Source organism: Mustela erminea, chromosome 1, assembly GCF_009829155.1.
Source record: "Mustela erminea isolate mMusErm1 chromosome 1, mMusErm1.Pri, whole genome shotgun sequence".
Taxonomy (NCBI): domain Eukaryota; kingdom Metazoa; phylum Chordata; class Mammalia; order Carnivora; family Mustelidae; genus Mustela; species Mustela erminea.
In genome coordinates, this window is record NC_045614.1 from 103953595 (window position 1) to 104024402 (window position 70808).

At 48.5% G+C, this 70808-nt stretch overlaps 1 protein-coding gene across 4 annotated transcripts; it reads right to left on the reverse strand.

Annotated features, from left to right (window-relative positions):
• Window positions 1-14330: 14330 nt before the first annotated feature.
• BDH1 (3-hydroxybutyrate dehydrogenase 1) lies at window positions 14331-57031 on the reverse strand. 4 transcript variants are annotated; one of them, XM_032337212.1, is made up of 8 exons: window positions 49093-49339; window positions 45723-45931; window positions 42610-42736; window positions 34811-34883; window positions 34045-34155; window positions 22643-22784; window positions 16388-16540; window positions 14331-15164 (listed from the first exon to the last, which is right to left on the reverse strand). In XM_032337212.1, the coding sequence occupies exons 2-8, from the start codon at window positions 45781-45783 to the stop codon at window positions 14695-14697; spliced, it is 1137 nt and encodes a 378-aa protein (XP_032193103.1). In that variant the 5' UTR covers window positions 45784-45931; window positions 49093-49339; the 3' UTR covers window positions 14331-14694. The 4 variants fall into 4 exon arrangements, with proteins under 4 accessions (XP_032193103.1, XP_032193119.1, XP_032193113.1 ...); XM_032337228.1 differs by lacking the exons at window positions 45723-45931; window positions 49093-49339 and adding an exon at window positions 56804-57031; XM_032337222.1 differs by lacking the exons at window positions 45723-45931; window positions 49093-49339 and adding an exon at window positions 51242-51485.
• Window positions 57032-70808: the final 13777 nt, after the last annotated feature.

Consider the following 70808-nt stretch of genomic DNA (forward strand, 5'->3'; position numbering starts at 1 on the left):
CTCTTTGGTAAAAGCTAAAATCCGTGATGAATCCAATGTCCTGCTGGTCCAGCCCATGCCTACCTCTCCAGTCTCGGGAGGCATGACTTACCCCTTTATGGTAGGAGCTCCAACCACCGTGCTTCCTCTGATTTCTGGAAGGGGATAAGCTTCGTTCTTCCTCAGAATCCTTGTCCATGCTATTTCCTATATGTAGAATGCCCTTCCTTTCCCCTCCTCTGGCTAGCTCTTGCTTATCCTTTACATCCTAATTCAAATGCCCCCTCTCCATGGAAGCATCCCAGACCAGATCAGGTCCCCCTGCTAACACATTCAAGGTTTTGGTGAGCTTTCCCTTCCTAGTATTTATCCCAGTCGGTAATAAGAAAACATATGATTCTTTGATTAATGCCTGTATCCTGCACTATAAGCTCCATGCAGACAGGGTTGTCCTAGCCCTCAGCACCCAGCATGGTCACTGGCACATAGTAGTTACCTGGTAAACATCACTGAGAGGCTGGATGAAGGAGAGAAGGGATTGGAGAAAAAGGTACGAGCCTGGTAATGGTTTTGGAGATCAGAGGCCCTTCTTCTGGGATAGTGGGGCAGATCAAGGAGACATGGGATAGGGTGTTTGTGCATGAGTGTTTGGGCAGGCAGGCAAGGGTTGACCTGGAATTGGGGGCCAAAAGCTAGCAGCTCCGCTAGCTGAGTGTGGAAAACATGACTATAGCATCATAAAGAATAAATAGGGTAGAGCAAAGGAGATGATTCCTGGTAGGACCCTTCTCAGATGAGATGCACATGGGATTCCGAAATTTCACTAGAAGAATAAGAAATGCAGTTATTGGCACCAGTCATGGCAACAATTACCAGTGTTTCTCTCGGTGAAGTCTATCAGGCTGCTCCCGCTACAGGTGAGTAGAGAATCTGTCATTTTGTGGGGTGCACAGCATCTAAATCCCCTCTTTAGTTTTGGGGAACCCCTTACAGGATAAATCTTCACGGGAGGCAGTCAGCTCGGTTTCTACCTGTTTTCCAAGTCTGGCTCTCTAGCCTTGCTGGTGAGTCTCAGTGCTTCCCGCTATCCTTGAATAAATTCTCTCTCATCTTAAGTCAGGCGGAATTAGTTTCTGTTGTTTTCAGCCAAGAACCATGATGGTATTACCTGGGACCAGCAGGGCAATGACATCTAGCCTCTCCATGAAACTATGCATGAGACTGCCAAGCATGCAGACACTTATGCAGTGGGCAGGACTGTTTGGGCAGGCTGCAAGTGAGGGGCTCCTTGGGAACAGGGATGGAAGGTGGCCATTTTGGGCCAGACAGAGCCTTTGGATGGAATCAGGATTCCCATAAATCTGTGGGTGAAGGCCACATCACAGAACTCATCCTGTTGTTGGGATATCCCTATGGGGTAGGTCATCTAATACACCCCAAACTGGTGGCCTGGGAAACACCTGATAGGTGGAGGCCCAGAGAACCCACAGTTGGCTCATGGCCTCACGGGAATGCAAAGTCCTGCCCCTCCTGGGCCTTCTCGTATTTGTTGTACTTTTCCTGAAGAGGCTGTACTTTGGTAATCTGTTCAAGATATTTTCCACTTCTAGGACCCTGAGTCCACTATAAAGAATAAAATATGGAAGGAAATAAGCAAAGAGTCATAGTGCACTTACCACACTTCCTGATGCCTCAAATAATAGGATGTCAGAGCAGGAAAGGCCTCTGGGACCATGTAGTCTTGTGGTCTCTGATGTCTGTGGGCCTCACAATCACCCAGGGAACTCGTTAACAGTGTGGATTCCCACAGATTTCTCCATCCCCACAGCTGATACACTACGTCTAGGGTAAAACCCCAAGATATGAGTTTTGGACAAACTTTCCCAGGTGATCCTAATATGAGTTGTTTGAGAAGAGTGATTTTATTCTTTCATCCCATCTTCCAGGGGAAAAACTGAGGCTGAAAGAAAAAAGCCCTCCTGACCAAGGCCCCCAGAGAGTCGGACATTGAGCCAGACGGCATGCCCAAGCCTCCTGACTCCAACTCCCCTAGGTTGGTGGGGAGTAGGACAAGGCTACTGTGGTCTTAGCCAAGTAGGAAGCCTCACAGGCAAAGCCAGGAATTGCCACAGCAAGGCCCTGGGCCTGACACAGTAGCAGCTCAGGGATCTAGTCCTGGGTCTTCCAATGCCACATTAGCTTAGATAAGTCCCTTCTCTCCCTGCATCTCTGTTTTGTCCAGTTCATACCATGGGGATGAATCTGCTCTCTGCTGTCCACCCCGCCTGCCTCCCTGGCCTCTGCTGTGAATGCGCTTTGGAAACTCCCACGTGCTGCCCAAGCAGGAGGGATTACAGACACTGGAGATGTGACTAGAATCCTGATTTCCACTCAGGGTCCCTTGAGGACGTGCTGGGCTCATCTTAGAAACAGCAGAGGAAGCTAAGAAGCTGCCAGCAATGCTCAAGAGGAGATTCTCAGAGCCTTGTGGGCTGGCTGGCAAAGCAGTCCTTCCTGCTCACACAGCACTCCCGTGTCAGGGAACCTGCCATGGACGAGGACCCCCCCTCACCGCTAGGTGCGTGTGTGGGGGTGGGGATCACCAGATCAGGGTCTTCCTATCTCTGGTCTGCCTCTGCTGGAGACCTTTGTCCGTCTCTCAAAGTGTCCTGGCTCAGGCCACCTAGGAAGTGTCCAGAGGACCCCAGGGGACCAAGAAAAGCCACACCCCACCCTTTCATGCCACAGCCTGTTACACCAGTTTCAAGAGGGTGGATTCACTCAGATGGTATCGTTCGTTCCATCTCGCCACAGCCACACTTCTCAGAGCCATCTCCCCCGCTGGCAGGAATCCTGGCTCACCTGAAGTTACCAGGACGCCAGCCTTCTGACACCATTCTGCTCAAAATTTGCTTTGTCACCTTGCTCAATCCCCTCCTCTTTGATCATGTTTTCTCATCTGTAAAATGGGGGAACTAATTCCTGTCCCTCCATTAGAGGCTTGCTGTGTCAAATGAGAGCAGGATGTAGGAAGGCTTCGTTGTCGTTATCTTGTAGGAAAAGACAGAATCCTGGAAAGGGAGGGAGAGGAGGTGGGCGCAGAAATGACCAGCAACTCCAAGAGGCAGGAGAGCTCTGCAGAAGGACTGAATTCCTGTCTCTCCTTGGGGCCACCCTGGGTCAGCAGGTCCTTTGTTGTTCGATGCTCCTCACCCCTTCATTTCTCTCATCTCGATATTTATAGAGCATTGGACCAAATTATCGCAATCATTACCTAATCCTCAAAGTACATCTTCACATTGGTAATATTTAACATCCTAAGAAGCCCCATCTAACAGCCCCAGGTTATGAAAAGTGGCATAGCTGCGTTGGAAGAGCCAGTCCAACTTAATACACAGACATGACCAGCCATGTAGTTCGCTTGGCATTTTTGTGCCTCATTCCCCAACAAGAAACTTCTATCGCACAACTATCAAGCACAAGGCACTCACTACCACATGCCAGACCCTAGGACCTCACAGTGATTAAGCCTAAGAAAAGTCTTCAGTCAGAAACCCAAGGAGACATTTCCTTGATGCAGGTATGAGGTCATCTAGGTCAGTGGTTTTCAAGCTTTTTTTTTTTAAAGCAGAATACTTGCTTCACAAGATCTTAAAGCAAATCCCTTATCAGCTACTTCTGAAGAATTGCTGAGATTCGAGGAAGCGCCACTGATTTATGGCGTCGATGTGCAAAATGAAGCTTTCAGCACAAAACAAAAACACGGTAACAGCCAACAGAATGTGCGCTAGGTGCCCAACATTTTTTATTTGGGGCTTGATCCCATGGTCCCTAACTGTCTTAAAACTACCTTCAACACAGGTCTCTAACCCACAGCACAGGTGTTTCCAGCTCAGAGTGGCATCAAAGAAAAGGTTTCCTTCATCCCCAGGCCATTTACACAGCCTGAGGAAAGAGGCTTATAAAGGCGGTATGGCTTGCGAATGGAGGAGGGGGATGTACTGACAGAGTTATAATAAACAAATCCAGCTAGGAAGCAAGGGACTCACTATCTCCTTTGAAAATAAGAATGTTTGGCAGGACGTTTCTGATGCACTGAGCCCCTTGCTGACATAAAGCAGAAGCAGGCCTGGCAAGAATGGACAAATGGAAATTCCTTCCAGCTGCCTTGGCTCTGCCTTCTCCACGGTTCCCTGGAGCCCTGGCAGCCAGGTGTTGCCAGTGGCCTGCATGAGACTGATCCACCTGCACAAGTGCCCCTGGTGTCTCCCACCGATAGTCCACAGGGCATTTGCTTGAGCCATGAGCCGAAGAGTGACTTTTTTGTGGGCCTTTGGGGTTGACTTCCTGCCAAGGGGAGTTGACAGCTTGGAGAGATGGGGAGTGGACAGAGTCAGACACGCAAACCACCCCACCATGTTAATACGGCAAAGGGGCTGGAAGGGAGGTGCCCTCCACCCAGGGGAGGTAAGGCACGACAAGGACAGAAAGCCACGCTCAGGGCTCCGTTGCTACGTGGCTGGTGAGACTTGACTCAGGTCCCACCGTCCAACTGGGGCAGGGCGCTGCCTCCGATTTGTCGGACTCCCAGAGGCCCAGCTGCTCAGCCCGGAGGCGGGGAGGATCGCGACTGGGAAGCTTCAGGAGAGGTCGCGTGGAGCCCGGCTCCGGCGGCGGCGGGCCCGCGGGCTGCACCGCCTCCAGCGCCCGGCGTGTCCGAGTGCCAACAGTGGAGCTGAGGACGCGGCGGGGGAGTGGCGCCCCGGGTGGCAGGAATGCGCCCCGAGGCCGGCGCGACGCCGGGGAGGTGGCAGGGACAGCGGCGCCTGCCCGGGATGGGATGAGCGGCTGCCTCGGGTCAGTTCCAAGGACATCGCCGCCTGCGTTGCGCCGCTCCGGAGAGGGGTTTCGGCCAGTAGTTTGAAGCAAAGTGACTTTTTGCAAGGAGCTGAGGTCAAGCAAGAAGACCAGGTCCCCCAGTTCTCCTATGTGTAGAGTTTCTCACCTAGAAAATAGGCTATTTGGGGGGTTCATCATCGTGCAGGCGGACTCCCAGGCACCTTCTGATCAAGCCCTTAATCCCAGGCAGAGCAAGGAGGGCAGGGCACCCCAGGCTCTGTTCAGCGCCCCCTGCCCCCAGACTCTCAGGATGTTCCAACTGGAGGGCGTTTAGAGAGTTTTGTAGCCTTCACACTGTTCTACAGCCCCCAGGAGGCCAAGGGGTGAGAGTTTAGATCTCAACCCCATTCTACCCAAGACCCCCCCCCTTTCTTCTTCACCGCATGAGATGTCATTTAAACAAGAGACTGTTACCAAATACAAGCCTGAGTTCCTCTTTCAAGTCAATTGTTCACATTTTGACTTTGTTGTGCATGACCTTGGACACCTAGACACACTCTGTGTCCCGGGTTCTTCTTCTGTAAAATGAGAATAGTAATAGTGCCTCCTTTGTGCGGTTGCTACAGGGATTAAGCGAATTAATGCACATAAATGCACTTAGAACATGTTGTGCCCGTGTCACAGAAAAAAAAAAAAAATGGGAAGATTGTTGTTTTTGTTGTTGTTACTCTTAAGATGAGAAGAATGAGGCCCAGACAGAAAAGGGACCTGCCCAGGTGACATGGGAACTTGGTAACAGAGTGGGGAGTAGACTCAAGGTTTCCTGACTGACCAGATGAGTCCTTTATATCTTGGGTATTTTGTGGTTGATGCTCCCTGGAAACCTTAGCAATTAAACGAAAGCCCATCTGGAAGAAACCATGCTGGATAAGGAGCCTCTGGTATAACCTCCATGAACCTTAGGACATGGAGGAAGAGGGGGAAGTTTGGAGAGAAAGAGAGAGAAGAGAGGAGGAAGGAGAGGGAAAGGAAGGCAGGGAGAAGACGAAGAGTTGGGGGAAGAAAGGTCTTGAACCCTCTTAGCTCAGCCGTTCAACAGAAGATGGTGTCTTCATCAGCTTAGGCTGTTATAACAAGGTACCACAGACTGGGTGGCTGGTTAAGAACAGAATTGTATTTCTCATAGTTCTGGAGGCTGGAAGTCCAAGATCAAAGCACCAGCATAGGCCAAGCGGAGCCCTCTTCCTGGTTTATAATTGGCACCTCTCACTACTGTGTCCTCCCATGCTAGAAGGGGGTTAGGAATCTTTCCGGAACTGCTTCCATAAGGCATGAATCCCATTCCTGAGGCCTCCACCCTCATGACTTAAGCACCAAAGGTGGGCTGCTTGGGGTCTCAGCCTGGTTTGTGGTCAAGTTCAATGTAGTCACAACTTCATGAATCTGTCTTCTCAATCTAAGTTGAGCCACAGGCCCCAGCGGCCCAGACGAGGTCAGGGAGGCCTCAGCCAGCTGGCAGGGACCCTCATCATTGCCTGAGGAATAGTCAGTGCTGGCACCCAGCAGTTAAAGAGAGTCTGTTTCTGAATCCTGTCACTTTCTGACTGACTGGGCAAGGTATTTAAACCTAAGCTTCAGTTTAATCGTCTATAAAATTGGGATTATAAATCTTGCCTCATATATCACTGGGAGGATCAAATGGAACACTGCATATAAAGTGCTTATCCCAGGGCCTGGCAACTAGGAAGTGTTCAATAAATGCTCATCACTATTATTATCAAGTGTGGCTTCCTGCCCACATGTGTGTGCAATGGCTTCCCTATCTTCTGTCCATCAAGGACCTACAGTAGTTAAGATCTGGTTTGCTTGCAAAGAAATAATCTCAAAACAGGGTAATGAAGAAAAAATAGAAGTTTATTTCTTCTCACATAAAATCTAAATGGGTGGTCAAGGGAGGAAAGTAGTTCACCAGTGTCTGGAATTGAGATGCTATCTTGTAATATCACACATGGCCTTGACCTCATGATTCAAGATGGCAGCATCCAGGTTCCAACCAGTCAGTCAAGTGAAGAGATAAAGGAGCCAAAGCATGCCTACTGGTGGATCACTTAAGAAAGGTTCCTGAAAGCTGTTGCACTACCGTTGGCCAGAACATGGTCACATGACCACTTCTAACTGCAAAGGAAGCTGGGAAATGAAGTCTTTAATATGGGTAAACCATATGCCCAGCTAAACATTTGTGGCTATGTTCCTATAGAAGGGGAGAATGGATAGCAGAGACTCTTAACTCTCTCTGCTCCAAGTCTCTTGGTTTGTCCAGGCCAGCCAGGCAGCCGGAAGCCAGGTTCCAAAGCACTAAAACACAGGGATGGGAGCCTGCTGCTTTTCCTCGGCCACTCCTAGTGGCTCCTTCTGCCCCTTGAGTACCGGGAACTGGAACTTAGCCCTCCTGCCACTGTTTAATGACCTCCCACACCCTTCTTGGCCTCCACTCCAAAGGCAGGAAGGCTCCAGGAGAGGCAGCTGACTGCCCCCTCCTGGTTAAGGAGAGGACCCTGGGCAAAGCACGGGTTCTGAGGGGCAGAGCAGGGCAGCAAGCCCCAGGGCCTGAACTGTGCTGCTTTCTCCGGTGTGAGTGCCCAGCCAAGTGCCCTGCCTCCTAATCCTGCCAAAATCCTCTTCACGTGACCTCTTCCAGGCAGCGTGTATAACAGGCCCCGTCAGAAGTCCCCTGTCCCTATTCTGGGCTCCCGCACATGGCTGTACATCTAGGGCAGCACGGGCTGTCCTGAGTGATGGTCAGCTCCCGTAGACTGGTGCACAACCCACCTGCCCCCCACAGCTGGGAGCGCCTCCAGGATAGGAATGAGATCTTACCACAGATCCCCTGCAGCAGGATTCTAGATAGGGCTTAACCCTCAGAACTTGGATGCTGAGAAAGAAAAGATAGAAAGGAAGCTGGGCCTGGCTAAGGCACATCGGGGAGGCAACAGGAAGATCCCAAACCCAGACAACTGGGGGCAGAGGGAACTGGACTGTCCTCCTCTCCTAAGAAGAACAATTGGGGTGATCCTCTGCACAGTTGCTAAAGTGGGTGCTCTGGAAAACACCCCCTTCTCTACCTGGGATCCACACCTAGCCTCCCCTTCAGGGATTTCTGGCAAGGTGATATAGGGCTGTCCAGGTTGCTCTATGTTTAGCAATCGGAAAGGGGTACTGGGAGGAGGAAGTTGCCTCGTCTCCCCCGGGGCCCCCAGAAGGAGCAGGGTGAGCAGGAAGGTGGGCTCTGGCCGCCGTGGCTCAGCCTTGAGTGTGTTCCAATTTCTGTCTCTGGCCCTGAACCACCCATGGACAAAGGCCTATGCATTTCTCAGAAAGGCCAAGGTCAGGTGGGTGAGGATGGGAGAGGGTTATTTGGGCACCAGCTATTCTGACTGGTGACTCTCCTTAGTCTCTCCCTGTGTGCCAGGCACTGGGTTTGGAAGTCTCCACACTTACCCAATCTATGTAACAGTCCTGCAGGAGACCCACTATGATCCCCACCATAGACAGAAAGAGCCCAAAGCTGGGAGAGGCTGGATTACTTGACAACACTGTACAATTGGACAGTTGCTGAATAGGATTCAAAATCAGGTCTGTCCGGCTCTAAGACTTGACTTCTTTCTACCCAAACTCACCCAGAATGAAATTTCCAACGAAGCCTTTTCCTTCCCACCCTCTGACTGCAGGATCTCCGAGGTCCTTCCATCTCCAATAGGACACCACCAGCAGGCTCCCTTCCCGAGGGGTTGCCAGCTCCGGGACCCCCAGATTTGCTCCTCCTCTCTCGGCTTTCCCAAGAGCATCTCTTTAGTGCCCTACTGTATTTTGTTGTACACTTAGCTTCACAGAAGATAAACACCCAAAGCTAAAAACTCCAATTTGTCACGTTCCTCCAGGTGGTGTCCCCTCTTCCATATCTTTGCTCAGCCTGAGCATCTGGTCTGGTTCTGCCTTCAGCCTTCAGCCTCCAGATCACGTGCCCAGCCCCGTGTGTCTGAGCCCCCCGCCTTGCCATTCTTCAAGTGGTTCCAGCGCTGTTGGCTTGGCTACCTTACATTTTTGGCATTTGGACAAGGCCCAGCCGTGCTTTTCCAGGGACATTCACTTTTATGTTTCCTTTGGGAAAGTTGGGGTCTCCCCAAGTAGGGAAGGGCCCCTGTCCTTTCATCCCCATCCCCCAACCTATTGTTGCCCGGGGCTCCAAAGTTATGCAAGGAAGAAACCAAATTAGGTTGTATGTGGGTTAAAAATGGCTATACTTTTATTCATTTCTGGTAAAATAAAGTATTACACTGCCTCCTCCAAATCATGACACCTGTCACCCTGGGTTAAAGTTTCTTGCTTTCTGGGCTAGTCCAGGGGTTCTGGGATTGCAGTGGGCTGCCTGCCATTGGACCCACTGTGCCCCGTACAGGGTCTGGCACAAAGAAGAGGTTCAAGTATTTGGGGGGGGGGCAGGCAGCAGGAGAGGGAGAAGATGCTACTGACCATGGGTCTCATCCTCTGAATATGGGAACACAAGGGCCATTTGGATGATGACCAGCAATCGCTCCTCCATTCCCACCAAAGCCCCCTGGAATCACATTGTGCCTTCCACCAGTTCCTTCCATTGGAACCAGTCTGTCGATGCTGCCAGCTGCAGAGACGTTTACAATGTCCTTTGTTACATCACTAGTGCCTCGTGACCTGCTGCTCTTCACCCCGTTTCCTTGAAGGTGCCCTCAGAGCCTCACAGAGCGCATGCGCTCTCATCCATCCAGCCCCATGCTGTTTCTTTGTTTGTCATGGCAGGCCCCACGCTACTTTGTAGACCTTCGGTCAGACATGATGAACCAAAGCCTCCAGCCAGAACACAAGGGACGTCGGAGAGAGAGAGGGCCCCGCAGTATAAACAACCCAATAATGGAAGACAAGGCTGGATGGCCCACAGAACGGTCCGCCAAGCCCACTCTTGTTGTGGGAGAGCAGAGTTGAGCCACACCGAGGCCCTGAGAACAATGAGAAGCTCCCCCAGAAGCTGGGGTGGCTGCAGCTGAAGCTGAGGGGAGCGGCCAGGAGCCCGCTGTGGTTACTCAGTGCCCTGTAATTAAGCTCATCCATAATTTGATAAGTGGGAGCAGCCTAACATTTTATAGAGGAATTAAGTCTGAGAGAGCAGGACAGGGCCTTCCTGGGCCCCCGCATCCCCTGAGGTGGGTCCCCATTTGCACTCTCTCTCCTCTAACACACGTCCATCAGTGGTGAGGCACAACGGTGCTCACCCGGCCCTGGGAACACTCCCTGGCCCTGCTCTCTCCACCCCTCAGTCCCTCCACCAGGACCCAGGCCACCGCCAGGTCCCACAGAAAACCCGCCACAGCTCCAGTGAGACCCAGGGCCCAGGCTCCCTTCCACACTGCTCTCTGCAAAACTGTGGGCTAGGAAAAATTGAGTTCAGTACTCCCCCCATCCCTCCTTCACGGCTACCTGGCCAGCCTCTGAATGAGTGGGGTCAAGGGCCCTGATGGGGAGACTAAGGCAGCCCAGGAGTAAAGGAAGGGGCCCCAAGGATGGAAGCCAGGCTCTCCTACTTCCTGGCCCTGTGATCTCAGGTGAATCACTTTCCCTCCCCAAGACTCGGTTTCTTTGTAAAATGGCAGTGGTGGTCCAACCTAACTCATAAGCTGTTTCTGAGAAACAGATGTAAGAGGAGTCATGAGTGTACTTAGTAGCCCGGAGGCCACGTGTGAGACGTTGTCAGCATCTCTCACCAAAGGTATTAAAACCTGTGTCCAAGTCCTTGCCACTGGAAGGGACGCAGGTGGTCGTTCAGCCTGGTGTGTGTCCTCAAGAACAAGAGATGGGATAACCACAACCGAGACCTCCTGCTCAGATAGCGAGGAGTATGGAAACCTTGTCAAGTGAGGGACCTGGGCTCTTGCACCTGACCTGGCCGTTTCCAAACACCTGATGTTCTGTGCAGTTCTGGGTCACAGCCAAGTGCCAGAGGACTTATGTTCGAGGTGGTAGATTTCAGCTCAGTCTTTGGATCTGTTCTCCTCCACCTCCCCCCAAGGACATGCTGTCTCGGGAGGTAATGAGCTCCTTGCTCCTTGCCAGAGGACTTATGTTTGAGGTGGTAGATTTCAGGCCAGTCTTTGGATCAGTTCTCCTCAGCCTCTCCCCAAGGACATGCTGTCTCAGGAAGTAATGAGCTCCTTGCCCCAGGAGTGCTTCAAGGCTTGGCCAGCTCCCTGGAGGCTGAGAGTCAGGCTTGGTGATGGTTGAATCCCCTTTCCCTCTCTGAGGTTCTGGGGATCCTAGCAGGTGCTCCCAGCCCTAGTCCAAGCCCTGGTCCCTGGTCCATAGCCCAGCAAGGGCTCACCCAGTCCGTCAGAAGCTGCCACTCACAGACCATCTTCCTTAGGGTGCACACACACCAGGAGGGCCTTGGGATGCTCTGGGCTTGCCTGTGTGGTCTCCAGCAGAGCACCAGGCCCCATGGCTCTCCTTGTTCCACAGCTTCATCTGAGGACCCTCCAGCCCCAGGCTCCTAGAGCCCTCGAGCACTCTGCGAGCACCTGCAGACTCTGTCTCTGCCCAAGGTTGGGTCTCAGTGTTCCTAGAGTATGCCCTCAGAAAGGTCCCTTACAGGAGGGCAGCATTGGCCCCATCCAGGCACATTTCCTCCTGGAGGGATGCAGACGGGCTCCCCCAGCACCGGCTCTCCCACAGGGGGCCGGGAGGGAGGTGCTGGCTCATGTGGCAGGACTCTGTGCTTGTTACTGTGTATATGCTTACAGACTTTTCTCACTGTTACATAATTGAGGTATTTTTTCCCCTCCTTATTTTAGATCCTGGTGCCATCTGCCCTGCTTTTCATGCATCGCTAGCTCCGGGCTGGAGGTTAGATCTGGCTCGGCCACCCAGTTCTAGTTCTCCCTTGGCAAGAGACTCTGGGTCATCGGTTTCCTTCTGTGTACCCTGAGATAGTAACCCCACGCTGCCTCCCTCACAGGGCTGCTGCGGGACGCAGGGGAGAGGCCGCGAACCGGCTGGGTAAGGCAGCCAGCCCCGCACAGATGTGCCTGTTGTCATCTGGCAGCCTGAGACTGGTGTCACCCAAGTGAGGGAGCCTCTGCCTGCTCCTGTCTGCACCTGCCCCAGCCGAGCTCCACCAAACTCCACACAGCTCCACAGGGCTCCGCAGAGCCAGGCCCTGTTTGAGATGCGGGAAGTGCATGAGTCACACAAGTGGGGAGTCTGGTGGACCCCCTGGCAGGGGCAGCAGAGACAGGCCCCAGGCCAGCAGGGCCAGGCTGGCCTCAAGCCTGCTCACAAGCCTCTTGGCCCCACATGGCATGGTAAGCACCCCCTGTCAAAAGCAACCTGCAGGGAGCTCTCAGCCAGCCTCCAGCCATCAATGAAGGCACCCTAGAGATCATGCTCCTCCCTGAGGCAGCCCCCATGGACGCCATCTGTACCCCGCAGAATGGGAGCCTCCTCTCTCCCCTCAATGTCCCCCCCACCAATCTCCACCCCAAGAAGGGGCAGCTCTCTGCAGACAGTCAAGCAGGGAGGGTCTGGGTGCCGGGTTAGTTCCCAGGACTGTTGGGGTGAGGTGGTGATGAAGAGCACCAATCGGGAGACTTTTGTCACAGATCCACCGTGACACGGGGTGAGTCACTTTCCCTCTTTGGGTCTGAGTTATGTCATCTGTAAAATGGGAACAGCCACCTCTGTTCTGCCTACCTCTGTGTCTCTTGTAGGGATCAGAACTAGACCTGCTCCCAGGGAGGCTCTAGGCCACCAGAGTGAATTTGGTCACTGTGAGCTTTTAATTAGCAGTGAGGTTATCTGGAAAGAAGGTGCTCCGGGCTTTTCAGTCATTGGGGTAAAAATAAAAATCTCAGGGCAGCCTCCCAGACAGCCTGTCTTGTCCTACTCCCAGAGACCCCCGCAGAGGAAGACATAGCTTGTCCAGTGCTCAGGAGCCTGCTTCCCCTTCCCTCTAATTCCTGGATATCCATGCACATGCATAACTCCAAGCATTGCATCCATCCAGCTCTCATAAAATCGAGCATGATAACAAAATCTCCCGAGCTGCAAAATGCAACTCTGAAAGGTCAGTTCTGGGATTCAAAAGGATGTGGTCGTAATGTGAACAGGATGGCCATAGGATGTCCAACTCCGGACAGAGTCAGCCCTGACCACCCACCCTGTCGTCCCCACCGGCCCTCGTGGCCTCACCTTGCAGACAGGTGGCTGGGCAGGGCATCCCTGATTGAAGACAGAGGGGACCAAAGCCCAAAAGGCAGGCCTAATTTCCTCCTTGTGAGACACCCTGTTCCTTGGCACTGCCTGACCCCGGAGGCCATGCCTGGCTGCCCAGCTGTTCTTCTGCCTTCTGGCACCAGGTTCCACGTTTATTACAAGCAGCTACTTGCAGAGCAGGAACGCTGTTTCTAAAGGGGTCTTGCTCGTTGTGCCCGGACCAGAAGGTGGATCGGGAACACTCTGAGACCTCAGGTTTGGACGTAAGCAACCAAGTCAAGTCGGGAGCAGAGGCGGCTCAGGCAGCAGAAGAGGCAGAGCGCCCTCTAGCGGCAGGCCTGGCCCTTCCTGGGAGAAGGCGGAAGTGCTAGTTTGGTTCACAGGGCTGACTGCCTACAGCCACCTGCAGCCGCCTGGGAGAGAGCGTGGTGCCTGGTTTGGGTCCAAACATCCAGGCTCTGGGCAATTGCAGGGATAGCAGCATTCAAACCCCAGCCCAAGAAGTGATAACACAGACTCTACCTATCAGTAACCTGGCTTAATTAAAAATAAGGCCACAGCAGGAAGGCAAGCATATGGCGAAGGCCCCCTGAGTGTGTGTGTGGTGTGTGTGTGTGTGTGTGTGTGTGTGTATACCACATGACACAGACCGGGAACCTACACCTATCCCAGGAGAGGCCTGTGTACCATGGCTTCTGCCAAGGGTGCCCCATCAACACAGTCCTACCCCAGGCAAAACTACACAGACTCAAACCAGAAACAACCTCTCAGCCAACAAGCCCCTCTACACAAGTCCTGAGAGGCTGCAGAAATCCCAAATGGAGATTTACAGAATGGCCCCACCCCTTGGAATAGCTGGCTCTGGGCCACACACACAGGCACCATGGACATGTACAGGGGTGCACAGTGGACATGCAGGGAGTCTGGCTCAGGCGAGGGTACAGAGCCCATCACAGGATCCTCAGATAACTGGATCCAGAGCAGGCAGGAACACAAAATGTGAAGCGTTTCTACTGCGGTGGCAGAATTACACAGCTTGGACCATGTACAAACCACAGACGGTTACTCACCTATCCTCTCTGGGCCACAGATTCTTCGTATACAAAAAAAAAGAAAGAAAGAAAGAAAAAAAAGAAAAAAATATCTGTCCTTTTTACCTTAAACCATGAGGCTGGTTTCAGGATCAAATGAGAGAAATTCCTGAACTGTCATTTGGCTTTAAAATGTAAAGGATCTGTATTGTATTTTATAATAAATTCGTGTTGAATATAAACGTGTCTTCCCAAAGTCTTTGTATGAAATCAGCTTCAGAAAGATGGACGTACCATGTTTCAAGGTGCAAGGACCCCACCCACCACTCCACACCCCCACGGAGAAGCCCACACCACTCACAGTGCCCCCAGGTAGGGCTGAGCTAGCCCCTGTGGTTAATGCTACAACTGGCAGTAGGTCCTCCAGGGACTGTGGATAGTGCACAAGCAGGCCACCAAGAGGGGCGTCACCAGACCCTCCCTCCGACCCTCCGGCGTTCCTCTCTCCCTCCCACCAGGGCCCCCCAAGCAGAGGCTGGTGGGAAACTCTTCAGTGTATGTAGATCCGGTCGGACACCGCTGCGGGCAAGTGGGTCATGACCTGCATTCGAAGCCACCAGTAGTAGTCCATGGGGTGGTAGCGAGTGTAGGGGCTGGCAGAGGTCAGGGCGTGGGTGACAGCGTTGATAACAGGGGACGTGTCTGTGGAGCCGCTGTTGCAGTAGGTCTCCATCTTGGCGATCTTCTCGTCAAAGTACTTCCTGCCGTAGTCCTGGCGCACTACCTCGGGCAGCTCGTCCCACATCTTATTGGCAATGGCCTGAATGCGCTCGGGGCTGTACAGGCTGGTGGCGGCGATGAAGTTGCCAGGTTCCACCACACTGACCTTCACGCCCAGCGGGTGCATCTCGTAGCGCAGGCAGTCAGAGAAGGCCTCCACCCCGAACTTGGTGATGCAGTAGGGCGAGCGGGCCGGGTTGGCCATGCGGCCCAGCATGCTGCTGATGTTGACGACGCGGCCTGCGAAGGAAGACGGCAGAGCCTTGCTCACAAGGCGCTGACTGGTCGGGCAGAGGGCGGGGCCAGGCAGGCTGCTTTGATGCCTGAACTACCCAGGGTCAGGGGGGCCTCCTAATACACAGTCGAGGTCGGCTCAGGCCACATGTCCAGCTTTTCCCTGATTATGCTAGGCAGGACAGGCCAAGAGAAATGAGCCGGCCTGCACCCAGGAGGGTGTGGGGTAATGCGCAATGGATGCTAGAGCGCTGGCGGCAGGCAGCCCAGGCCAGGGTTCTGAACCTGGTTTTAGTGCTAGGACAGAGGGACAGAGTCTTCAGTACTAGAAGACAGTGAGGACCTCAAGAGGCTTTCCCACAGGCCTGGCCTCGGGGACAGAGTCTTCAGTACTAGAAGACAGTGAGGACCTCAAGAGGCTTTCCCACAGGCCTGGCCTCGGGAAGCAGGATGGAGGTGGAGCCCGTCCAAGCAAGCCCAAGCGGACCAGGGACATGCTTGTCCTGGGAATGCCCTCGGGAAGTTAAGACCCAGCCCCAAGCTGGACACCTTGGGGAGCTGCCTTTCAGAAACCTCTAAGTTGGAAGTCTCTGGAGGGTTGGGGTTTTCTTCTACAATCCTACAGAAGCTCTCGGAGTTCATCCTATCATTGCTGAGACTTTGGAAAAGATCCTATGGGATCACCCCCTTTTTGCTATCATTGTTTGCTATATAGAAAGAACATCCAAATCAGTGACTTCTTTGGCTACCTAACATGGTCTGAGTGCTCTGTCTACTTTCCAAATTCCTAATCTCGAAGATTATTATTACTATATTTTACATTCTACCACAATAGTCTTATTTTGTAACTACAGCCTAGTGACCCAAAGAATGGATCTACCAACACTGACTTCCCAGTGCCTCTCTTGGTAGTTGCTGTACATAGACACAGCCCCAAGCACAAGGTGGTTATTTCTCTAGATTAGGTCCCCAGAGTGGGACGGCTGCTGTAATCTTTGAGCCTTTGAGACTGAGACCTCTCAGCCGCCTTCCTTTCTGAAAACCACACATACCTTTCCACCTGCCTGACCAAGACAGCTCGCCTTACCCCCATCCATGAGACCTGCATGGCCCCCGGGAAGTCCTGTGCTCAGCCTCACTGGGGTACGCAGGCTGGATCTGCAGAGACCTCTTTCCAGTCTAGGCAAAGATGAAAAGACAGGATGGGAGGAAAACGCTTTCCAGCTCACCTTTGGCCCTTCGGATGAGGGGGAGAAAGGATTTCGTCATCCGCACAGTGCCCCAGAGGTTCACTTCTGCCACTTCCTTGTAGGTCTCCATGCTGGTGAACTCCACTTCTCCGAAAGTCGAGATGCCCGCATTGTTAACGAGGCCCCACAGGCCTGGACAGGATGGAACAGAACCACTGTCACCATGCAGCCTTGGCCTCGGACACCACCCATCACCCTGAAGCTATGCCTCTCCTCACTTTTGTCCCTTTCCCTCCAAACTTGCCACTTCGAAGGCTCCTGGGACATTTCCTAGAATCACCAAGAGTAACAGGAGACAGAGAGGCCTATGGTACAGGTTGGGACCCTGTCTTAAGTCTAAAACATCCAATTACCATCTCACGTCTCCCTGCATGGTCTCTCTGGGCCCACGATGACCCAGCCCTGCCAGATGTCCGCAGCCTGGGGTCACTCCCACTGGCTCCACACGGTCACCTCCCCGCAGCCTGCACTGAGTCTCCATTCCTGCCCCTGCACCTTCGCTTGTCTTCCACCTCTGGCCAAAAGCCTGGAGAACCCCAGGAGTCTTCCAGGCCAAGCCTTCTCTGGAGGCCTAGGGAGGGGACCCAGTATCCGGGGTCTCATAGCAGTTAGAGGCTCAGCTAAGACTTCACCTCAGGTCCAGCCCCAGTCCTGATCCATCCTGAGCCCCTGACCATGACCTCGGATCTTCCCCTCCCACAATACGCACTGTTTGCTGTTATCCTTGGTGAGCCCCACCACCCGTGTGTATACGCCTGGTCTCTGCAAGTTGAAAACACCCCTCAGCCTTGTGTGGTCCCAGGCAGAGGACAGAGCTAGAGCAAACAGACACTCTCCGAGTAACCTGGGTTGACTGTTTCCTATAAGACCAGAGAGGGGACAGCTGGTTTCCGCAGACCCGGGAACCCTGGTGCTAGAAGGATCCTTGGAGCTCTGACAGCTACTTTTGTCACCAGGGAAGCAGAGGCCCTTCAGCATGCGCAACCGGTCAGAGGCAGAGCAGAATGAGGGAAGGAGGCCCCAAGGAGGCCAACTTGCTTTGCAGGGCCTCTGAGTTCCATCTGTGGGGCGTGAGGACTGCATGGGCCGCAGCCTCCGGACAGAGCTATCCTCCTGCCTGTGGGAGCCCTGGTCCCACTTCGCTTTCCAAGTTAATCATGGAAACGAGTTTGTATGCATGACAGAGTAATTGGTCTCTAGCTGCGTTCCTTCCGTGTTATCCAAATTAAAGCTTCAACTGACCTCTTGTGCCTTCTCCTTCAATTATGGAGAATTAAGAACATTTATCAGGGAAGGAAACTGCTAGTTAACAAAGTGCTCATGAAGCTCTCACTCCCCACAGCGGCTGAGCGGCAGCCACAGGCTCTCAGGTCTCACCAGTGACCTAGCACTGATGCAGCCACCAAAGCCCGTCCTCCCCGGAAGTCTTCACCCCTCTCTTCTTCCCAGGAAGAGCCAGAAGCCTCCCACCACCTGCCAAGACTGACCTGTCACCCTCCACCTTCCAAACCATAAGCTGTCACTCCTTGTTCCCTTTTTATGCAACATTAACCTTCCTCTTGCCCCTGGCTCCCTCCCTCCAATGTTGAATACATTAGATGCTCAGTAAGGGTTTCTCAGATGAATGAAGGTCTACAGATACCATGTCCCGAGATCCCAAAGAACCTCCTCTTTACCATGCTACATCCTCACACCGCCATCTCCACGATTAGGCTTCTGAGAACACAAACCACACCCTCCAGACCCCATTTCCCTGCCATGCTGGGTCCCAGCCCTGCTGCTGACCCACGGTGTTTGGGGTGCAACATGGTAAGGGTGCCCCATCACCCTCACCTCCCATCTTCACTCCCTTCAACCTCTCCCCTGTATGAGCTCTACTCATGGTTCTCTACACTCATTCCTCCCTTGGAGCATCTCTTCTATCCTCCCGGCCGCCCTTCTTCTAGCCGCCCCCTAAATACAGGCATCCTCCAATGTCCTGTCCTAGACCACCTGCTCTCAAATTATGCTCCGTGCCTAGGCAGCCTTGTCTTCTTTATGTTCATGGAAATTTGCAGCTGCTTTGTGTTTGGTTCACATAAAACCACATCCCACCTAAAATGCATATTTTCTCCCTAACAAAAAACTAATTACAGCTGACACTGATATCCAAAAAAGGGTAACTGAACTTGACCTGTGAAAGCACATGGCTCCTGGATTATAGCTCCACTGACTTGATAAGCAGTAACAGTCTGTGGAGCTAGGAGTCCTCAGCCAACACTCCACATAAACTCAAAATGAACACTGCTGCTCATTCCCGGCGACGGCTGTTTCCCTGCAACAGCCCCAGCAGTCACCACATAAAGGAATCCTGTGTACCCCTTGGACTCATTGCTCTCCTCCGACTGCGGTCTCCTCCTCCTGATGGTCACTCTCACCTCAGTGCCCTGCACACAGGTCCCCAGCATGCCCTCCCCACGCACCAGCATGGCAAGCTCCAGCTGCCCCAGCCCGCGCCTTACTTTCCTCTTTGCTAACAGACCCCTGGACCTCTTCTCCCCAATCTGATGAGAACTATTAATATCACTGATCAAGATCAAAAGGACAGAGGTCCGGCCCTGAGCTAAGCACTCTGCGTGCATTTGTTCCAAAGCTAAGCTATCCCAGGTCTGGAGGACACAGTTGGGGCTCCAGGAGGTTAAGCACCTTACTCAGTGTCACTCAGCTAACAGGGGGACAAGATAATTTGGACCCTGGTCTGTGTGAAGACACAGCCCTCATGCTTGACCCTGTGCCACTGTCGGCTTCCTCTGCCATCTCATCGAATCTGTGCCTTTTTTCCTCTCTCCACAGCATTAGTCTGGGGCCTTGTCATCTCCATCCTGTATCACTGGAAAACTTCTCCCAGGTCTCCCTGTCACAGCTTCTGTCCTCCACTTCCATCCTTGGCCAGCCCCTCAGCTAGACCCTCCTCTGTCCTCTCTCGGTCACTTCTTGCTCTGACAATTCCCTCTCGCAGTAGGTTTGGGAGGCCTCCTTTGCTGGGTTTCTTGTTCTGCCCTCTGGAAGCCTGAACAGTCAGCCCCTCCCCTGCCTCATGGCTCCTCCTGCCTCTGCTGCTCCCTGGCTCCACCCAGCCCTCCAACCCTCACCCCATGTTATTCTGCTCATGTGCCTGCAGTGATCAGATCTAGGCATGAGCACTGGCTGTGTAAGCAGAGCATTTCTCCCTCTTCACAGATAGGTAAGCTGAGGCCCACACAGGGGAAGGTGTGAGCCCAAGGTCACACTTCTAGTAAGAGAGTGAAGCCCACCATAACTCCAGACTTCCCACTCTCAGACTGAGGGTGTCCCAGATGTAGGACTGGGTCTTCTCTATCCATGGCACTATGTCCCCAGTGCTGTAATGGTTCCGAAGAGGTCCTGCCATGAAGCCACCAACTTACATCTGGCTGGTGTCCAACCACAATCCTCCTGCCAAGTCACACCCTCATTGGTGCTCAGCACACTACCAAGCATACAGCAGGTACTCAATAAATATCCCCTGACTGTGAGGTTAAGTGATGGTTTCAACATACAGCCTGCCAGTCGGCTCACTCAGCCTTTTGCTGGGATGGGGTGGGCAGTGCTGTCTCCAGGCTCCAGATGTCCATCCGGTCCCTCAGAGCTCTGCTGGCTGTGGCAGATGGCTCACCTGTTCTAATCAGACAAGCCCCTTCATCTCACCCCCCAAGGCTGGCTCCCCTGTTCCACAGAACCAGGATGAAAGGCACTTGTCTCCTGAAAGGATCCTGCCTGGGTAGAATGAGTTGGAAGCCAGCACAGGCTTAGGGAACCCAGGCTGATCTGAAAGCTCTAGAAGGGCGCCACCTGGAGTTCAGAGATAGCATTGCCAGAGAAGGGGAGAAGGACAGAGGCTTTACCGGGAAAGACAGCCCTGGGTAGGGCAGGGGTGGGGGCCACAGGGAAGAGAAAGAGGGGGAGGGAGAAGTGGGGACAGAGAAACCAGGACAACCACATGTCCAACAGATTTCTCATCTTTTTCATACCAAAAAAATCTTCAAATCTTTTGCCAGAAAATGCAGTATTAGGTAACTAAGCTCATGCTGTGGTTTATCAATCCTCACTGGAATGTGTCATTTGGAAAAAGGCGGCAGGGAAAAGTTTATGTATCGGGGTGGGACTAGGGTTTGAACTCCGTCCCAGGGCAGTGGGGGTGAGTGCCTCTCCCTGCGTTCCGGGTCTGTCCTGCCTTGCCGGTCAAGCAAATTGGCCCAGACCAATACAGGGAATGGAGGTGACTCTGTCCTGGCAGCGGGGGACCGGGACCAGGGTCCTGAGCAGGCCCAGCTCGGGTGCAGCCCCACTCTGTTCTCAGGTCTACAGTGAGAAGTTATTTCCATGGGCGCCGTGGATCACCACAAACCCTCAGGCTGCCATGAAGTGGCCTCACAGCACGGACTCCTGCCTCCTGGTTGATGAAAGCAAGCAGGAGGGGTGAGGTGGGCTGTACCTCCAGAGCGGGGAATCACCCCAGGGGGACACATCCTGCCTCTTCTTAATGGGACAGGAGCCCTGGCTCTGCCTGTTAATTATGAAATAGATGTTTAGTGAGTTAGGGAACTCATAGGCCTCTCCTCTGAGAGCAGACCAGCCTGGGAATGGCCCTCTTTGGAGGTGGCGGTGGCCCAGGGCTGCCTAGGGGATGCGTCAGGGACAGGCTGGCAGCCTGAGCAACAGCTTCCCTGACAGCCACATGGCACAGGAGCTCTGAGGCAGCTGCTGGCTGACAGCAGCATCTCTGTTCGGCTCATAAAGGCTCAACAGAGCCCAGCCCCGCCCCTGGTGGTCCCCTGTCCTCCCCTTCTCCCTCCTAAGGCCTGAAGTCACCACTCAGGAGAGATGCCTCCACCCTGTCTGTGGGAAAGAGAGAACCCTCTCTGCCTGGTTGGCCAGGAAGGTAAACACCTTAGAGGAAGCAAGTCGCCCAGAATCATCACGGCTGTGTGCTCCATGAACAGGGTCCCCTCCCTTCTGTTGGACAGAGCCCCTCCCACCAAGATCCCTCCCTGGGCTGAACTGGGAGAGAACACCCGAGTCCTTATGTTACTGGAACTTTCTGCAGCAGGTGACCTTGTCAGTGACTGGCCCTCAAACTTTCTGTTCCTCTAGGTTCTGGGGGCACAGTCCCCACCCTCTCTGCCAGCTGCCTCTCCCCTTCTCCACCCCTAATTGCTCATGTTCCCAGGAAGCCCACCATCTTGCCTACTCTAGCCTCACCTCCAGGCCTGGACATCTGGTCTCCATCCAGACATTCCCACGGGGCAGGCATCCCATGGGCACTCCCCATCCCTCATCATGCTCCTGCAGTGGGTTGGGGGGGGCCGGGCATCAGGAGAGGCCTCGTGCCCCTCCCTCATCCCCACATGTATCCATCACCAAGTCCAGCCAGCTATGCCTTCCCGACTCTGATCCCTCTACATCCCCCAACACCCACTGCCCTTGTTCAGTACTCCAGCACTCACGCTCTCCCTCTAAATCTACCCTCTACACTGCTGCCCCAGTCCCCAGACTGATAGTTCATTCCCCCTGGGACATCGACAGTGGGCCTGGTGTCCTCAGGAGTACGGCTATGGGCCCCAGGCCCCGGAGAACCTCTGTTCTCAACCCCACTAACTGCCACCACCTCCACCAGACTTGACCACGGACTTGGCCCCCCGCATATGCTGTGTGCTTCCCACCATTGTTCCTTCTCTCCCTGACTCTGGAATGCCCTTCTTGTACCCTGCCACAATCTGCTCCCCCTAATGGGCTCCCCACCCCACCCAGAACTGGGCTGTGACCCTCTGTCCTGTGCTGCTTCCTGAGAGGGGGTGTGGAGATCATTCGGGTTAGCCCCCCAGTGAACCTTGGAGAGGTCCTTGGGAACAAGGACTATGTCTTGGCCATCTCTGTGTCCCCAACACTTGGCCCAGAGTGGGCATTTGATGAACATTGTCTGAACTGACCTGCCCCTGTGCTCCTCTGTTCACCACTCCTAGAGGTTTTGAAAGCACCTCTGGCTTTATTTCCCATTGCCTTATTGCACAGGTGTGTTTAATTTAACCCACTTCCTCCCGCTGTGTGAGAGGAAGAGTTTCAACAGCAGGGCAAGCAGGCTTTTGCAAGATACCGGTAAATGGGGAGTAGTGTTTAGGAAAGGGGCCCTCAGAACAGCTGGTGCACTACACCCTGCGGCCCCAAGGGGCCCCCTACCTTTCTCAGGGTCCTCCAGGCTCGAGCGGACGATCTCCACCACTTTCTCCACCTCCTCGTTCTTGCAGACATTGAGCTGGACGGTTCTTAGTCGATCACTCTTCAAGCTATCCAGCTCCTTGACCCCATCGTCTCCTTTGTCCTGGGGAGGAGAGAGGAGCTGCTTCGACCACCTCCTTCCCACCCTGCCTCCAGTCGGAGGACCAGGCCGAGGCCCTGCCAGAGCCTGGGGCTTACTAACAACTCCAGAGAGTCTCTGGAGACCCGCTGGGGCTGCTCCTCTGGCAGGTGGCTCTCTTCAACCCCAGGACTGACCACATGTCAAGCCAAACCAAGTGCCCCAGACACAAGCCCCCAAGGCTTTCCTGGAAGGAGTCTCTCTCTAAGCCAAGGTTGCGAAGTGAGGCCCCATCAGGGCTAGGCATGTGGGTGTCCGACAATGGGGAGGGTGGAGACTTGGGAATGAAGCACATGCCTACCTCTCCACCCCTGCCAGCTGCTGCCAGCATGGGTATGGGTGTAACCCAGGCCTACCAGCTGCTCCGATGTTTAAGCTAGTAATTAGGACTTCCCAGTTTTTTAAGTGTTGGCAACTTACTCACGTTTAAAAAACAAAAACTAAGGGGCGCCTGGGTGGCTCAGTGGGTTAAGCCGCTGCCTTCGGCTCAGGTCATGATCTCGGGATCCTGGGATCGAGCCCCGCATCGGGCTCTCTGCTCAGCAGGGAGCCTGCTTCCTCCTCTCTCTCTCTCTGCCTCTCTGCCTACTTGTGATCTCTGTCTGTCAAATAAATAAATAAAAACCTTTAAAAAAACAAACAAACAAACAAAAAACACGAAAAAAAAAAACCAAAAACTAAACACTGTGTAAAGCAAAGCACATTCACAGGCCACATGTGACTGGAGGCTGCCGGTTTGTCACCTCTGGTCTAAGCCACAGGCCTGTCACTACCAAGATGGTCAGAAGCCAGAGCAGCTCTCATTCCAGTCCCATCACTACCCAGGCTCTGTGCCCTCAGGTGCAACTCTTCACAGGTGCCCAGTTTTTCCAGCTTCGAAATAAGAAATAAGGACAACGCCACCTGTCCTGACCTGCTCAGGTTACTGGAATGATGGAGTCATCTTTATTAAAAACCTGTTAAACTGTCGAGCTAAATCCAAGCATTACTAAACATGAGAAAGGGTCACTCACTCAGCGAACATTCCCTGGGCCTCCATCATGTCCCAGCCCTGCGCTAAGAACTAGATACACAAAAATAAATAACTCAGCCCCTGTTATCAAAGAGGCACATTTTCGGGAAGGGGGCAGGTGCATAAGGGAACAATGTGGGCAGTGTTTGAGGCATGAAAGCTGGCGGGAGGAGAGAGGCTGCCCAGAAGGTGGGACAGGCCTTTCAGGAGAAGTGATAGCCGAGGCCAAGGACCAGAGCAGCCCTGGGAAATGGGACATTTCAGACAGCGGTGAGGCCTCTGCAGGCAGAGCAGATGCATAAGGAAGTTGTTGCACAGGAGGCTGGGGAAGTGGGCAGGGGTCTTCTTGGGGCGCGGTGGTGAGCTGCTGGAGGGCGTGAATAAAAGCCAGCATCATTTACTGAGTGAGTACTGACGGTGCTTCCCACTGTGCTAAGCACTTGACATACATTTCTCATTAGTCTGCACACCATGAGGCGGGTTCTATTACCATATTTCATTCTTTCTAGGACCCGTATCTTCTCCACCTTAGGGATGAGCTACACCGTTGTAAAAAGCAAACACTGTCAGTTACAATGTAATTGGCGGTGACTTTCTCAGTGGTGCAGGAAACAGGAAGGCATCTAGTGAGAGGACAGCAGGAGTTGCCAGGGGCTGCAGTGAGAGGGAAATACCTACTCTCAGCAAGGACGTGCGCAGGATACAGGTGGTATTGATGCTAACCTCCCTGGCAAGGCCAAGAGCAGGAAGCATATGGATGGCCGCATACATCCATGGTGAAAAACTCTCTAGGAATTAGGCTCAGCCTGCTAAGTGGTCTGAACCAGAAGAACCCTAACCCCAGAACAAGACATTCGCATCACACCACATCAGAGAGACATAGGAGAGAGTAGTGAACGGACTGTGTCCAATGGGGCCAGAGGGGCTGGAGATAATCGCTCTGGAGAAGGACCTGGGAAGAACACGAGATTGAGGGAGCAGTCTGGTCCCATGGAGCCCACCAAACAGAAGCAGGGCCAAAAAGTCAAATTCAGCCCAAAATGAGGAATGATTTTCACCATCCAGATGGCAAGACTGCCCCAGAGGAGTCTGGACAATGAAAGTGGAGGTCAGGGTTGAGGCAGGGTGGGGAACACGGTGTGGAGAAAACCCCGGCATCACACAGGCATCAGGCTGGTCCCCACTGCCCCCAAGAGCTCTTCCACTCTTAAACAGTCAGCCTCTCCAGGGAGCCTCCGCTCTGGGCCTGAAAAGAAGCAGCATGTGTGGCTCTCTGAATCTCTGCCTGGCCCAGCACCAGGCATGCCAATGACACCCAGAGTCCCCTCTGCCCAGGGCAGCCCTGTGTGAGGCTTGGTTAGTCTAAGGCTTGGCTCTGAAACTCCCTGGCAGTGCCCACTTCCCGGACAACATGGCAGGTATCTCATCTATAGGCCTAGAGCTTCTGCTACTGTTCCTGCAGAGGGTCTGCCAGCAAATAACTCCCAGAGACGACAGCTTCCAGTCCAGAGGAGGGAAGGGCTGGTGCCCACAGACACCAAGAAAACATGCATCTTGTTTGAATGCAGTCTTCATGTCATGCCTCCTCGAATGCCCCTCAGAGTGGAGCCCGGGCAGACTGCGTCCCTGAGCAGGTGCTGATGCCTACTTCCAAGAAGATAGGCCCCTGAGCACCCTGTCCTCCTCCTGGCCTTTGTGAACCCTGCCACCACATTTTGGCAACTCTCGGACTCCACACCAGACGTCTCCTTGAGCCTCCAGCCAGCCCTGAGCCCATGTCTCCAAGGTCCCCCAGGGAGGCTCTTCACCTGGTTCAGGGTCCCCACGTGAACTCGGTTTGGAGTGTGGCAGCTGAGACCTGCTCTCGGAGGAAACCAGCCGTTCGTCCCACGGCTCACAGCTTCAGGCTCAGCATTCAGGATCCCAGGCGAGAACCCCATCTCCTCCCTTCCCCTGCCAGGTCTCCCCAGCAGTCCTCCTCACTCTGAAACGGCCTCCACATCCCGCTCCAACGGCCTTGTCAGCGGGGACAGAGACAGTCAGCTTGCCTTCACTGTTCAGAGAAAACCTTTGCTGACCACCCTTAGCCCCGGGGCCACAGAGCACGGTGGCCGGTCTCCTTCCAGATCCACCTGTCCTCAGTCCAAGGCTACACTGCTTGGGCCCCACCGCGTCCCTGGCTCCAGGGTTTCTGTCCTCATCTTCATTAGTCTTGCTGCTCGGGGACAAGCTTCGAGTCCTGCTGTGTTGGTGACTATGGAACTGGCTGACTGATAAACCCACTTTTATCATTATCCCTTTCCATTTCCTCAGTGAGCTCTTTTCTACCCTTGCGTGACAAGTTAGGCAATTCCTACAGTGTTTCCACGCATTCTCAGATAATAGCCTCTTTGTTCGACTTCAAGGGTCCAGTTCAGTCTACTAATCAAGGAACCCCAGAGAAGCCTGGTTTGAAAACCCAAGTCCTCCAGCTTCTATGCAATTTAAAGCCTGTCCTGACCCAGGCCTGGGGAGTGTGGGAAGCCCATGGACGCCAAACGGGTGAAGACTGCCTTTCCCCTTATTTTCTAGGTCCTCCTCACGTCTTCCTTAATCTATGACCCTTCCAGGGTTGGATCCAGGGGCTGGCAAATTAAGGGGCAAGACGGCAGTCTTCTGAGGCTGGTCTTGTTGTCTGCTGTTGGTGTCCAGGGACAGCAGGTGCACGAGTGCTGGCCCTCCCTGCAGGGCGTGCTTTCATGCATTCTGCAGAGATCCATCCCCCAGACACCTCCAGCCAGGCCTCTTCTTTCTCTGCCTGGGCTTCAGTGAGGCACCCCTTCGGCTGGGGAAACATGGGCGGTCCTAGGAGTCTCACTGGATGGGTGCCCTTACGATGACTCCAAGAGCTCTCCCCTTTATCCATATCACGTCCAGGCCAGAGTGTCCGACCCAGGCAGGACAGCCCTCTCCTGGTGGAGCTCTCTCTGCTCTGCTTCCAGATGAGGCACTCCGGCCTCATTCTTGGGCCTCCAGGCGTCTTTTGGTCAATATTAACATACCCTTCTGTGGCTGAGGACTCCGGAGCATTAATGGTAAGCTCTCTAGGAGTTCTTTCTTTTTTTTTTTTTTTAATAATTTATTTACTTATGGGGTGCCTGGGTGGCTCAGTGGGTTAAAGTCTCTGCCTTCAGCTCAGGTCATGATCCCAGAGTCCTGGGATTGAGCCCCGCATCAGGCTCTCTGCTCAGCTGGGAGCCTGCTTCCTCCTCTATCTCTGCCAGCCTCTCTGCCTACTTGTGACCTCTGTCAAAAAAATAAACTTTTAAAATCTCAAAAAAAAAAAAAAACCCTCTCCATCCTTACATGATTATTCATCCCATTCTTTAAAAAAAAAAGAAAAGAAAAGAATTTATTTATTTATTAGACTGAGAGAGACACAGTGAGAGAGAGAACATAAGCAGGGGGAGTGGGAGAGGGAGAAGTAGGCTTCCCGCTGAGCGGAGAGCCCGATGTGGGCTTGATCCCAGGACCCTGGGATCATAACCTGACCTAAGGCAGACATGTAACAGCTGAGCCACCCCGGCGCCCCTCTAAGTAGTTCTTTAAGTTTTTATTTTAATTCCAATTATTTAACATCCAGTGTTCTATCAGTTTCAGGCGTACAATTCAGTACTCTCACACTTCCTTACCCAGCCGGGGCTCATCAGGACAAGTGCGCTCCTTCCTCGCCATCCCCCGTTTCCACCATCCCCCCACCTGGCTCCCCTCTGGTGTCCATCAGTCTGTTCTCCGTAGTTAAGAGTCTGTTTCTCCAAGTAGTGTTCTTGAAGCCCACCTCACTAAGACCAGAGGGAAAATATCACAGCACGGTAACAACTCCGTCCAACCTCTCAACCTTCTCCAACCTTCTCCACCTCCATTTCTACCACACTGAGCCAGATGACAGACTGAACCTGGCAGCAGGGTTTTACAGACTCTCGGCCTGTTCTGCTAGGTGGTCCAGCACCTCCAGGCCGGATGAAGACACTCGCCAGGTAAAATGGAAGTGTCTGTCACGCGCACAAGGAACGGTGAAGAGGAACAAGCCTGGGGCCTTGTAACGGTCACAGGCTGAGCAGTGGGAGCGCTAGCAAGGGAGGGGAAGCAAAACAAGAGAGCGTGGTATCCAAAAGTCATGCAACAAGAAAGAGTGGTTTTTTTGGTTAAAGCTGTGTATAGGTTCAGTATGCTCTGGTCTGAGAAGGGGCCACTTGATCCGGCAAAATGGGGGCTGCTGGCATCCTTGATAAAAGCAGTATCAGAGGCACCCTGGCACCCCCCACTCCCCTGTCCGGCCCTGACTTCTCTGCCCAGCTGGTCTCCTCTTACTCTGTGATGGCTCTGGGCTTCAGCTTCCTCGGAATGCTGATGATGTCCAAATACACTATCAGCACCCACCTCAGGAAACTCCTGTCCGTCCTTCCATATGGCAGCAAGATGCCACCTTGGCCTATCGAGCCTTCTTTTTTTTTTTTTTTTAAAGATTTTATTTATTTATTTGACAGAGAGAAAGAGATCACAAGTAGGCAGAGAGGCAGGCAGAGAGTGAGGGGGAAGCAGGCTCCCTGCTGGGCAGAGAGCCGGATGCGGGGCTCAATTCCAGGACTTTGAGTTTATGACCTGAGCTGAAGGCAGAAGCTTAACCCACTGAGCCACCCAGGTGCCCCCTCCTCTAGCTTTTGACCAGCGGAGACACACCATGACGCCAAAACAGTCAACAAGTAACACTGATAGGCATGAGCCGGCAGTGACCTTGTCTGGTATTTTGACGAAAACACCAGTCACTAAATCAGGATCACAGCTGTGGCCGGTGGAAGGAGGTCAGAGCACCCAGTCCAACCCCATTATTGTAAGTAAGGGGCGCGGGGAAGGGAAGCGTAGCCTAGTCCCTGGGCTAGTGGCTGATAGGCGACTAGAATCCAAGGCCCTGACTCTCTCTCTCTCACTCGACAGCACTCAGCAGCCTCTGCCCTGGACTGTGGAGTCGAGATACAGACCCTGCTCCACTGGACAAGCCAGCATGATGACACAGGTGCTAGAAACATGGAGAAAGAACTTCAGAGGTACAAAACGTTCTGTGGCATCCCAGCACCTGCGAGGACATGCTGAAGCAGGTCCACATTATGCGGAGAACCCAACTCCAGCACACCCCACCCATCACCCCCAAATCCGTCCTGAAACAGGTTTTTGCATGCATGTCAGAGGGAGCAGGCATTGGTGTGGCTTTTGGGAGCAGCAGTTTGACAGACTTGAATGAAACCAAAAATCTGCACACCTTTCTACCCAGTATTTTCACATCTAGAAAATTTTTCTAAGAATTACTAATGAAAGCAAGCAAAGATATGTGTAGGACGATTGATTGTGGCTTAGAGTATAATAGCAAAGGTCACAAATAATGTGCACACATACATTTTAGTTACTCTGCAGCAAGAGACTGCAGTAAAAAGACTCCACTTGTTTTCATCATCCACTTCTGTCGGATTTGAATCTATTATAAATACGTACTACTTTCATAATTCAAAAGAAGGAAAAATTAAAAGGACAAATAAACCCTCTCTGATCTGAATATATGTTCAAACCGTGGCAGTGCAAAAGACTTTATTATTTTTGTTTATATTATTGAAACTTTTACATTGAATGGGTATTGTTTTTATAGATATTAAACCTGGTTTTAAAATAATTGCTTCTCTGGATTCTTACTGCCTTCAACATAAAGAAAATATCTCATCTACAGAGCAGAGACAGCAAATTGTCCCAAAAGTCCCATTCTTCCCTTCTTCTATAGCGGTAGAACCCCCTGACTTCAAGCAAGGTACATTTCTCAGACTACGAACTACATTTCCCAGCTTTCCTAGCACAGCCAGGTAAGACCATGTGACTAAGTTCTGGCCAACAGAGGGAGACCACAGCTTGCTATATGGCAGCTTCTGGGTCATTCATGCCTTTAAAGACCAGGACATGCACTCACAACAGAAGAAATGCAAATTAAAACTGTACTGGGGTATATTTCTCACCTACCAGACTGGCAAAAACCAAAAGCTTCAAGTACACTATTGGGGAAATCGTGTAGAAACAGATACTCTCATACATTACTGGTGGGAATGTGAAATTACACAGTCCCTATAAGCTAGTTGGGCGCCCTAGAATAACACTGAAAATCCACAGGATTTTCCTGCCTTTTCCTGTCCTATTCCCCTGTAGCCATCACAGGCTCTTCCTGAATGAATCTCTTGCACATTCTATCCTATTTTGGTATCTGCTTCTTGGAGGAACCAAGCTGACACAACTTAGGAGTTTTGTGTTTGTGATGGTATCAACATAGCAATTCTGAAACAATTGTGTGTGTATTATAGGACTGACCAAATGAGTAAATATATAGATGTAGCTGGGAATCAAGGTTCTAGTGGCAGAAAAAGGAAGAAACAAATATGGAATGAGGGAAGCAAAGAAGAATGCTGTTGTGTTGAAGAGGACTAGAAGGTCAATATAACCTCATGAATTATATGTTTGTGTGTGAGCGAGTGTGTGTGTGTGTGTGTGTGTGTGTGTGCGCGCGCATGTGGTATTTATAGGAAATGCACGAAGGAGATAAATATAAATAAACATCATGTGTGCATGTATATGCCTTGTGATTATCTATACATCGTCTACCTCTGTCCACAGAGAGGGACAAAGAGCATTGATATTGGTTTCTAAATTCTGTTAAAAGGAATTAGGTAAAAACATATCTACACAGAGACATGTATGTGAATATTCATAGCTGCATAATTCATAATGGCCAAAACACCAAACATTTCATCCAAATATCCATCAACTAGTGAATTAATTTTTTAAATGTAGTATATCCGTCCAATAGAATACTATCTAGTAATAAAAAGGAAGGAACTACTGATACTTTCTACAACATGAAGAATCTCAAAAACATTATGCTGAGTGAAAAAAGCCTGCCACAAGAGCCTATGCATTGTATGATTCCATGCAGGAATAGTCCAGAAAAGGCCAATCTAAAGAGACAGGAATCCGTGCTACCTAGGACCAGAGGTTGGTGTGGGGCTTCAAGTGCAGACAGTCAGGAGAGAAATTTCCAAGTGATGGACTATGGTGACGTTGCACAATTCTCCAAATTGGAAGAACCGTCCCCTCTCCCTTTTGGAGCCTCACGGCCCAGGGCTTCCCTTCCGACACCCTAAATTCCACTTGATGAATTGCAAAGGATCCTCAGTCGCTACCTGGGACAGCATTACTTATTCTCCATGGTCCAGAATGGATGTCCCCTCCTCTGCCAGACCAGGATCAACCCCTTCCTTCTACGCACTCTCGTTAAACACTCCACACAACTCTGAGAACCCTCTTCACTCTAACTCTTCCAGGTAAGTCTGTGCATGGCTGTCCTTCACCACTGAACATGGAGCTTCCTAAATGCAGGGACCAGGGTATCATCTTCTACAGCACCTATCAAAGGGGCAGGCACATCAGGAACACTTGCCAAATGGATGAGTAAATGAATGAATGAACAAAGCTATGAAGAACAAGTGAGTCAGAAGTGAAGAGAAAAGGTATGGGCTGTCTAAAGCGACAGATGAACCAATCATTAAGAAAGCAATGAAAACACAACTACCAACCCCAGCCCAAGTCCTGGGTAGTCCTGGTATTAAATAATCAGCTTGAAGTGGGATTCTGGGAAGACAGGAAAGTAGGAAGCACCAGGAATCGCTTTCCCCACCTAGACAGGTGCACTATTTTGGAACTATGGAGTCTGTTGAAGAGATGAAAGGCATCCAAATTGGAAAGGAAGAAGGAAAATTATGTTTTCAGATGACATGACTTTATATGTAGAAAACGCTAAAGATTCCCCCAGAGAATTTATTGGAACTAATAAATGAATTCAGCGAAGTAGCAGGATATCAAGTCAACACAGAAGCAGCTGCATTTCTGTACACAAACAACACACAACCTGAAAAGGAAATTACAAAAATAATCCCACTTATGGTAGCATCAAAAAGGATAAAATACTTGGGAATTAACCTAACCAAGGAGGTAAAAGATTTGTACAATGAAATCTATGAAACATTTCTGAAAGAAGTAAAGGAAGGCAGAAATAAATGGAAACACATCCCCCATTCATGGATCAGAAGACTTAATATTCTTAAAGTGTACCTACTACTAAAAGCAATCTACAGATTTTAATCCCATACCTGTCTAAATCTCAAGGGTGTCTTTTGCAAAAAAACATGTCCTAAAATTCATAGGAAATCTCAAGGGATCCTAAAGAGCCAAAACAATCTTGAAAAAGAAGAACAAACCTGGATGATACAGACTTACGGATTTCAAAACTTATCACAAAGCTACAGTAATCAAAACAGTCTAAAACTGGCATAAAGACAGACATATGGAACAATGGAATAGAAGAAGTGACAGAGATGGTCAAATGATTTTTGACAGGAGTGCCAAGACTATTCAATGAGGGGGAAAGGACAGTATTTTCAACAAACGGTGCTGGGAAAACTGGGTGTCCACATGCAAAAGAAAGAAGCTGGACCCTTACCTAATACCACATACAAAAATTAATTTGAAATGGATCAAGGGCCTAAATATAAGACCCCCCCAAAATAAAGTGCTTAGAAGAAACAGAACAAAAACGTCACAACTTTGCATTTAGCAATGATTTTTTGGACATGACATCAAAGGCACAGGTAACAAAAGAAGAAATTGGCAGATCAGACCTCATAAAAATTTTTAAATTTTGTACATCAAGACACACTACCCATGGAATAAAAAAACAACCCGTAGAATGGGAGATGATATGTACAAATCATATATCTGATAAGGAATTTATATCCAGAATATATAAGTCCTAAAACTCAACAATAATAACAACAAACAACCCAGTTTAAAACTGGGCAAAGAAATTGAATAGACATTTCTCCAAAGAAGATATATGAATGATCAATAAGCACATGAAAAGATGCTCAACATCACTAATCATTAGGGAAATGCAAATCAAAACTACAATGAGATACGAACCTCAGCCTTAAAATAGCTACAAAAAAAAAAAACACAAGTTTTGGTAAGGATGTGGAAAAACTGGAATCCTTGTACACTGTTGGTGAGAACGTAAAATGGTACAGCCACTGTGGAAAATATGGCAGTTTCTCAGTTAAAAACAGAATTACCATGAGATCTAGTAATTCTAGTTCTGGGTATACCAAGAAGAATTGAAAGCAGGGTCTTAAAGAGATACTCATACAATCCATGTTTGTAGCATCCTTTTTCACAATAGCTAAAAGTTGGAAGCAACCCCAGTGTCCAATGACAGATGAATGGATAAGCAAAATGTGGTATATACTATTAGTCAGCCTTAAAAAGGAAACATATTCTGTAATATGCTACAATAGGGATAAACTTCGAGGACATTATGCCAAGTGAAATAAGCCAGTCACAAAAAAGACAAATACTATAAAATTCTACTTATATGAGGTACTTAGATAAATTCATAAAAACAGAAATTGTAGTGGTGGTTGCCAGGGGGTAGACAGAAGGGAAAATGGACAATTATTATTATTGGGTACAGTCTCAGCTTTACAAGATGAAAAACGTTATGGGGATGGATGGGAGTAATGGTTGTACAACAATGTGAATCTATTTAATACCACCGAACAATACACTTAAAAATGGTTAAGACGTAGGGGCACCTGGGTGGCTCAGTCGGTTAAGTGTCCAGCTCGTGATTCTGGCTCAGGTCACGATCTCAGGGTCATAAGATCAAGCCCACCCTTGGGTTCTATACCAGGTGTGGAGCCTGCTTAAGATTTTCACTCTCGGGGCGCCTGGGTGGCTCAGTGGGTTAAAGCCTCTGCCTTTGGCTCAGGTCATGATCCCAGGGTCCCGGGATCGAGTCCCGCATCAGGCTCTCTGCTCAGCAGGGAGCCTGCTTCCTCCTCTCTCTCTGCCTGTCTCTCTGCCTACTTGTGATCTTTGTCTGTCAAATAAATAAATAAAATCTTTAAAAAAAAAAAATGATTCTCACTCTCTCCCTCCCCCTCTACCCCTCCCCATCCCACTCTCTCTCTCTCAAAAAAAAAAAAAAAAGTTAAGGTAAATTTTATGTTTCGTGTATTTTACTACAATTTTTAAAACCCTACAAAATAACTATGTAAAGGACGATGGTGACAAAAATGACCCTTGTCTTACCTTCATCAAGCAGCCAGCAAACACAAGGAAGCCTTTTGAATGCAGATGCTTGGCCAAGGAGAACCCAAATCCCGAGTCACAGCCTGTGACCAGGACGGCTTTGCTGCCAACCTATTTCAGAAGATCAGACCCCACATTAGGAACCGAGAATCCCAAGAGCATAGTGACCAAGCAAACCTCCTCTGGGCAGTGACAATGAGTGCTTCCTGAGTGGGCCAGTCCCAGCCCTGCCCACCTGCCCTTGGCTCTTAGAGAAGCACCATAATAGAGCAGAGAATGCTTGGCACTCCAAATCGGGAGACAAGGTTCTAACCCAAATTCTGCCAGCAACTGACAACCCTACCTGGGGAAGTCACTGCCCCCTTCTGGACCTCAGTTTCCTCATCTACAACCCCCAGCATCACCACCCCCCATCACCACAGTATTTATCATTTCTTACTCTGTGCAAGGCACTCCGCACACATTTTTCTTATTAAAACCCCACAGTAACTCTACACAGTAAGTAGCATTATTACACCAGGTTACAAGTGAGGAGACATATTTTCTAAATGCCCAAAGTAGTCAGCCTGTGGTAGAGCTGGAAGAGAGAGAATCCCAAATCTGAACTCTTAACCCCGAACTTCACCTGTGGCGGGGGTGGGGCGGTTAAGAGAGTGAGAAAGTGGTTCCAAGTATCCCAGGGGCACTGAAGTCCCGCTCTGAGGTGGCCCAGGGCTGGGGGCCACTAGGGAAGGGTTGTGACCACCATAGCGGGGCTGCCACTCACCGGCTTCACCTCATCGGAATAAGCACGACGGCTGCTAGGGACCAGAGAGGCGGAGTAAAACAGCAGCGAGCGCCTGCGGGAGAAGAGGATCCGTGAGCAAAGGCTGTGCTCCTACCTGCACCTCACTCCCGGGACAAACAACCCAGAGGACCCTCAGCCACCAGTGTGGCCCCCATGGCTCCCCACCCCAAGCCACTGAGGACAATCTGCTGGTACTACTGGGGAAGATGGTCCTAACTCTGTCTGCCAGGCTTGCTAGGCTGCGACAAAGTCAGCCAGCAGGTGCAGTGGCCATTTTTGCCACTGTGTAGCAATCACCCTCTGGCAATACAGCTTTGTTACCAGAGCCTTCTGCAAATTCAATGTCTTCACCTCTGGGTTTTATGCTGCTTCCTGATAATTTTTTTTTCTTTTCTTTCCTTTTTTTTTTTTTTTTTTTAAAGATTTTATTCATTGGAGAAAGATAGAGAGAAAACATGAGTGGGGGGAAGGGCAGAGGGAGGGGGAAAGCTGGTCCCCCGCTGACCAGGGAGCCCAGTGCAGGGCTCGATCCCAGGACCCTGAGATCATGACCTTAGCCGAAGGCAGAGGCTTTAACACACTGAGCCACCCAGGCACCCCCTGTTAGTTTTTTTTCAACTAAACTTTTGTTTTGAAATAATTATAGATTCAAATGCAGTTAAGAAATAACACAGAAAGACGCCATGTAACTTATTACCCAATTTCCCCCAGTGGTAACATTTTGCAAACCTATAGCACCATATCACAATCAGGATATTGGAACAGATGCAGTGAAAATACAGCACATTTCTGTCACCACAAGGATCCCTCCCGTTACCCTTTTAGAGCCACACCCATTCCTGTCCACTCCACGTCCTCCTTAACCACTAATCTGCTGTCCATCTCTACCATTTTGTCCTTTCAACAATGTTATATAAATGGAGTCACACAGTATATAACCTTTTGGGATTGCCTTTTCACTCAATAATTTTATGGAGATTCAACCAGATTGTTGCACATATCAATAATTTGTCTTCTTATTGCTAAATTGTTTTCGATTGTATGGGTATACTACAGTTTTTTTTAACTATCAATTATCTTTGTTGGCTCATTTTTGTTTTTAGGTAGGCTCCATGCCCAATGTGGGGCTCATGCTCAACTCTGAGATTGAGTCGCAAACTCTACCAACTGAGCCCGTCAGGCACCCCTAACCATTCAACTATTCAAGGGCATCCATGCTGTTTCTGGTTTAGGGTTATTACAAATAGAGCAGCTATGAACATTCCTGTGTAAGTTCTTGTACAAGTCTGCTCTCTTAAGTAAGTACCTAGGGGAACCATTGCTGGGTCATACGGCAGATGTGTAGTTAGATTTTAAGAAACTGTCAAACTGGGCGCCTGGGTGGCTCAGTGGGTTAAGCCGCTGCCTTCGGTTCAGGTCATGATCTCGGGGTCCTGGGATCAAGTCCCGCATCGGGCTCTCTGCTCAGCAGGGAGCCTGCTTCCCTCTCTCTCTCTCTCTGCCTGCCTCTCCATCTACTTGTGATTTCTCTCTGTCAAATTAAAAAAAAAAGAAAAAAAGAAAGAAACTGTCAAACTGCTTTCCAGAGCAGCGAGCGTTCTACATTCCCAGCCCCAAGGGATGAGTGATCTACTTTCTCTATATCTTCACCAGCATTTGGTGGTGTCACAATTTTTTTTATTTTAGTCATGCTGATTATGGTGGTTTCAATGTGCATTTCTCAGATGGCTAATGACATTGAACATCTTTTCTTTTCTTTTTTTTTTTTAAGATTTTATTTATTTATTTGACAGACAGAAATCACAAGTAAGCAGGGGCGGGGGGTATGGGAGTGGGGAAGCAGGCTCTCCACTGAGCAGAGAGCCCAATGCAGGGTTCTATCCCAGGACCCTAAGATCATGACCTGAGCCGAAGGCGGAGGCTTAACCCACTGAGCCACCCAGACACCCCGACACTGAACATCTTTGCCTGTGCTTATTTGCCATCTGTGTATCCTCTTTAGTAAAATGTCTCTTCGTGTCTTTTGTCCATATTCTTCTTTAAAAAAAGAAAGAAAAGAGAAGAAAAGAAAATATTTTATCTTCAAATAATCTCCAGTGTGGGGCTTGATCTTAAAACCCTGAGATCAAGATATGGCTCTACTGTCTGAGCCAAACAGGTGCCCCTCTTTGGTCCATATTCTAATTATATTGTATTGTTCTTTCACTACTGAGCTCCGAGAGTTCTTTACAGGTTTTAGAGGCTAGTCCTCTGTTACATATGCAGGATGCAAATATTTTCTCCTATTGGGCAAGCTGTCTTTTCTTCCTCTTCACAGGGTCTTTTGCAGAAGGAATGTGTTTCATTTGGATGAAGTCTGATATAGCAATGTTTCCTTTTACGGGTCACACTTTTGTTGTCAAGTTTTAGAATTCTTTGCTTATCCCAGAACCCAAGATTTTCTCTTGATTTCTTTTCTAAAAGTTTGCTAGTTTTATGTTTGACATTTTAGGTCCATGATCCATTTTGAGTTTGTATACAATGTAAGACATGGGTCAAAGTTTATTTTTTTCCTTATAAATGTCCAGCTGCTCCAGAACGTTTTTGTTTTGTTTTGTTGTTTTGGAAATGTACACTTTTCTGCCTTGAATCGCTTTTATGCCTTTGTCAAACATCAGTTGGAGATATTTGTGCAGGTCTGTTTCTGGATTCTTAGATTTCATTGAGTTATCTGCTCCCATCTTATTTTTCTTTTTCAAAACTGTTTTTGCTATTTTATTTCCCTTGTTTAGTCCTATAAATTTTCTTTTTTTTTATTAATTTTTTTTAAGATTTTATTTATTTATTTGACAGAGAGAGATCACAAGTAGGCAGAGAGAGAGGAGGAAGCAAGCTCCCAGTTGAGCAGAGAGCCCGATGCGGGACTCGATCCCAGGACCCTGAGATCATGACCTGAGCCGAAGGCTTAGCCCACTGAGCCACCCAGGCACAGTCCTATAAATTTTCAAACAATCTTGTCCTTATCCACAAAAATCTGTGATTTTGACAGAGATTGTGCTAACCTCATATATCAATTTGGGCGAAACTGATATTTTTACTTTTTCAAGCTCTTAAATCCCTGAACTTAGTTTGGGTCTCCATTTATTTAGACCCTTGATTTCTTTCATCAGCATGGTACAGTTTTCTGCAATACAAATCCTGTGCATACTTACTGTATTTATACCTCTGTATCTCATTTTTTTGGAGCATATTAAATGGTATTGTTTTAAATTTTGACATCCTCAAGTTCATTGCCAGGCTATAAAAATACATTGTTTTTGTGTGTTATCTCAATTCCTGGAACAAACCCATTTTTCACAGTTTCTATTTTTATGTAGTGCTGAATTCTATTTGCTAATATTTTAAGATTTTCGCATCTCTATTCATGAGGAATATTAGTGCGCGGGTCTCTTTTTTTGTGCAGTCTTTGTCTGGCTAGGGAATCAGGGTAGAACACTTTCATAAACTAAACTGGGAAGTGTTAGTGCTGGGTAGGGATGGAGCTCCCTACGAGGTCTCCACTCCTACTGCCTGGCTGGGAGGGGCTGGAGGGTCTCGCTACTGCTCCTAACATGCATGGGAGTGTGGGGTCTCATTACTGCTGGGAGACTGGTGAAGTCCCAACTCTCCCGGACTCCCACCCAAGCAGGCAGGGTGCCTGATTACTGCTGGGTAGGAACAAAAGGCCTGGCCCCTCCTTGGCGTTCTCGGATACTACCTCTACTGAAGGGACTGGGGTACCCCGCTACAGCCGGGGTGAACTGGAAGTGGATGCTCAGTACAGCTTTTGCAGGTACAGGGAGGGGTGGAGCCACAGCACTTCCTGTGGTGTTTGGAGGGAGTAGAGCAATTACTGTCTCCAGTTTTCTGAGAGAGCAGGCTCCTACTGGGGCTTTTTGTCCTAAGCTGGCATTTCTGTGCTGCCAGCCACTTCAGCTCCAGGTGAAGGGCAAAGAAAACCTAAAGGGCTCATCACTGTGTTGTTTCTTGGGCCCCGAGGTCCCTAGCTGATCCATCTTCTTCTCCCCATCTTCTAGAGTCTTGTTATGCCTTTTTGTATAAACTGGGGGCTTTAGTTGTATCCAATGGGAGGAAGAGAGAAAAATAAATCTACTCCATCTTTCCAGAAGGATAAGTACTGTTTGGTTTTTTTAAGCTATTTTTAAAATTTTTATTTATTTATTTGAGAGGAGAGAGAGAGCAAGAGAGGGGGAAGGGGCAGAGAGAGAGGGAGAAACAGACAACCAGCTGAGCAGGAAGCCTGACATGGGGCTTGATCCCAGGACCTGAGATCATGACCTGAGCCCAAGGCAGACGCTTAACCAAGTGAGCCGCCCAGGTGCTCCAAAGTACAGTTAATTTTTAAATGAATACTAAACCAGAAACAGTAAATGGAGGTGGCAGGGTCACCTGAGCAGCTGGTGAACAGGGGAGAGGAGGTAGGAGATAAATTTGCTTTTTACTATGTACTATTTTGTACTATGTGAATATATTACCTATTCAAAACAAAAAGCTTTTAAAATATTCATTAAAATGTATTATCCCGGGGTGTCTGGGTGGCTCAGTCAGTTAAGCTGCTGCCTTCAGCTCAGGTCTTGATTTCAGTGTCCTGAGATTGAGCCCCGTGTCAGGTTCCCTGCTCAGCAGGGGAGTCTGGTTCTCCCCCACTCTCTGCCCCTACAAAAATACTTTTTTTTTAAATGTGTTATCCAACATTATTAAGAACAATGGGTTCACTAGACAGAAACGAGGGTCCACTAGGAAAGTCAGCCAAAGTAAACTCCTGTCCTTTTGAATTGCCACAGCAGAGTCTCTTCAGATTTTAAGTCCTGGAGCTTGGCCGTCTTAAGTGTGAGCAGAATGGTATGGTTAGTACACCCAAAGGTAGTTAAATGACTTTATTCAAAGAGAATCACTGTTTTCCCCAAGACCCCAGGGGTTAATCTACAAAAAGAATGTGTCTCTCCTGGACCAGATTTTATGTGTTCTTTCCCTGCAAGTTCCCTTTGTGCTACTTGATACTATAAAAAGTAACAGAAAGGTCACAGCAAGAGAAAGAGTTTATTTCAAACTGACTTGCTGTCGGATTTTTTCTAATCTACCTGCCCATTCTCAAATATTTTTCGGGCCCAAACTTGACTCTCTTTGGGTGTCTTCAGTAAGCTCTACAGATCAAACCCAGCTGTCAGTGGAGATTTCCTCCTCTCCAGAGAGCACAACGCTCCACCCCTCCACACCCACCGCTAAGAGGCAGAACCCTGACAAGGTGAGTGAAGGGAGCCAGTGTTAGCATGGGGAAGCTTCCACAACACCAGAGTATCCTGCTGGGGACGGCTTGGCCTCCCACCCTTTGCCCCATAGCCATTGCAGACGCGGCAGGATGCCCAGCTTGGGATTGCTTCTGTCTGGAGGGTCCCTGGGCCTGGGAAGGCCTCACTACCTCCATTCGCAAACTTCAGTTGACAGGCATCTGGGAACCATGTTAAAATGCAGACTCCCAGGTCCCTCCCATTGACACTCCGATTCAGTAGGAAGAGGTGGCAGCAAGCTGCAGGTCAACCCACCCCTTACTCCAGCCGCCATGCTCGTCTTGCAGGTGGTACAAGTTCAGCTCAGGACAGTCAGTTTTCTGCGGGGTGGAACCCCAAAAAGGCAGCAGCCTCATTCAGAGAAGACCTCGCCGACTGCTGTCCTAACCTACAAGTGCAATCAGATGGGACAGAGGAGGTACAACCCAGCACTTCCCCCAAAGGTCTGTGGAAGTGGTCCCCAGAGCATCCAGGAACTTGCCAGGCCACATCTGAGACACCACCCCATGCTGGCCAGGGCATCAATTCTGGCTTCTTCTCCATCTTACCAATCTGTGTCTCTTCCATCATGAATCAGCCACAATAACCCAGCTTTCTGTAGCAAGGAGTCATGATTAAGTAATTGGACAGGCTGACGATACCAAGATGATGGGGTCTAGGAGGGACAAATGTCAGTGACAGAGTGCAGCCTGGGAGAAATATGGCCTCACGCGGCAGCATATGCAAAAACAATACAGTCCAGTCAACACGAATCAGAAGGGATATGGCGGCTAAGGGAATCTACAGGAGCCAAGGCTGGAAGGGATAAAGGAGCCCTTCTCCATTCTGCCCAGATCAGGCTCTCCTGAAGTATTGCAAGTCAGGCCCAAGCAGGCGGAGCTGAGCACTGGCCCAGCTGGTTTGTGTAACCAGGATCCTGGAGGTGGGAAATGATCAGTAATTCACCTCTCCGGGGCCAGCACCAGAGCCTTCTACCGAAGCCAGAAACTCAAAATCCGAGGGCTGTGCAGAGCCAGTAAGTAGGGCAGGCTGTCAGGTCAGAGTCCTTCAAGAGAGCTGGGCTCCATTCCCCCTTCCAGGGGATGCGGCCCTTGTGGGAAAGGCGATTTCATTCTCCTCTTCTATGATGTCCTCTGCTAGTTGAAGCCTGTTTCCAACCAAGCCTCTGCAGCCCATGGAAATGCTTTTAAGCAAATGGTCCTAAAAGCCTAAATGCATGTTCTTCCAGACAGACTTATTTATTGGCAGAGAAAATATCCATTGATTTTCTAGCTGCTGAGACTTTACATTTCACCTGACCCTTAATTTCACTCCTCTCAAATATAAAAGAATAGAAAGCATATTGTTTTTTCCTTGCTCTGGCTGCAAAAGAAGAAAATGGGGTAATAGAGCACTCTGAATCCCCTTGGAAAAGGCAATTCCAGAAGTTCTCAAAGAAGAGCTACTTATTTAATTTGCACTTAATGCTTTCTCTAAATCACTCAAACCATTCTGGGAAACCTTGGGACATTTTAATTAACTGGTTTCATGTGTAAGATTTAAATACAGCAATTAGCCAAGTGATCAAAGGATTGAAACACATCAACATTCTATGCCTTCTGGGGCACCTGGGTGGCTCAGTCAGTTAAGCATCCGCTTTTGGCTCAGGTCATGATCCTGGGATCAAGTCCTGCATCAGGCTCCTTGTTCATCGGGGAGTCTGCTTCTCCCTCTCCCTCTGCCTGCCACTCCCATTGTGTGTACTCTCTCTCTCTCTCTCTCTGTAAAATAAATAAAATCTTTGAAAAAACCTCTATGCCTCCTGATGCAATGTTCCAAGTGGGACATCACCTCACTTAAGGGGGATCCTTCCAAACACACACATGTGAATGTACATACAAAGAAACACCACACAAACCCTAACTAACATTCTTCCAAAGTGGCAAGGTCATGAACAACCAAGACTAAAGAATCATCCCCAGTAGGAAGAGTTTGAGGACCCATGACTACTAAAGGTACTGTGGGAGCCTGGTTTGTACCCGGGACCAGTAAAGGTCCATGAGTAGGCTACTTGGTGAAATCTGCATCAGCAGATTAGTTCACCGGTATTACTGCAGCAGTCACTTCCTGGTTTATATGGTTGTGCTACGGTTTGCGAGAGGTCAACATACGGGGAAGTGAGGTGAAGGAGATACAGGAACTCTCTGTACTCCTTCTGCAACTTTCACATAACGGCAATTATTTCAAAAGAAAAAGCTGAAAAACACAAAGCGGGGATGAAAGCTCTTCTGTGCCCTGTGAAGGTCTTTGTCTTCTGAGGACACCTTTGTTTCCTCTGCTGGTGACAGCAGGAACTGACAGACATCTTTTGAGAGTCAGGCCTTCTTGCCTCCTGCAGATCCATGTGTGACAAACTCTGTGTTGCTCACAAACTGTGACCCTCAAGGGCACCTCCAGCCTTTCACTTCTTACCTTGTTCCATTTTCTCTGTCATAGCAACTCAGGGTTCTCCCCGGCAGCTGTGACAGGGGTCTGAAGAGGCGGGTGGACAGCATGGTGGCCACGAGAGGTAGAATGGTGGATCTCCTTCTGGTCGGTTCTGAAACACAAAATGCACCCTCAGCATTGCCTTGTCTCCATGGGCGTACCCTTCGGGGCTGAGGCAGGGTCCTCCCGCACATCCCTCACGAAGCTGCTACTTCCTGTGATGGAAAGAGTCAGGAAATGTGTTCTAGTTCTGGCTGTGCCACCACCTCCTTGGGCAACCGTGGGCAGGCTGTCACCTACCCGTAACATGAGAAGGTGGGACCGGACTGGTGATCTGACAACCAAGTGAAGTAGCAACGACAGGAGACACTTGAGGATCCACCCCATGGGTCATGGAGCTTCACGGAGTCCTATTCTCATCTGTGTTCCCCATAATCAGCAGATCATCAGTCTGTGGTGACCCCGGGCATCAGCCTGCACGCTGTTTGGCCACAGGCCTCCAAGTGCAGCTCTTCCAGCGCCGCACAAATCACTGGGCTCCACCCAGCCCCTTTCTTCCCCAGCCCACCACACAGAGGGTCTGGCTCTGACGCTCAACTCAGCAGTAGCTCTGGAGCCTGGAGCCTGGAGCTAGATGGTGAGACACACTTCCATCAACCTTAATTAAAACACACACACACTGAGTCTCACACCCCTCCACCACCCTCTTCTGAAGTCACATCAACTGAATCGCAACAAGGCCATGTACCACAGGGTGTCACCTTAAGTTACCTTAAGGCTACTCAGCACCAGGACTAGCTGTGCACAATTAACTGTTGACTGCTGTGTGCCTTAGTGGCCCTCCTGGCTGGAGGGCGGGGGTATGGGGGTAGGAGTGAAGGGGTGAAGGGGGTGGGGAGTGGAAGCCAGGAGGAAGCTGAGCAAGGCAACCACAGCCAGAGGAGCTGCTGGTCTTTTCCTGGTGGACCATCCTAGCCTCTCGTTTGCACATCTGCCTGTGGTTTATTCCACCATTGTTATTGGGAACGGGGCTGTGCCTGGGAGGCAGCTCCTCCGGGCCCTCGTGCTGCCACCTGAACCCGACTGATGACCAGCAAACAGGGCCACTTGGTAGAGAACCAATTTGTTATCTATCTAGCCAGCCACCGCACAGTTCACTGTGGGCGGCAGGTGGAGTTGTCTGATCTGTTCATCCTCAAGAAAGGGAAACAAATAGGGATCACTTGGCCTGTGTGATCCTTCCTGCACTACGCGGCACTCCTTCCACTCCTGTCCCTCCTCACCACGGTATTCTCAGCACTGTACTCAGAAAGATCTTTATAGATCCATCAAGTGGGGGCCTGGGTGGCTTGGTCGGTTAAACGTCGGCTCAGGTCATGATCCCAGGGTCCTCGGATTGAGCCTCCCAACAGGCTCCCTGCTCCGCGGGGAGTCTGCATCTCCCTTCCCCTACTCATGCTCTCTGCCTCTCTCTCAGGTAAATAAAATCTTAAATATATATATAAATATATTTATAATATCATATCATATATTTATAATATATGTGTGTGTGTGTGCGTGTATATATATCAGTCAACTTATGTGACTTCTTTGCCTAAAAGCCTCTTCTCCATGCCTGCTGGGCACAGGCCTCTGCCTCCCTTCCCAACCTCCTCGGGTACCACGCTACCCTGGGCCACGCTGACCTTCTGAAAGCTTCTGGTATGTGTGCCAAGCTCTTTCCTGCCTCAGGGCCTCAGGCTTTGCTCCTTCCTCACTCTAGGTAGCTGAGTCCTTCTGACTCTTCGGACTTCAGAGGGGCTGTCCCAGATCCCCCAGGCAGCACACACAGCCTGCTCTCTGTAAGATCATTCTTCAATCCCAAACCACCATGTTTCTTTACTTTATCCTCCCCTTCTGGATCGTAAGCTCGGAGGGGACAGGAGCCTTGTCCACATCCCCCATGCCCGGAAGAAGCCTAACACAAAGGAGGCGTTCAGTGAGAGTGGGGATGAGCGGTGTGTAGAAAGGGTGGCCTGCGGCCAAAACTGGAGTTACCACAGCCAGCACTCGGCAGGCAATAGCAACACAGAGCCCAAACCGGCCCTTCAGAGAAGGCACAAGGCCATGGGGCACAGAGGCTCCGCGGTGTGCCCCTCCTCCGCCCCTGAGGCTGAGCGGGCCTAGCTCAGGCACCTCAGCCTCTCCCCTCAGGACTGGAGTCTGAGCTCACTGCCACTGGGGCACTCCAAATCCAGCGGTCTATAATTAAAGCCCTTCATCCCTTCTGCTCAGTGCCTGTGGCAGAGACGACTTCGGTATTATCTCCACACAGAGGGCTGCTTTCAATTTTAATTTCCCTCAAGTCAGCACTATGGGAAAGTGCTCAAGTAAAAATAGCTTATAATACAAGAAAACTCGGCCCTTTGAATAATGCACTCTTGGTGACGTTGTCTCTGACACACAGAACGGTAGGATTTTAGATCTCTTCTTCCTTTTTAAGTTTCTAAAACATGTTGCTTTCCCCATGGCAAACACAGTGCTACAGGCCGTGGGATTCCCATGTAGGCTTCGGGGATGTTTGCCATCTTAATGCCTGGTGCTAGGCTTTCTTCTCTGTAAATATGAACTTCTCAAACTTGAAAAGCCCTCACTTGCCTTTTGGTTTGGAAACAGAGGTGGCTGGAAGAGGTGCTTGTGGCAAGAAGGCAGAGCACCTTTGGGGGAGTTCCGTGGGGGACAGTCTCCTGGGCCTTGAACCCAGTCAGCTGCCCCAGGGGAACTTGGCACAGAGGACTTGACTGCCAGGGACCAAACTTATAAGATACTGTCATGAAATCAAGATGCTTACATGCCAATCTGGAATCTGGGAGGAAGTGTTCTTTTCCTCTCTTTTCTTTTCTTTTTAAAGATTTTATTTTTTTTATTTGAGAGAGAGAGAGTGCACAAGCAGAGGGAAGGGCTGAGGGAGAAGGAGAAGCAGACTCTCCACTTAACTGGCTGAACGACCAGGCATCCCAGGGAAAAACTTTTCTAATACTAAGAGCACCTGGGTCTACTCTCCAGGGCACCCTCTTTCCATTTTCAATGTGGCACCCATACATAACCTGTGGAAGTACCTTCTCTCCAAAAAAAATACTGTGTGCATCCTCGCCCCAGTGATGGGCTCCCCTGTGGCATGCTGACAGGACTAACTCTCGGAGGACGAAGCTGGTTGCATTCCTGTGGGTTAGGATCAAGGTCTCTCTTGCAAGGGACAGATATTCCCCATCCTGAAATCCTTGGAAAAAGTGGTCATTAGCAGGCAACAGGAACACAGGAGGCAGGCCTTAGGCAGGAAAGAGAATGTATGTGTCTTTAGACATGAAGTCTGGATGGGTCTTGGCACTACCACGTGGGAAAAGTAACCCCTATCCTACTGAGAAGGGCAGGATGGGTTTAGGCAAGAAATGTTCCTATGTAGGAACCCCACACTAAGGAGATTAAGACCAGTGAGCTTCTGTGTGAAATTCGAAGGTCTGACAACCGGCAGCCTGCCTCCAATGTGCTCTACCTGGCTGTTTCTGTTTGGCCAGCCTAGTGTTTTAAAAAGCAATGTAACTAGGCAGCTAAGTTATGCTTTAACACAACACAAAGTTTACACCTACTATCTGTCTTAAACCTCCCCACAATCACCTTTGTTAACTTCCTGGATTCTATGGGCATTTGAGTTTGAAATCCCTACTCAGAGAGAGATATATTTTCCTTTGGCCATTTCCCTTCTTGTTACTTAGCACAGGCTTGCCTGAAAGTTCCAGGCCAGCTCAGCTACACATGCTAACTGCATAGTTAACAGGGCTTCCGTAAGGCCATGCAAAAGGGGAAACCTACCAAGGCTTAAAGCCCTAATTCAAAAAAGATGACCATTATTCCTTAGAGAGAGGGCTATTCTGGACCCAAAGTCTAAAAGCATTATAGAGGAACATTAAATGATAAAGCAGACAATGGTCTCACTACCATTTTATCACAGATGCAGAGGCGACTCATACAGCTGTCTGTGACAGAGACCTTCAATAAAAGCCAAGGATTTACCTATACAGCCCAGTTCAGTGAAGGCAAACCTAACGCAAGCACTTCCGTTAGTCTGAGAGACAGTCCAGTCACCTGATTAAAGTCAGATGATGTCAGCTCTCCTCAGATAACACAGCACCAACACTCTCTGAAGTGGTGATCTTTCGGGTGTCTGTCCTGCTCACCCGATCCCTGCCCTCTCAGACCTGTCTCTCGCCCATAGGATTTGGCCTCCGCAGCTACAGTTGGCCAGTGAGACCTCCCTTCTGGTCACTGAGGACTGGGTCAGGGAGAGAACCCATCATTCTGACCCCTGGGGCTGTGAAAGAATGCAAATCATCCTGGGGGTGGGGAGCAGGGGCAAGTGATCAGCAGGTGGGGGTGGGGGAGACAGCTGTGCTACACTGCCCCTGAAGCCAGAGAGGATGGAGAAACCCAACCTGCAGAGAGAAGAGTCAGGCACACATGCAGCAAGGAGGAGAGATGGACAGGGAGAAACAAGAGAAACAGAACAGCAGAGGCTCCTCCTGAAAGAGCTGCACCTGAGACTCTATAAAGACCTCAAGTGCTCTATAAGGCACTCGAGGTCTTTATTCTCCATGGGATTGAAATAAACTTAAAGTCTCTGTTCCTTGTGGCCAAAACAATACCAGTGAAAATGCACAGAAGCAGAGAGAACATTATTACTAATTCTTAAACTTGCCCCATCTTGAGAATGCCAATAGATCTTGGCAGTGATAACAGGAAACCGTGTCTCCCCCTCTCCACTTCTCATCTGTCCTGCCCCAAGAGAAAGTATTAGAGCTGTCAAAATGGCCAGAAGTGCCAGCTTAAGCAGGCACTCCATCCCTAGGATAATAGGGGTCGCCTATCAAATTCAAGTCAGACCCCTAAACGATGGGACTCTCAGGGCTCCACTGGTGGACTCTTCCCACACCCATCATGAGTGCTCAGAGCTTTAAATAGGATTTATATGCTGCCAACTCCTACATGTTTACCTCCAACCAGCCTTCTCCTCCAAACTCCAGACTCACATAGCCACCTGCCCATGCAACAACTCCACTGGAATGTTTAATAGGTTATCTATTATAACTTATAATAACCCATCCAGGGGCGCCTGGTGGTGGGTTAAAGCCTTTGCCTTCGGCCCAGGTTATAAACTCAGGGTCCTGGGATTGAGCCCCACATCGGGCTCTCTGCCCAGCGGGGAGCCTGCTTCCCCCTCTCTCTCTGCCTGCCTCTCTGCCTACTTGTGATCTCTGTCAAATAAATAAATTAAAAATCTTAAAAAAGAAAAAAAATCCTGTCCAAAATCAAGCTTGTGCTATGGCACTGAGTACCTGTTTCTCTACGTCTTCTTCATTCTTTTTTTTTTTTTTTAAAGATTTTATTTATTTATTTGACAGAGATCACAAGTAGGCAGAGAGAGAGGGGGAAGCAGGCTCCCCGCTGGGCAGAGAGCCCGATGCGGGGCTCGATCCCAGGACCCTGAGACCAGGACCCGAGCCGAAGGCAGCGGCTTAACCCACTGAGCCACCCAGGCGCCCCTGTCTTCTTCATTCTTAATCCTTCTTTATTTTGCACTCTGCAGCCAAGCTGTCAGCAAATCCTGACTCCACCTTCACAATGTGTCTAGAGCCCTCTGCTATCATCTTTGTCTAAGCCGTCTTCACTTCTTGCCTGGATTATTGCAGTCACCACCCAACTTGGCTCCCTGTTTCTACCCTTGTCCCCTTTCAGACACTGCTCGACACGGGCCTGCAGGATTCTGTGAAATGTAACTCAGATCGTGTCATTCAGGCACCAAACTCTTGCTGGCAGTAAAAGCCAAAAAATCACTGTAGATTGTCCCCAAGACCCTCCATAATCTGGGTTTTCATCCCCGCCCCCACCATTCTGCACCTTGGTTACAATGGCCTTCCTGCTATACTTAGAACATGACAAGTAAGCTCCTGCTTTGGAAACTTTGCCCTTACTTTTCCCTCTACTTGGAACATTCTTCCCCCTCATTATCCACAGGGCTCCTTCTCACACTTTAATCTTTTACTCATATGTTTCCCCAGTAAGACATTCTCTGGCTACCCCATCAATCCCACCCCCACCATGATATTTTCTATTCCCCTTCCCCTGCTTCTATCCGCCCCCCCGACTTACTACACTTTAACATTATACACACTGTACTTATTTATCTTATTTGTTATCTTTCAGTCCCATTAGAACGTAAACTCTGAGAGCAGGGGATTTTGTCTGCTTTGGTCACTGTTATACCCCCAACACCTAACACTGCCCTCTACACAGTAGGCACATAATATGTGAATTATTTAAGGGGCTTTTAGGCAGAGGTATACTATGATCAGACTTACTTTTTAATACAATAAGCCTCACTGGGTTAAGAATAAACTGAGTATGAACAAAGGCAAAAGCAGGGAGACCATTTACATGCTGAGGCAGTAATCCAGAGCCACAGTTTATAGCCATAAAGGTTGTGCACTGCACAAGTCCAGTGAAATGTGCAAAGGTACTCTCTGGAGATATACAGAAGGGTTGCGGGCCCTGGTGGAAACCATGAAGGTAACTAGAAGTGGTCCGAGTCTGGCTACCTATTGAAGGTAGAGCCCCATATGATTTAACGGACAAATTTAAAGGAGAATGTGCAAGAACAAAAAATCAAAGGTATTTCCAAGATTTTTGGTGCAGATGTCAAATAATAATAATTATTATTATTATTATAACAGCACAACTGAAAAATTAAAGAGCCATTCTATTCATAAGTTCTTACCACATTTCAAATCAGGGTATACAAGCCAGACCTCACCTGGGCCTCCAAATCACTATAATTTTCTCATCTACTCATTACCATTTGCTATACCATCGCTCAAGAAGCCCTGTACTCTCCAGTTTCCATGTTTTGCTCATTCCATACCACATCTGACTTGTTCCTAAGACCAAGTCTTGATTCAAAGAACACTCCTTCAAGATGCCTTTCCTGATGCCCTGACTTTAAAAAATCAATCTCTCGCCTACAGTTCCATTCCATCCTTTCCTTCTGTGCCTCTGTAATAGCACGTAGAACAGCACTTACCTAAGCAAGAAGTATTAGATGTATTTCTGCTTATAAGCACTCATAGCCCCTATCCACCAACTCCCACCTGGTCTGTGCGCTCCCCACAGATAGGGTCCACGTGTTACAGCACTGACTTTCGCCTTCCCCAAAATACCTACTCTGGTGTCTGACAGGAAACAGACTCTATGCATATGTGTATGGAGAGAGCATGAAATCTGCAGCAATTCCAAAGGTCAGCTTCCACGCTCGCCAGCGGTGTATTTAAACCCATGCAAAGTCGGGCTCCAGAGCTCAGGTAGGAAGTAGGACATATGCTGCGTCCTGAAGGATCCCGGCTGCAGGAGGCCTGCGAGCAGCCGTCAGTAATGAAAGACTTGCCTCTTCGACTACACCCCCAACCCGGGCTAGCCCGTGACTGCATCAGCTGACTCGAGGCCGATTTTGGCCGACGGGCTGGAAAAAAACGCGCAGGGCTCAACGACGCGAACAGAGCCAAACCCGCCCCGAAGCGGCTGCGGACCCACAGCCAGGACACCTTCTCTCGCACGCTAGTGGATTCAAGCAGAAGCTGGGCGGCCCGCGAGGCGCGCGCGCCACCCAGCTCCACCCCGCGCGGAGGGATGCGCAGCCAATCGCAGGGCCGCAGTTCCTTCCCGCCGGCCGGAGGCGGGAGCCCAGGGGCTCGGCTCGAGCCGCGCTCCCATTGGCTGAGAAGGGACCGCCCAGACAAAGCCCGGCGGTCGGCGCCCGCGACTGGGAGTGCCCCAGCCTACCACCACCTAAGCATCCCATCCCCAGGCTCCCCCCGCGGCGCCTCCACCAAGCTCCCCACCCCCACTCCCCATCCACGTCCGGCTGCGTATTCCGTCCTCCAGCAGCCGGAGGCTCAGCTCGTGCTCAAGGCGGTTGGACCGGCAGCCTAACCGCTCTCTACCGTCCTTCCCCGGCCGCGGCGGTGGGGGGAAAAGGGGAGGCAGCACTCCCCAAGTCCTGAGGACAGGGCTTCGCGGAGGACGCAACGTGGGGCAGGAGGAGGGAGACGCGGTGAAGAAGGGGGCGGCCCCAGCCTGGGACAGGAACTACCAGCTTCGGTACCCGCTCGGCTTCCGACTACGAGATGACCTTGGGCCGCTTCCTTCCGTACTGGGGAGCCGGGGTGGTCTTCTGTAAAATGCGGAGGCGGGGAAGGATGAGGCCGGGGGTTTCCCCTGGGCGCCTCGGGGCTGCGCGTTCAACCTGGGACTCCTCCCGCCGAGCACATTTTGCCTAATAATAAAAGCCAGGCGAGGACTGAAGGCGGTGGGTGAGGGCCGCCTGGGACTGAGACGGATCTGGGCAGGATCCGTCCATCTTCCCACCCTTACCCTGGCCGCAGCTGCAGGGCCAGACCTACAGGAATCCGTGCCACATCCCCACCCGTATCCTGGCCACTCGGCCAAGGGGCCGCGCGAGGCCAAACCAAACTGAGCAGGGGGCGTCGGCCCATGCCGCCGTAGCTGCAGAGATGCGGACCCCTCCTCTTACCCCAGACCAGATGGGTGGAGGGGCTCCGGCCGCGGAGGGCCCAGCCGGCGCGTTCCCCTGAGCCCAACGCTTCGCGGGTACCCGCGCTCCTGGCTTGGAGGGCCCGGTGGGGGGCGCTGCCGCCGTTGCCTTCTCGAAGTCCTACACGCTCCCGCTACTGCGGCTTTCTACTTCGGATCCGGTAGGCGGCCGAGCCTAGACACAGTGGGTGCACGCTGTCTGGCAGCGCGGGGCGGGGCGGGCCGCGGGCGTCGCCGGGGCGGGGAGCGCTCCTGCGCGCTCTCCTTCCTCCTCGGGCGTCCCGCCCAGCCCTCCTCCCGTAGAGGGTACCCCCAGTCTGGCTCTCCGCCCAAGATAAACCCCTTCCCAGGCGCTGAGCTCCACCGCCAGCCGCGTTCTGGAGAGTCTGGGGCTCTCAAGCTGGGAGGAGCAGGTGCCGCACCAGGAACTGAAGGAACCTGTGAGGAGTGAGGCTTCTTCCAGTTTCTGTGCGTGTTTGCTGACTTTCGAACTCATCGGAGTTCATTGGGTGGTTTTTATATGTCTTTTGATCGGATGGAATGCATTTAAAGAATTGCTCCTATGAATCTTTAAAGGTAATTTAAGCACAGGTCCCAGAGTTTAAACAATAAACGTCAGGGGAACTGGCCACAGAGCCGGATGACCGCGCCAAGTTTTTAGGATGAAAAGCCGCCTGAGGAGAGAAGGAGACTATCGACAAATTAGTGACAGGGGCTATGTTAACGTCAAATCACAGAAGCACTGATTGGAAAGGGACCAGGCAGATGAAAAAGGGACGGAAGTGCTGGCCTGGTGGGAATTTAGAAGAAACTTGTCAGCTCCGTTGCACGGGCTTCTTGAGAGTTACTGTTTCTACTTTATCCCCAGCTCCTAACACAACAGTGTCTTGAAGAATGGGAGGATCACAAAGGCAGGATTCACTTGATTCTCTGTACCCATTTTACAGACAAACTGAAGCCAGCGTACTTTTCTTCAGTGTTGTGTTTCAGAATACTGGCTCTCTCCATGCCACAGCCATAACATAAATCGTTACACTGGGTTGCTGGTTACACTTTGAAAGTTATGCATGGCTAGAAAAGCATTTAATGAAAGGAAGAATTACCGTTTCCACCTAGAAAAATCAGAGGTCCTGACTTTGGACTGAGAATTGAACGGAAATGTAGTTCAACTAATAGAAAACAGGGAAAGGACGTTGGACCTGAAGTTATATCAGACAGCACCTGTGGCTGACCTCACAGCTTCCCAGCCTATCTTTTTATTCCAGCTTTGCTATGGCAAATGACTGAATTCAGGTGGTACCTGAGAGCACCTTGCCTCAGCTGCACCTCCGCTGGTCTGCACCTTCACAGCTCTGGTCTTCGCTGTCAAAGCAGCCAAGGACCCCTGTGGGAAAGCACTGCCCACTCACGCATGCGCATAACTGCAAATGCAAAAGCACGAACACTGCTAGAGACATGCTTTGAGGCAGAAGGAACCCGTGGAGAAATATTCCCCTCTTCCATTCTTCCGGTGGGCAGTTCTGAGGTGCATTCTGTGTAGCTCCTAAGAGGATAGAGCCCCGGTTGCCCACCGTGGTGCCCAACTTTATCAGTTCAGTACTGCACACTTGGATTGCTTTTTTCTGTTCTTCCTTGCTTGCCTGATCTCCCTACCCTTCCACTCCTGTTCCTTGGGATTTGTTCCCAAAATAAACTAACTGTATGGAAATGCTTGCTCAGAGTGTTTTTCTGGGGAACCCGACTAAGACAGTCATTAATCCAAAAGAGGCTTCTTGCTCAGTGTTTTTCTGGGGAACCCGACTAAGCCCGTCATTAACCCAAAAGAGGCATCTCTGCCCACCTTTCAGGGTCATTCTCGGCAGACCTTTCCCACGTCTGCTAATGAGGAATTTTTCAGCCTGAGCTTTTGCTCATTTTCTCTCCCAGTTGCCCTGCCCTTTAGGGAATCCCCAATAAACTCTCAGAGAAAGGCAGGACTATTGGTGACTCCCAAGGGATAGGACCAGCTGAAGGCCTGGGTCAAAATGAGAGTCTGACAAAGTCATTCTCAGCACTCCTTAAATCTCTCCCCTGTTTCCAAGATTCTGACTGCTGACTTTGAAACTGAAAAACTCTCAGCTCTGCGGTTGAACATGGAGGCAGAGACAATGTGAGACCCAGTTCACTCCCAGTGCAGCACGTGCCAAGATTCTGTCTCCTTTCTGCCCTCCTCTTCCTCTCACCCCCTTGTGAAAGCAGTTCCTCTACCCAGATACGAAGTCTCGGGCCAGGGTTTGTGGCACCTAGCATGTTTCATTTCAACACCAGTGGTGCTGTTGCAAATTATGCAACTAGTCTGGGAGGGAAGCCGCCCTTCCCCTCTGCCTTCAAGGAAGGAGATGAGACATGTACATAAGTTAATGAATCATTAGAAGTCTTGTAAGTCTTCTAAAAGAGGGACATGTAAGTGTAGTGTAGTGGGACTTCCAGTAGGGCTTTAGGACGAACTAAGGTAGCATCCTTAAAGACCCAGTTGGAATGAAGCCCCCTGAAGAAATCCCACTGCCCAGAGGGCCGCAGGGTTGGCTCCCATCCATATCCGTTCCTAATTGCCTCCTCACTCACAGACTTCCTGAATCCCTGTCAAGCTAACCATTCCCTCATCTTCCGAGGCCCCAGCCCTCCTCTTCCAGACCTAGCCCTGCCCCATCTCTAAATGCCCTTGGTCTTCTCTGTCCTCAGTGTTAAGTGTTGAATGTCAAATGGTACAGGTTAAATCCCGCCCTTGGCCAGCCACCTTGAAGCCCTCCAGGAGCCCACCTGTGCAACCCTCAGCACTGAGCCTTGCTGGGGAAGAGAGAAGAATAACACCACTTACTAATCCAAACCCTACAGGGCTTCTCTGTTTTGATACAATTTGAATTTTCTTTTAAAGGGAGGGTGGCTCAGTGGGTTAAAGCCTCTGCCTTCGGCTCAGGATCGAGCCCCGAATTGGGCTCTCTGCTCTGCGGGGAGCCTGCTTCCTCCACACTCTCTCTCTGCCTGCCTCTCTGCCTACTTGTGGTCTCTGTCTGTCAAATGAATAAATAAAATATTTTAAAAAGGGGGAGGTAGACTAGATATCATGTCATTAATTCTGCAGAATTTTAGAAGTATCAAGTAGCTTTTTTTTTTTTTCTATAATTGACAGTGAAATGAAGAAAAAGCTCAGTGGATTTTTCTAAAATTGGTGGTGCTCAGAATTTAATGCGCTGAAAAGAGCCCTAGATCCCGACGTGACCATAATACTGAATTCTGCTCATGAATGAGAACTGGAGGCCCAGTCTTTTCCCTGCAGTGAGTGAGCAAGTAAAACAAGAGCTTGGACCTTTCTGGAGAAAGAGGGGCCGTGTCAGGCACCCGCATCCTCACCCCCTTTCTGTCTTTTGACTCCAATATATTTAACTAAAATTTGTTTTTGTTTTTGTTTACTTTTTAACCACAGTTTGGCATGAGGAGTTTTTTTGGTTTTGTTTGTTTGTTTTGTTTGTTTGTTTTTCCTTTTTAAGTGGGCTCTGTTACCCAACATGGGGCTTGAACTCAGAACCCTGAGATCAAAAGTCACATGCTCTACCAAGTGAGCCAGCCAGGTGCCCCAGTACTTTGGAAATGTAAGCAAAGTATCTTTGCAGTAATTGGGATCTTTGAAGAGGGAAAGTATGAGAATGAGGCGGATAGAGACTCCCTGCTCCAGCCCCTTCCATTCCTGGCTCCCCTTTGCTCCAGCTAAAGCCAAGAAAAAACCAAAAAGCCATCCGGTTTGACTAAGATAAGATAACAAGTCATTGCTCCTGCTGAGACAGAAGAAAAAGACCTGACACCCGGTCCTGTTTGAATAAGAAAAGAAAAAGAAACAGTCCCCAGGGTGATTCAGCACTCTCCTGAGACACCTCCACATGGATTATACTTCTAGGTGAAAGTGCCATTTGGCCTTGAGAGACTGGGAAAGCTTTCAGGTTTTGAGAGACCTCGAAAACACCCCGTTAACATCCCCCATTGCCTGTAACCATAAAAACTCACTCCTAACTCTGTAGGGTGCTCAGTCTTTGGGAAGGAATCCAGCTAAGCCTGCTGGCGTTAATAAAGCTAAGCTTTCCCTGCTCTCCTGTGTGGTGTTTGAGTTTCCTCGGTCACCTCAGATTTTCCACAACAAGAAGGTAAAAAACAGGGGCGCCTGGGTGGCTCAGTGGGTTAAGGCCTCTGCCTTCGGCTCAGGTCATGATCCCAGGGTCCTGGGATCGAGGCTTGCATCGCCCAACAGGGAGCCTGCTTCCTCCTCTCCCTGCCTGCCTCTCTGCCTACTTGTGATCTCTCTGTCTGTCAAATAAATAAATAAAGTCTTTTGAAAAAATTAAAAAAATTTTAAAAAGAAGGTAAAAAACAGTGTCCTTACCGCTGACCATTCACCCCAAGCTAGAGCAACCCATAAATCTCCTTCCTTCCTTCTGTCAGTTTACACCTGAGCCTTATCATATCATGTATCACAGGCATTGTGCTTTGTTCTCAGAATGCAGTGATAACCAAATGCTGGGTCCCTGTTTTCAACAACACCACTTAGCAGTTAATTGCTGTGCTCCAGACACGATGTCAGGAGTTTTGTCTGCATTATTTCATTTAATCTCTAACGATTTTAAAAGTGACCTAAGATTATCCCCATTTTGCACCGAAGGAAGTTGAAGCAACACAACTATCAAGTGACAGAGACAGATGCCACATAAGTCCATCATATTCCAAATACTCTCTTTCTTTTTTTAGAGAGAGAAAATGTCCAAAAGCTGGGGGCAGGGAAGCAGGATAGAGAGAGAGAGAATCTCAAGCAGGCTCCATGCTTTGCTTGGAGACTGATGTGGGGCTCAATCTCACGACCCTGAGATCATGACCTGAACTGAAATCAAGTTGAATGCTCAACAGACTGAGCCACCCAGGGGCCCTTCAGAGACTTTCTTTAAGCCTACCACCAACTGTCCTAAGGATCTTGCTTTAAAAAAGGCTGAAAATTCCAGTTTACAATAGCTTTTGGAATAGAGAATTTTTTATAACCTGTTGGGTATTCTTTCTGTGAATGATCTAACATCTCATGCCCTCAGCTAGGAAAAGTAATTATAGGTTCTAATTGACCATATACACTTTGAAAGAGAAAAATATGGGACAAGATTCTCAAACCTTAAATCTGATTTAATTTTCTGACCTTCAAATTCAGTTTTTTCAAAAAATATTTGTTACAATAAACTCTTGAAAATTGGGATAACAAAACACATGCTTATTTTGATTCATATCTTCATATTTTTTTTCAAACGAATATGTATTTTTTAAACCATTTACTGCTTCTTGAACCAAGGACAGAGCCTACTAATTCAGAAGGGAAATCAAATTGCCAGGCTGCTGCTTCTCTATATTGGGTTGCCAGAACTTCTTTTCCCGAGGCATATCTGCTCCTCCCCAACTCCCTCCCCTCAACCAGGCTCTTCCCAAGATTTGAAGCTTTTCCTTCTGCTGATAGTTCTCACATTCAGTGTTCACTCACCTTAGCTGGTGGTGGGGTAACAACTTCCCTCAGCACTCTCAGCTCGCGGGGTGCTCTCCAGGGAACTTACAAAGCAGATAGATACACCTGGAATCCTCTTAATGCTCAGTTAATAAGGTATAATACACACCCCTGGAAATCGCTTCCAAAATGTATGTGTATTATTTCAATGCTAGTCTTTAGCAGGGAAGGGAAATTCTCACACTCATTTGAAATAAAATGAACTAATGATAAATACAATATTTAGAGTTCTGGATGTTTGTGGGTTTGTCATTAAATAGGCAAAGTTCAGCCTTGTAAATGTTTGTTTTAAGCTTAAAATGTCTGTGAGTTTGGCCCTCTGACAAGCAGAGAGTCAAGAGTAAGTGTCACTGATTAGGAACAAATTAAGAAAAAATGATGCCAAAGGGCAGCTCCAGCAGACTTCACCTTAAGCTCCCCCTGCCAGAAATATCCGGAGAATGCCCTGAGCATGACCCAGAATCAGGACCTGAGAAGATTTCAAGATGGCCAAACAAATTTAAACAGAGTTAGTTGTCAGAAGGTGGGACCAAAACATACTCCTTGAACATCATCAATGGAGGTAAGGAAGAATACAGACATACAGACATATGTAGACATATAGAGTATAGACATATGTATAGAGTATAGATCCCTTAAGGGATCTCTTAGTGTTCCCATACCCTGTCATTAAAGTCAGTGGAAAATTACAACAATCAAATTCAGGCAGGACTACTAATGACCTTGATCCTCTGTGAATGAAGGTTCGGGGCCTTCTACCAGGTAAAGAAGCACAACCAGACAAGGACAAAGGGAATATGGAATGGGCAGGAGGAAAAGGTAGTTATAAATATCAGCTTCAACCACATGACCAGTTACAGAAAACAAGGACTGTAATTGTCATGAAGATTTCTTCCTTACTTTGTGGTGTGTGTCTGCGTTTAATGTCTTTGTTTTCTTTTCTCTATTATTCCTTTATGTAACAGAAGATGTTTTGACTTTATATCATAGTATTGTTAACTTTACAACATAGTATTTCAGTTAGGGGATTTGAAGGAGAGGAGTAAACATCACCCAAGGACTTTGCATCCTCCTCTAGGGAAGAGGTTAGTACATTTTCGATTGTATACAGGATAATCATGTCAAATTAGGTGGATTTGTTGCCTTGTTAATTGTCTTCATTTGGATAGTAAGTATGGTTTAAGGAGCTATGCATGGGGGCCAAGTTGACACAGAGTGGCTATTGATGTTTAATTTTAATGTCAACTTGGCTAGTCACAAATGCCCACATATTTGGTCAAACATTATTCTGAATCTTTTTGTGAAGATGTTTTTAAACAAAATTAATATTTAAATCAGTGGGCTTTGAGTAAAACAGATTACCCTTCATAACTTGGATGGCCTCAGCCAACCAAATAGAAAGAAGGAAGTCTGACTCCCTCAGGAGAGGGAATTCTGCCAAGAGACCACCTTTGGAATCTTCTCTAGAGTTCTTCCCCGAGTCTCTACCCTACTGGCCTATGCTGATGATTTTGAACTTGCCAAGCCTCTACAATTCCTTAAAATCCTTCTCTCTTTCCCTCTCTCTCCCGCCCAAACCCTTGCTCTTCCCACCCCTCTCTTCATCCATACACATTCTGTTGGTTCTGTTCCTCAGGGCACAGCAAGTCATTCTTGGAGGTGTCTCCTCAAATGGCTGCTCATTTTCTTGCATGACGTGAGGATGCGGCAGCCACAAGAGTGAAGGATGAGAGCCGTGCTTGCAGGGAGAGTGTTCTAATAAGTAGAAGCTGGTTCAGAGCATGGGTCCTACACACACAATAGTAATAGAGCTTCACCTGTGGTTGAAGGACTTGCAGCAGGAAGGCTGAGTCCCAGTGTCATGTGCCAAAGGAGTGTCAGAAAGACACGCTAAACCCAGACACTCAATGGCAAGGCTGAAAGATAAGAAAAGGAAAGGAAGTATAAATAAAAGGAGTCAAAACTATTCTTACTGCAGGCCTAGTAATTATTAATCCAGACTATTCAGGATAATTAACATCATAGCTATTAGAATGATAATGGAGCTCAGGGGCACCTGGGTGGCTCACCCACTTCCTGTTCCTTACTAAGCGGGAGCCTGCTTCTCCCTCTGCCACTCCCCCTGCTTGGGCTCTCCCGCTCTCTCTCTGACAAATACATAAATAAAATCTTAAAAATATATATGTACTGCTTTTTTGACACCTTAATAAACTTTTTATTTTGAATAATTTTAGATGTACAAAAAATTTCCCATATTCTCTTCTCCTAATTTTCCCTAATGTTCACATTAGGGAAAATTAGGAGAAGAGAATATGGGAAATTTCCCTAATGTGAACATTTTATATAAACAGAGTATATTTGTCAAAACTGAGAAACTGATATTGGCACATCACTATTACCTGAGCGCCAGACTTTATTTGGATTTCACTACTTTTTTTTGTCACTAGTGTCCTCTTTCTGTCCCAGGATCTAATCTAAAATACCACATCACATTTAGATGTCATGTCTCCCAGTTTCTTCTAATTTATAAAAGCTTCTCAGTCTTGCTTTGATTTTCAGGACCTTGATAGTTTGAAAGAGTGCATCAGGTGTTCTGTGGACTACTCAATTGTTTGATGTTTTTCTCATGGTTAGACTGGGATTTGGTCTTGGGGGGAGAATACTACAGAGGTGAAGTGCCTTCCTTATCATATCATATCATATAACTTAACACAGATGACATTAATCTTGCCACGTGGTTAAGGAAATGCCTGCCATACTTCTACCCAGTAAAGTCCCTACTTTTCTGTTTCCATATTCATTCTTTGGAGACAAGTCACTAAGTCTAGTGACTTGCTCAGGGAGAAGGAATTAAGCTCCTAATCCTAGTGTATTAACTTAAAATTAAGAAGACATCTGAGAGCGGTGGTGCTGCCTTATTCAGTTTTAAAAATTGCTACAATAGTCATTGATTTATTCTATAAATATTTATTGAGCCCCTGCTATGTGGAATGCTAGCCCCTGATGTAGACACTGGATACAGCAAATTTCTACCCTTCTGGAGCACACATTCTAGACAAATACTGAATGTACAGTAGGTTAAAAAAACAAATAACAGACAAAAGCCTCCAGGATCCAAGGAACTAAGATATGGAACCAAAAGTGGAGGTGGGGCATGAGCAAGACACAGTTTCCAAAGGAGGAAGGGGAAGTAGGAGAAAGGGAGAGAGAGGAACAAGCCTGGAGATGTGGCCAGTGCACATGGCGGCGCACAGCAGTACGTGGGGAAGCCTGTCATACACTGCAACAGGCAAGCTGGACTTAGTGGAAGGGGCTAAGCCAGCTGGAAGGAGTATGAGGGGATATTATGAGCAATTCTGGACACATAATAGGCACTGTATAGATATTTACTAAATAAATAATTGAAGGAATAACAACATTAAGTAGGCACATTCACCCTTGCTTTCTTCATCATTAAAAACTCCAGTAAGGGGCGGCTGGGTGGCTCAATGGGTTAAGCCTCTGCCTTTGACTCAGGTCATGATCTCAGGGTCCTGGGATCAAGGCCCACATCTGGCTCTCCGCTCAGCAGAGAGTCTGCTTCCCCTCTCTGTGTCTGCCTGCCTCTCTGCCTACTTGTGACCTCTCTCTCTGTCAAGTAAATAAGTAAAATCTTAAAAAAACAAAACAAAACAAAACACTCCAGTAAGACTTTCCAAGGGAATCAGGGAAGGGAGAATCCAACATTCTGGAGTGCAGCTGCTCCCCACAACCCCAGCTCCTGCCCAGGGTTCCTTTCTTAGGTATGCCCCAGGCTACTCCCCTTTACTCTTTACCTTCCTACCCAGGCAGGAGTACAGACTTTTGCCCTAATTCCACTGGGGGCCAAGTGGGCAGAGTTGTTCTGAAACCGGTTCCAATGTTTACAGAGGCAGAGAACAAAGTGAAAGGAACTTCCCCCAAGAGATATCAGGCAACCTGATTCCTGAGGTGACAGCAATGTAGTCAGCCGAGGGACGCTGTGATAATAGCTAATATGGAGAAGTCTGGGACAGTCACTCACATCTGTGCCCATATTTACTTCATCTTCCAAGGTCTCTCTAGTGTTTCTGCTTCCTGAGTTTGGTGGAAAGAAACAAAAGTTTTTTTGCTTCTATTTACCACTTCCCCTTTGTCCTGAAGGGAGAGAGCCAAAGGGAAGCCTTGAAAAATGGTGCCCACTCCTGTTCTGGTTTTCCCCATTCTTAAAGTGCTACGAGTTACAGCATTTTCAACGGTGGCCTGCATTAAAATGACAAAGCTGCAAAGAACTCTTCTTCTAGAGTCTAATTGTAAATTAGCTGTTCAGCAGATCTGAACACTTCTCAACAGCAAAACCAGCATTCAGTTTCTGCCACTATCTTGCCACGTGACCTGAAAACCTCTCCTACCTGGAAATAAGATAAGAATGTTCACCTCACCACTTTTATTCAACATAGTACTGGAAGTCCTAGCCACAGCAATCAGACAAGAAAAAGGAATAAAATCATTGGAATTGTTGAGGAAGTAAAACTTTCACTACTTACAAATGATCTGATACCATATACAGAAAATCCTAAAGACTCCACACACAAAAAAACTACTAGAATTGGGGTGCCTGGGTAGCTCAATCAGTTAAGCATCTGCCTTCAGCTTAGGTAATGACCTTGGGGTCCTGGGATCTAGCCCCACATTAGGCTCTCTGCTCAGCAGGGAGTCTGCTTCTCCCTCTCCTTCTGCCCCTCCCCCTGCTCTTGTTCTGTCTTTCAAATAAATAAATAAAATCTTCTAAAAAAATTACTAGAACTGATAAATGAATTTGGTAAGGTTATGGGATATAAAATCAATGTGCAGAAACCCCACTGCACTTTTATACACTAATCAGAAAGCATCAGAAAGAAATTAAGAAAGTGATCCCATTTATAATTACACAAAAAAATAATAAAATACCTAGGAATAACTTAACCAAGGAGGTAAAAGACCTATACTATAAAAACTATAAGACACTGATGAAAGAAACTGAAGATGGCATGAACCAATAGAAAGATATTCCATGCTCACAGATTGGAAGAACAAACACTGTTAAAATAGCCATACTTCCCAAAGCAATCTACAGATTTAATACAATCTCTATCAAAATACCAACAGCATTTCTCACAGAACTAGAACAAATAATCATAAATTTTATTTGCAACCCCAAATAGCGAAAGCAATCTTGAAAAAGAAAAACAAAACTGGAGGTATCAAAATTACAGATTTTAAGTTATATTACAAAACTGTACTAATCAAAACTGCATGGTGATGTCACAAACAGACACATAGATCTGCAAATACAGACCCACAATTATATGGTTAATTAATCTTTGACAAAAGAGGCAAGAACATGCAGTGGGAAAGACAGTCTATTCAGTAAATGGTGTTGAGAAAACTGGACAGCTACTTGCAAAAAAATGAAACTGGACCACTTTCTTTCACCATCCACATCATACACCATACACAAAAATAAACTCAAAATGGATTAAAGGGGCGCTTGGGTCACTCAGTCAGTTAAACACCTGACTTTTGATCTCAGCTCAGGTCGTGATCTCAGGGTCCTGAGATGGCCTGTGCTAGGCTCAGTGTTCAGCATGGAGTCTGCTTATCCCTCTGGCTCTGCTCCTCCTGCTCACATTCTCCCTCCCTCCCCACCTCTCTCAAATAAATAAATAAATAAATAAATAAATAAATAATATATATATTTTTTTAAATGGACTAAAGACCTAAATGTGGGGGTGCCTAGGTGGCTCAGTAGGTTAAAGCCTCTGCCTTCGGCTCAGGTCATGATCCCAGGGTCCTGGGATCGAGCCCCGCCTCGGGCTCTCTGTTCAGAGGGGAACCTGCTTCCTCTCTCTGCTTGCCTCTCTGCCTACCTATGATCTCTGTCTGTCAAATAAATAAATAAAATCTATTTTAAAAAAAAGACCTTAATTGAGATCTGAAACCATAAAAATCCTAGAAGAGAGCATAAACAGTAACTTCTCTGATACCGGTGGTAGCAACATTTGTTCTAGTTGTGTCTCCTGAGGCAAAGGAAACAAAAGCAAAAATAAACTACAGGACTACATCAACATAAAAATCTTCTGCATAGCAAAAGAAACAATCAAAAAAACTAAAAGGCAACCTACGGAATGGGAGAAGATACTTACAAATGACATATCCAATAAAGAATTAGTATCCAAGGGGTGCCTGGGTGGCTCAGTGGGTTAAGCCTCTGCCTTCGGCTCAGGTCATGATCTCAGGGTCCTGCAATTGAGCCCCGCATCAGGCTCTCTGGTCAGCAGGGAGCCTGCTTCCCCCCTCTCTCTCTCTGCCTGCCTCTCTGCCTACTTGTGATCCCTCTCTGTCCAATAAATAAATCTTTAAAAAAAAATGAATTAGTATCCAAAATGTATAAAGAAACGATACAACTCAACACCCGAAAACCAAATAATCCAATTTTTAAAAACGGACAGAAGACATGAACAGACATTTCTCCAAAGAAAACATCTGGATGGCCAACAGACACATGAAAAGATGCTCAACGTCACTTGCCATCAGGGAAATGCAAATCAAAACCACAGTGAGATACCACTTTGCACCTGTCAAAATGGCTAAAATCAAAAACTCAAGAAACAGCAAGTGTTGTTAAGGATGTGGAGGAGAAAGAACCTTCACACACTATCAGTGGGAATGCAAACTTGTGCAGCCACTGTGGAAAACAGTATGGAGCTTCCTCCAAACGTTAAAAATAGAACTACCATAGGATCCAGTAATTTCATTACTGGGTACCTACCCAAAAAAATATAAAACACTAATTCAGAGAGATACATGCTCTTCTATGTTTACTGCAGCACTATTTATAATGGCCAAATTATGGAAGCAGCCCAAGTGTCCATCAATGGATGAATGGATAAAGAAGATGTGGGATAGATAGATAGATAGATGGATATATATAACAGAATATTCTCAGCCATAAAAACAATGAAATCTTGCCATTTGCAATGAGATGGATGAGCTAGATGGTATAATGCTAAGTAAAATAAGTCAGAGAAAGACAAATACCATATGATTTCACTCATATGTGGAATTTAAGAAACAAAAACAAATGAACAAAGGGGAAAATAAAGAGAGGAAAAAACAAGAAACAGACTCTTAACTACAGGGAACAAACTAATGGTTGCCAGAGGGGAGGTGGGTGAGGGATGGGTAAAACAGGTGATGGGGATTAAAGAGTACACCTATCATGATGAGCACTAAGTAATGTATAGAATTGATGAATCATTATATTGTACATCTGAAACTAATATAACATTGGATGTTAGCTATACCCAAATTAAAATATAAACCTTAAGGGGAAAAACAAACAAAAAAAAACCTCGCCTGGGGTGCCTGGGTGGCTCAGTTCCTTAAGCTTCTGTCTTCAGCTCAGGTCATGATCCAAGTGGCAGCCTGCTCAGCAGGAGTCTGCTTCTCCCTCTCCCTCTGATCCTCCCCCCTGCTTGTGCACCAAGCTTGAGCATGCTCGCTGTCTCTCTCTCTTCTCTCTGTCAAACAAACAACAATAACAACAACAGGAAAAAAAAACAAAAACAAAAACAAAACAGACCACTCCTGCCTGAATGTCCATCCCTGTGTATATAGAACGACAAGGTGGGCTTGGGTAACACAGGATTGCTTAGAGTTCTGAGGTTCCATTATTTTTATCCAGTGTGATGTCCTCCTGACACCCCATAAACTTCTCTGTCCTTTCAAGTTCAGAGCTGTGATCCAGGGTATTCAAACAGGAGACAAGGTAGAGAGCCAGAAAAGAGCCCAGCACCCCGTCCCAGCATGGGTTCCAGCACTTGGGAGAAACCACAATTGGCCAGAGGTGGAGCTCTCCATTTAGTCAAGAAGGAATTCGGTTGTATGTTGACTTAATGGTCTAATGAAATATTATCTATCATTCAACAGTGTATTACTGGCTGTTTTAGGTAAATAACAGTCCTTCAAATATCAAGAGCCTTTACTAGTGATGAGTGACTCACCATGTGTACAATCATAATTGCCTGCTTCTCCTCTAAGAGAAATTAATCTGAGTGTGACAACTTAGTTTAGGCCAGAAACACTCAGAAATTCAATGTAATGGGCTTAAATTAATTAAAATAAGCCTTTGGATGATGCCTCTCAAATCTGGGGTTGAGCAAATTTTTTCACAACCATGAAGTTATAGCATAGTCTCTTAATAAAACTAGCATTTAAAAAATGCATCATTTTGGTCCCCAGTGTTCAGTGGCATTGAAAGCAGCAGCAACCTCAACCCTTACAAGGTGTTTAGAAACTTGCTCTCCTGACTATTGCTCTATCTCTCAAGTCCTTTGGATACTCCCAGATGGATACAGGGCTTTGAGACAGCCCTGGAAAGGCAGTGACACGGTCAAAGATCCAAGTTAGCTAATAATAGGTCCTTGGTGGCAAGCACAACTGGCAGGAGATTTAGACCTTAGGAACTCCGTCTGCAAGGTGCACCTGTGCTGCCTGCCACCACTAGCACCCCGCAGCCGGCCCCTGAACCATACAGCTCATACCACACTCACTGCTGAGCCTGGAGAACTCTTGCACATCTGTGGTGTCTGTCCAGAGCCCTGAATCTTGATCCATCTCCAAGTCTAGTCTGACCTGTCCTAGACTTCCCTGCTGTGGCTTATTTCCCTGGCTTTGGACTAATCTTACCTACTCTTTCAATCCAGTGCTTTTATCTTTGCTTCCATTCTACCTCCCCTCTTTCTAGGCATTCGGTGGGCTAGGCATTCCCCTAGGGCTAGCAAGTGTCCTAGAACATTGCTGGGGAACAGGAGTTTCTTATCATTGAAGAGGTCTCTGAAGCAGATGGACTTTAGGGACACTGCTCAGAAGCAAAGCATCCTTTCATAGGGAGGTACCTTAGAAATGAAGGTGCAGAAATGGGCCCTCACACCTGCTCCTGCTTCTGGTCATCTGCCTCTTAGAGGACGTCCATATTCTATTGGTTCCGCACTTCCAGACCAAACCCCTGCATGGGAGTCTTGCTGTCACGAGGATGTAGGCTTCAGGCTCCTGGTGAACACAGAGCCACCTGTCTTTTCCGTTCCTCCTACCTCTGTCCTCCTCCCAGCGTCCTGCTGCCTTTATTTTGGAGTCTAGAAAGACAAATTCTCTTATTCCATTCCCTCACTCCAAAAGTAGACATTCCTCCATTCAACAAAAATTTATTGAGCACTTACTATTTGCTTTAGGTGCTAGGGATATACTTAGAAACAAAACAGGATATTAAAATCCCCACTCTTGTGGAGCTAAAATCTAGCGAGGGACTGAGAAAATAAGATAAATATTGTATTGCCAATGGTGATGTGTGCTTCAAATATACATAAAGTAGGAAAAGAGGATAGGAAGTTGCCAGAAATAAAAGGATGGTGGTACAATTTAAAATGGTTTTATGCTGGGGCGCCTGGGTGACTCAATTGGTTAAACATCTGCCTTCAGCTCAGGTCATGATCTCAGGGACCTGGGATGGAGCCCCACTTAAGCGTCCCTGCTCAGCAGGGAGTCCACTTGCCCCTCTGCCTCTCCCCCTGCTCCTGCTCTGTCAAATAAATAAATAAAATAAAATAGTTTCATGCCAAAGATGATATTTTTTAAGGTGTTTTTTTTTTTTTTTTGAAGATTTTATTTATTTATTTGAGAGAGAGAGACAGTGAGAGAGAGCATGAGCGAGGAGACGGTCAGAGGGAGAAGCAGACTCCCCATGGAGCTGGGAGCCCGATGCGGGACTCGATTCCCGGACTCCGGGATCATGACCTGAGCCGAAGGCAGTCGTCCAACCAACTGAGCCACCCAGGCGTCCCCAAAGATGATATTTTTAAAAGGGTGTTTATTTTGTTTATTTTTTAAAGATTTTATTTATTTGTTTGACAGACAGAGATCACAAGCAGGCAGAAAGGCAGGCAGAGAGAGAGGGGAAAGCAGGCTCCCTGCTGAGCAAAGAGCCCGATGCAGGGCTTGATCCCAGGACCCTGGGATCATGACCTGAGCCGATGGCAGAGGCTTTAACCCACTGAGCCACCGCAGGCACTCTAAAAAAGGTTTTTATTTTTTAAGCAAGCTCTGGACCCAAGGTGAAGCTTGAACTTACTAACCCAGGATCAAGAGTCCCATGTTCTACCGACACAGCCGGCCAGGCATCTCTGAAGGTCATATTTGAACGAAGACATGAAGGAGGTGGAGTAGCGCGCCATGCAGATATCAGGAGAACAGGAGTAGATCTAAGATTTGTGGGATCAGATCTTTAAACTATTTTCTTAAAGACCCTCTTTAAGAAAAATAATATAAAATTAGGTTCAAGAGCTTAAAGAGGTGCATGTAAAGGACGGGCCTGGAGCTTATGCCCCAATAGCATGGGAATAACTTCGTCTTCCTCAGGGCCCAGCATCCATGCACCCACCTGGAATGGCAGGTGTGAAAGGAGGCATGAGCATGCGCAGTGAGTTAGGAACGCATAAAGAGGCAGGGTAGTTGGAACAGAGCCAACGAGAGGAAAGGCAGTGTGGTCTGAGGAAGCCGGAGCCAGACTACTGGGATTTGGGCTTTATTGGTTGGGATGGGACCCAGTGGAGGGTTTTGAGAAGAGGAGTAAGAGCCATGGACTTCAATTTTGAAACAATTTCTCGGGAGTGCTATTTTGAGAATAGACAATATTTGAAGTAGGTCAAAAATGGAAGCAGGGATCAAATTAGGAGCCAATTAGAATAATTTAGGAGAGGGACTATGGTGCCTCAGACTGGCTACCTCTAGCAGCAAAGGTGTGATAAGTGGCTGATCTTGAGCATGCTTTGAAAATAAAGTCCCCAGGACTTGCTACCAGACTTAGACGGAAGGGTGACAGAGAGAGAGAGGGACTGTCACGTAGCTCCATTAACTGAGACCGGGGTGAGGGGGCAGTGTTTTGAGAGCAGATTTGAGGTGCAAGGTTAGAGTTTGATTTCAAACATGTTAATTTTGAGATGCTTACACATCCAAAGGGAGAGATGGAATCTGGAATCCAGTCTGGAAGAGATCTGGGCTGGAACTAACAACTTCTTGAACCTGGATTACACATGAAGGGAGGTGATAGGTAGAGACAAAAGAAGTGGCCCTAGATTTCAACCCTGAGGCCCTCTGATACTTCGGAGTCAGAGAGGAAAGGGGGAACTGGCAAATGAGACAGAGAAGGAATAGGCAGGGGGCAGGAGAAGAGCCTAGAAAGAGCTATTCCCTGGAAGCCACGTGAACAAAGTAAGTCAAAGAGGTTGAAGTAATCAGGCACTTCAAAGGCTGCTGATAGGTCAAAACTGAGGACTGAGAATTGATCACTGATTGTATTTATTTATTTTTTTAAAGAATTTTTATTTATTTATTTGACAGAGAGAGAGAAAGAAAGCACAAGCAGGCAGAGGGAGAAGCAGGCTCTCCACTGAGCAGGGAGCCAGATGTGGGGCTTGATCCCAGGACCCCAGGAACATGACCTGAGCCAAAGGCAGACACTTAACCAACTGAGCCACCCAGGCACAGCCAAAGGCAGACACTTAACCAACTGAGCCACCCAGGCACCCCCGATCACTGGTTTTAACAACCTGTGGAAATCGCTGGTGATCTCAACAAGAGCAGGAGGCATAGTCATGTGGATTGAGACTTCAGCAGAGTGAAAAATCCACTACGATGGAACCTTCAGCCTGGTGTGTCTGGCTATAGTGAGCAGTTCATCTGGTCCAGCCTCCAGGACCGTCCTCCCTCACCCAGCCCTTGTGGGCTGTACTTGGCTCCAGGTTCTTTCCAACCTTAGACCAACACTTCACCTACTGGCAGCGCTGGGATTCTGGAATCCCCTGTGTGGGAAAAGGGACAGACAAAACAAAAGAGATAAAGAGAGAAAAAGAAGTAAAGGCGCTAATGGGAACTTTATCCTTCTGGGGTGGGAGGATGCCTAGGAGCAGGTGCTTGGCCCTGTGGGTGGGCACTAAGGCACCTCCAGCCCACCCCACTGTGGTTTCCATGGTGACAGGACAGGCCCCATAGTAGTCAGCAGGTGTCCTTTGTAAATAAAGTGGTTTGTGCCCCCGCAAATTGTTTAAGAGTGAGAGAGCTTTTAGAAAAACATGTTAATCACATGTAAACAACAGCCATGAAAAAGAGAAAGAAAAGAAAATTTTAAAAAGTAGAAAAATGATAGATAAATATGAAAGAAGAAAATGTTTAAACACTGGCAAAAAAATTAAACAAAATAAAAATATGAATGACAAAAAGGGAGAAGACATATGCAGCACATACAGCAAGGGGCTAATTAGCTTACTACACAAGAGAACATTTACAAATAATAAAATTAAGAAAGACAAGAAGAAAGAAGTAAAGAAAGAAGCCAAGAAACAAAGGATATAAAAAAGTAGTGCACAGCAAAAAAAAAAAAAAAAAAAATGGTTAAGAAACTTGTAAATGTGTTCAGATAATTTTAAAGACATGCCCATCACAGTCACATGGAGCATTTTTTACCAGCAGATTGGCAGAGATTAAAAACTTGACAATGGCCCACCATTAATGTTTGCAGGGTTAAGGGCACAATACAAATTCACACCCATATATCAGATAAATACTTAAGATTATAAATCAAGCAAACTCTTAAATACATTCTTTCTCTTCCCTTAATAAATACATCTCAATCACAATCTGAAAGGCCAGGTTCAAGCTTAGAGTTGTCATACTCCTCAGACTTAGACTTCTGCCCCAGATACAGCTCTCAGCCCCTAGTCTATCGCCTGCCCCTCCTTTTCCCACCCCTGGCTCCATCCCCCACATGCGGCCTTAGACTTACGTGTGTGCCCCTGCCCACACATGTAAGCCTCTCTACACTCTCTATATGGTTACCCCTTGGCCACCTTAGGGTCTGGGATGAGTGGACCAAGAGTATATATTCTGAAAGATGGATCTGGAAAGAGCCTATGCAGACCCTAGAAAGGCTTAGGACTCTTCCAGAAAGAAATTCTGGGGTCTCAGATACACAGAGCATGGTTAATATGGGGAGGGTTACAGGCTCTAGGTGGCATATCTCCTTGACCCCATAGGACCACATGCCCTATAGGAAGCCAGAAGAGAGCCAGAGTGGAACTTCCTACAGCTTAGACCCATGGCAGAAACCCCCCGGCCCTCATCCCAGGGAGGTATTAGATGAAGGGAAATAGGCAGGTTCATACACTAGTTTTTTCAAATAAATCTGGGGCAAGGGGAGAGCAATTTGGTAGCATCTTCCAGAATTCAACCTGGCAGTTCCACTTCTAGAAATATGTCATCTAGATTTACGTGTAGAAGTGCCCAGTGGTGTATGCATTATTATGCTCACTGTAACACTATAAAATAAAAAAGCTGCAAATAATATATCAACCACATAGTAAATGGGTAACTAAAATATGGTACACTCGTGCACTGAAACATTTTGCAGCCATTTAATAGGATAGGCTGGTGTGAAAAGAGCTTCAATACATATTTTTAAGTGAGAAAAGCAAATTAAGGATCCGGTGGGTAGTATGACCCATTGTGTGTACGTGCACATTATGCTTATATTTGATAAAAACTATTCTAGAAGGAATTACAAGAAACTATGAAGTTACTACCTCTGGTTAGTAAGAGCATGGATGGATGGGAGCAGTTTTTACTTTACACCGCTGTCCGAATTTATGGTCATAGCAGTCATTACTTTCATAATTAAAACAATAACCAAAAAAGCATTCAGTAGAACATTCCAGGTGTGTCCAATAACAACCTAGTCTCAATCAGTGACAGCAGCTGAGATCCTACCAAGTGTGGGCAGGGTGCTAGGCCCAGGATGATGCAACCATGGGTCTGAGAGTCTCCTTTACAGTCCGGTGGAATTCTCTTCAGCCATTTGCTGCGAGCTAATTCTCCTTCTTCATCTCCAAGGTGACAG

Excerpts from the sequence above, each read along its gene's own strand:
- BDH1 (XM_032337212.1), bottom strand. The coding sequence starts at position 45,783 with ATGCCACAGGGGAGCCCATCACTGGGGCGAGGATGCACACAGTATTTT. Across the intron at positions 34,156-34,810 it reads ATTCCGATGAGGTGAAGCCG|GTTGGCAGCAAAGCCGTCCT; the intron begins GTGAGTGGCAGC and ends CTTCTGAAATAG. Across the intron at positions 22,785-34,044 it reads TTGCTGGCTGCTTGATGAAG|GACAAAGGAGACGATGGGGT; the intron begins GTAAGACAAGGG and ends TCTCCTCCCCAG.